Here is a 72089-nt window from a genome sequence, read left to right as displayed (position 1 = left end):
TTCTCCCAGGTTTTTTTTCCCTTCAGACCCTACATACCCCCAAGTTGTATGGTTGATTTCCAGCATAGTGTCTAGTGAGTATCACTGATGAATTGGATCATATTTTGTCCCACCATTTCTGTGTTTCCCCTTCCCCTCACTAAATCAATTAAACTTGTATATAAGACAAAGGCTACAGAAATAAAAAGTAATGACAAAGAGGATGGAAAAAAGAAAAAAACACAAACAATATAATAATCATAACCATAATAACAATAAACCCTTGTTTCATTTCTTAGCATTTATTTCAACAACCATCATTTTATATAATCATATGAACATAGCTATTGTGCCCTTGTGATCCTCTCCTAAGAATATCCTCCTTGTTCTTACTGTGTTAATGTCTAGGGTCCTTTTTAATCATACCCAAGTTCAAGTTTTTGTCTTTTACTATCTATTGGGTTTATTTGTAGACTTGTAAGCATATTTTAACTATTACAAATTAGGGAAACCATACAGCCTTATATTTCTTTGAGTCTGGCTTACTTTGCTTAAAATGTTTTTTTAAAAATTCTTTCAAGTTCCTTGTCATGGGCCATTGTCATTCCCTCTGATGGAAGAATAGAATTCGATAGTATGTATGTACCACATTTTCTTGATCCATTCATCTAGTGAGAGACATCTGGGTTGATTTCATATCTTAACTATGGTATATAATACTTCAATGAACATGGTTATATTAGTGGTTTTGGTATGGCCTGATTTGTGGTCATTTGCTCAGGAATGAGATCTCTGGGTCAAGAATATCTTTCCTAGCTATGCATCAGACTAGGGCCTCATATTTAAAATATACTTAGAGCTAAAAAATTAAACATCCAAAAATAAATCATCAAAGAAAACAACAACCCAATTAATAAATGGTCTAAAGACTAAGAGATTTAACCAAAGAAGAAGTAAGAATGGCCAAAAGACATGTGAGGAAATGTTAAACATCTCTGGCCATAAAAGAAATGCAAATCAAGCCAACATTGAGATTCCACCTGATCCCAGTTAGAATGGTCCTTATCAAGAAAACTAACAATGGCAGGAGCTGGATGGGGATGTGGCCCAAAGGTAATGCTACTACACTTTTGGTGAGAAGGTAAGCTGTTCAACCACTCTGGAAAGCAGTATCAAGGTTCCTCAAAAGACTAAATATAGAGATTCTCTACACCAATTTCTTGACAGCAAAGGAAGCAACCAGAGCTAAAGATAACCCTAGGTGTTGTAGTTTACAATAGAAGAAACATGGATTTTGCTAACATCACAGATACACTAAGCTTTAGGAATGCCTTGGCTCTGAGCCATTTAGAATTTGAGAAAATAAATACTGAAATTCTACTTCAAGTATTTATTATTTCAAATTATTTACTACTAAGGTGACTTCTTCAACAAGAAAAAAAATAAGAAACAACAATAAAAATAAACTATCTAAGAGTTTATTATGAAAAGTAAGTTAAAAAGTGAGCAAAAAAATCTAAAACAATGTAAAGCTCATTACAGCAGAAACTGTCTCCAATTTACATTTTGTTGTTTGACAATCTTCTTTACCATTTTGTAGAATAAATATATGTAAGTCTGATATTCAGTTTTTCGTTGCAGATTTTTTTATTGTTGTGATGGTACTGGGAATTGAACTCTCAGAGTCTGGTTTTGATAGAAAGCACTCTAATTTTTGAGACTTGTGTCCAAGCATTTTTCATGGAATTGTTTTTATTAGAGAAGATGTCTTGCTAACTTTGGCAGAGGCTGTTTTTAGACATAAATCATTATGTTATCAACTCCATATTAATTGACATGACTGCCAAATACATGTATTGATGCTTTAATTCATCAATGGACTTAAAATAATATTATGAGTTAATGATGGAAAATGTGTTAAACTTGTAACTCAGGTGGAATGCATAGCATATTTATTCCTTTCATTAAGTTTATATTTTATTTTGTAAAAATTTTATTGTTGTAAAACTTGGAATGCTTTTCTAAATTGTTGAATATGCTACCATGTTGTAACTGTTCATTTTAGATACAAAGACATTCGCCCATAGGAAAAAAAAATACTCAGCAAAAATGTCTCAGAGGCTTTGAATAGAAATTTGAAAACAACATTGCATTTTCCAAATTGAAGGTTTTTTTTTATAATTTTAAACATGTTTTTCAAACTATCATTCTTTTTTTTTTTTTAATTGTATTTTATTTTATTTGAGAACATACTGTACAGGGGGGCTACAATTACATGGGCAGGATAATGCATACATTTCTTACCAAGCATTGCAGCCTCCTCCTTTGTTTACCCTTCACTTCCCTTCCCCGCCTCCCCCCTCCCCCCACCCAATTTTACCCTCCTCCCCCCACCCAATTATACCCCCCTCCCCCCCCCCACACCGACATTGTAAAGCTGGTTTTGACATGACATTTTGTACTTCTCATTGTTGCAACAGGTCCACCTGAATCCTTAAACGACTTGTTTGTCCCCATCTCCTCCACAAGTTATACTGACATCAAATATAGTGAAAGCGGGGGTTACACTGTGGGGGAGGGACATACAAAGCAACAAAGAAATAATCTTATAAATGCGTTAGAAACACATGCATGAAAGAAACGAAAACATTAAAATACATATTTAAGGGTTCATTTTCCTAACATCACATTATCTGACCTTTTCCGCTTGACTCATACCTATACTAGATATTGCAAATAAGGGAAACCATGGGACCTATAAAACAAACTGATATATGTATATATGAGATAATCTATGTATAGAATCTCTGAATATATAACCTATATACAGAGAATCATATATATATATATATATATATATAACATATGGCATTCAATACATATAACATTCATTAATTAACCTTTTCTTAATACGATATATTATTTAAAGTTCTTTGTTTATATCTTTTTATATCTTTCTTTATATCTTCTTTTTACTGAAGTAAATTTCAACGTTTAAATGATAACAATTTTAATCAAGGTGATACCCAAGGGCTATTTTAACACAAGAGCTGGTTAATAAGGGATATATGGTACAGATTTGACATAGCAAAGAAAGAAGGATGCGTAGTCCTTCATCTGCGGATAACAGATTCTTTTCCATAGATGAGCCCCAAAGACAGTTTAAATGTAGACAGTAGATACACACGGTAATCACATGCAATAGTTGGAACAAATATGCTTGAAAAGTGTGAATTTATTTAAAAGCACAGACAGCTCAAGAAGTTACACTTTTTATAAAAGTGCATGTTTTTTTAAAAAATCATGTCAAGATAAACTAATTACCATATGCCATGAGGTTTAGAATTCATCATAGAAGGAAAATGTGTTAAAAACTGTCAATTACTTTTTTTTTTAGCAGCATTGCATTTGAATGTTTCTTTTTGGAGTCTATCAATTAATGTTTTTAGCTTTCCCTTTTAATTTTATCAACTGAAATAAATTACACAGAAAACACAGCATGGAAAAATTAAACATTACACATACACATATCATGTTCTAGGTTATAGTGTTGAAAGTAATGTTTTTAAAGAGAGATCACTTATTAAAATGTAAGCTATATTAAAGTATTGTAATAAGAGCATTAGTAGGAATGTATTATTTTCCTAAACCTGCTGCAACAAAATATTAGAAATGAAATAACTTAAAACAACCAAAGTTACTGACTTGGAATTCTGTGAATCTGAAGTCTAAAATAATCACGAGGCTAAAATCAAGGTATCAGCAAGGCTATGTGCAATTTGGTGGCCCTCCCAGACAATGTTTCTCTACTTTCTGTAAGTTGACACTCTCCTGAGGCCTTCCTGGACCATACTACACATCCTCTTTTTTTTTTTTTTAGACAGTTGTGGGGCCTGAACTTGGCCTGAGCACTGTCCCTCAGCTCTTCAGCTCAAGGCTAGTGCTCTATCACTTGAGCCATAATGCCACTTCTGGCTTTTTCTGCTTATGTGTTGCTGAGGAATTGAATCCAGTTCTCATGCTTGCAAGGCAAGCACTCTACCACTGAACTACCTTCCCAGCCACCACACATCATCTTTAATTCAGATCCCATCGTCTACTCTCAGAGAGAATGTTGTAATTATATGTGTTATACCTTCATACACCCAAATAATTTTCAAACTCTTGATTTTTTAAATCGTTAAATAACATCTGCAAGATTCCTTTTGCTGTCTAAGGTGACACAGTCATAGTTTCCAAGAACTAAATCCTTTAGTTGGGTGTTTTACCCAACTACAGGAAACAGCTTCTGTTATTCCACACAAAAATCTTCAGTTTCCCTCTGCTTCTTAATGCCTGGGAACTTTGTATCCCACCTCAAGTATTTGTCATTGCAGAGTTCCACATTTTACATTACAGAATAATTTATAAAGATATTCTTTACTTAAATTACAATATCAAGTATTGCAATTAAGTAAATATAGTGCCATGTTACTCCTTCAGCTGTGCATGGAATTCACAATTTAAAGGAAAAGTTTTCAAAAAGTCTATTAGACTCTCCAAAAATATCCCTTAGTTGAAAAATTACTTAGCTAGGGAAATTTAAACAATAATAATGATGAGCAATTTGAAGTTCAGCTTTGCCTGCATATATACACATTGATGTTATATAAATTATAACCTCACTTCATGAAAATATATGCACTTTATACAAAACTTAAGTTATGGAGAAAAATATTCACATCCACCTAAGAAAAGCTTCATTAATCTTACCTCTGAATACTCACTTGCATTTAAAAAGTCAATACTATTGTCATACTTTATACATTTAAATTTTCATCTTATTTTTACATATCTCTTAAACATAGAGATAATCCATTTACCAACTCCTAGTGATGTTTCTTCAGAACATCAGATAATTAAACAAGCACTGGAAACTCCCAGAAGACAGACAAACCATTGGCTGGTCAGAATACAGAAGAAAAAAAGCAATGCTTGATAAGAAATGTACTCATTATCTTGCCCATGTAATTGTAACCCCTCTGTACAGTATTTTCACAATAAAAAATAAAAAAACAAAAAAAATAAAAAAAAAGAAATTTATTGGACAACAAACTTTGGAACATTCTATACTGATGCCAGTCCAATTCATAATATTTCCAAAGTAAACCTTAGTGAAACGTTTTCTTCCCTTTGTGATCTGATTATCGACATTGCCCTATTTTTATTGATAGAAGAAAATGTTAAGTGATCCTAAATAAGATGAATTATTTTGTTTTCAATTGGGGGAAATTTTGCAGTGGTTTCTGCTATATGAAAAAAATCTAAGAAATTAAGCCCTTTTTTGTAATTTCAATATACCTCTCTATGGAAACATGCTTTTCATAAATAAGTTGTGATTTGAGTGTGACAGATAGTTCACTTCTCATCACCTTCACTATTTTGTCTGTCTGTCTGTATCTATCTATCATAGCTCTATGAATGACAAGAGTTCACAAGAATGACAGAGTTCACTTCTCATCTCCTTCATTGTTCTTTATCTATCTACCTATTATCTATCTACATCTTTTGCTATATCCGTTTTTCTCTTGGAATGCATGAACAGTTGATTTTCATAATGTCAGTAGGATTATTATTTCTTCTATGAAAGATAATCATAAGGACATCATAGTAATGTTACCAGTCTTTTCAATTGTTGTTTATCTGTACTCATCCTGGGGCTGGACTTCATGGCCTGGGCACTGTCTCGAAGTTTCCATTGCTCAATTTTAGCACTCTGCCACTTCATTCACAGCTCCAGTTAGACATTTTTTCTAATCTACTAGTGATAAAAGTCTAATCAAAGTTCCTGCCTGGCATAGCTCTGAACTACAGTCTTCAGATATCAGCCTTTTGAGTAGCAGGGATAACAGATGTGAGCCACGAATGCCTAGCTAAATGCTTAGTTTTATAGATAAAACAATAAGGCTGAAAAAGAGATATTACATTCTTTTTATGTTATTTTTTTTTTCCAGGTCACGGGGCTTGATCTAGGCCTTAGCACTGTCCCTGTGCTCTTCAGCTCAAGGAAGGCACTCTACAACTTGAGCCACAGTTCCACTTCTGGTTTTCTGAATGGTTTATTTGAGATAAGAGTCTCAACTTCCCTGCCTGGGCTGGTTTTGAACCAAGATCCTCAGATCTAAGCTTCCTGGGTAGTTAGGATTACACGCATGAGCCACTGGCTCCCAACTGAGTGCATTCCATTTTTAATGGTAATAGATAACTCTAAAATCTGAAGTTGTAGCTTAGAGATAGAGAGATTTCCCAGAATGTACATGATGTTGCTGTCTAGATAATAAAAGGTAAGAATAATCTAATGCATATTAACTCTACAAAAAGAGGATTTAAAATAATCCAGCAAAAAATTATTGTATGTAGTCTTGTGATTATATGTATTCCTTTTTACTTAAAAGTAATTTGTAAACCAGAAAAATACTTAAAGTATAAGTAGAGTAGATCAGTGTGACAAAATATACTTCATCAAATAAATAATATGACTAAACAAAAAATTAATTTTAAATAAAGGTCTTTATCCACAAAATGACACAATCAAAAATTTTAAAAAATGACACACTTTTTATTTCAAAAAAACTCTGAGATAGTTTTTTAGTTACTTTTAGGTATAATTTAGATAATATTGGATATCTGGTAAAATTTTCAAGTGTTTTGAGAAACATTGGTTAAGTCAGTGTTGTGAAGAAGAAAAAAAGTGATTTGTAGATATCAAAATCATCATGAGAACTACTCTTTTCCATGATATTAATCTAGTTTGGGTCTTATGAGTGGAAATTATAAACAAATATATAATATTTTGAAATAAACAAAAACTAGATTTCACAATAATTCATTGCTCTCATGATAATATTTTCCAGTGCATATTTAATCTGATATTTTCATGCTCATATACGTGCATAGACATTGGATCCTATTAATTTATATATAAAATATTTACATGTGTATATATAAATACTCATGTATGTATACATGTATATATGCATACATATATACACATATATACTCACACATATTTAAAGTCACTAATTCCAGGGTGAGAAATGTCCAGGAGATTATAAATGTGGACCAAGAGTGTGACTTTCAGGCTATTTACAGAAAGGATTAACTAAGGAGAGAGCAGCACTGATTGAAAGGCTGGAGACCCACCCGAAGTTAAAGAGAAAGGAGGAGGAAGCCTTTCTTACAGGATTTCCTCTCCCTGTGTCCCAGCCACCAGGAGGTAAGGACATACATTTATTTCTCCATATTTTAACCATTATGTTCTTTAAAAAAATCTCAAAATATTGATGCTGTCCAACCATGGACTAAAGCAGATTTAAACTTTCTCCCCTGTTATTTCAGATATTTGGTCACAGTGACACAGAATTTATGTGAACATGTTATAATCACTTTGTATTATTATCTGTTAAGAAAGGTAGGATTAAGTGTTAAGTAGGTTTAAGCTTTACTTTTACAATAGTTTCAAATTTACTTAAAAATTGAGCAGAAAGTAAGTAGAATCCCAAATAAGTGCACTCTCTCCTCCATAGCTGTAGTTTTTACAGTTGATGAACCTTCTTTGACTGTTGTAATATATGGTTACCAATGCTCAAAGTACATAGTTTACATTAAGGTTCACAATGGATGTGGCGCATACTGTCATATTTCTTTAAATGTGTGATATTTCTTTAAATTTCTTTAAATATTTCTTTAAATGCTACATTTGTAACCACAAATGTAGCATGGAAAATAGACACACTGTCCTGTATGACCACTCTGCTTTAATTATTTACTCTTTCTTCTTCTTCCATAATTCCTCAAAACCACTGATCATTTTTGTTGATCTTGTGATTTTTCTTGTTATAGAGATTCACATACTTATAGTAAAGCAGTAGCCACTTCAGATGAAATTTCTTCTTAAAAGTATACATTTTAAATTTTCTCCATATTTTTCATGACTGTATAGCACACTTTTATAGAACTAAAGAAACGTTTAGTTTAGTTATTGACTTATTAATGGATTTATCTCCTTATGAGCATTGGTAGTTTTTACAACTGCAAAGAAGTTATGGGCATCCTTGGAAAAGGTTTGTGAACCATATATTTAAAATGTATTTGGTTACATTCTAAGGAGACATTTCTGGATTATGTGATAAACAGAAATTTAGTTTTCTCTTGAATGCTGTGGTTAAAGATTATAATCCTAGCAACTTGGTAGGAGGAGATTAGGGGATCATGGTAGGAGGTGATTCTAGGATAAAAATGTATAAGCATGAACATGGGCTCCATGAACAGCGTAGTGGCATACACTTGTCATCCATGCAGCGAAGGTAAGCACACCAGTGGGAAGCACATTCCGGGCCATGCCATGAATCATTAGAGACCCTATCTTAACCAACATAGAACAAGCACTCATAAAATGGCGTAAGTGGTGGGACATATGCTTATCAAAGAGTTCAAAACTTATTGATAGGTAAAAAAATCATGTATCTACATTTAGTTGTTCTAAGAAACTGTCAAACTAAATTATATCATTTTGTACTCCCAGCAAAAATGTTTGAAATTTCTTGTTGTTCAGTATATCCTTGTGGGAAAACAATATGCTGGTAGCCTGGGTAAAATGAAAAAAGTAACGGTAACTGCTGTCCCCGTTTTTCATTTTGATCTCCACTTCTCAATTCTATTATACTTCTAAATTTTGTAATTAGTATTTCTCTCACAGAATATACTGTCATCTTTATCTTCTTTAGTAAAGGGTCTGCTCAGGTGTTCCTTTATTTTTTTAATGATTTCCTTACTATTAAATTATACTTTATTTGTTCATTTGGGATAGCAGCTCTTTATGTGTTTTTGCACGTTTTCTCGAATTGGAGAAGTTTTATCTCATTATCTTGATACTGCTGTTTGAAGAGCAAGTTTTGTTTTGTTTTGTTTCTACATTATACAATTAAATTTTATTGGATCATGCCTTTGATGTTAGGTCTCAATGATCATTTGGAAGTGCATCAAACTTTCTCTCATGTTTTCCATATCCTTGGAAAAATTTGTTTGAATTTCGATAATCCATTTGTGATCAGCATAATTTCTGTGTTGAGATGATTTATTGTTATATTTATTATTATTTGGTTTTGGATTTTCTATCAAGTAGCATTTATTTAAAAATATGATTTTTTCTTAGTGGCATTACTTTTAACTCTTTTTCTAAAATAAGTTATTATTAATTTGTATCTATTTCTGGGCTCAGTTGACTAGCATTTTCAAAATTGCCATTTCATCTGTTTTTCTTAGTTATATTTGATTATACATTCTTTGTATGGAATATTTACTATATCTAGGATTGAAATAAAATTTTACATTATAATTTTTCATAAGAATTGTCTTCTTACACTCTGAAAACACTACAGGATGGAATAGGAGAAACCCTAGGTCTCCTTGGCTCAGGTCAAAATTTTCTGAATAGAGACCCGGAAGCACAACAAATCAAAGAAAGGTTGGACAAATGGGATTGCATAAGATTGCAGAGCTTCTGCAGGGCAAATGACATAGCTGGCAAGATCAATAGAAAGCCCGCCGATTGGGAGAAGATCTTTACTAGCCATACAACGGACAAGGGTCTCATATCTAAAATATACTTGGAACTCAAAAAATTAAACCACCCAACAACAAATCCTCAAAGAAACAACTGCCCAATAAATAAGTGGGCGAAAGACTTAAAGAGAAGCTTCTCTGAAGAAGAAAGAAGGATGACCAATAGACACATGAAGAAATGTTCAACATCCCTAGCCATAAAAGAAATGCAAATCAAAACAACTTTGAGATATCACCTCACTCCAGTTAGAACAGCAAAAATCAAGAACTCTAACAACAACAGATGCTGGAGGGGATGTGGACAGAAAGGAACCTTACTTCATTGTTGGTGGGAATGTAAACTTGTTCAACCACTTTGGAAAGCAGTATGGAGGTTCCTCAAAAGACTTCACATAGATCTCCCCTATGATCCAGCAATCCCACTTTTGGGCATTTACCCAAATGTTTCCAAACAAGACCACACTAAAGCTACCAGCACAACTATGTTTATTGCAGCATTATTTACCATAGCTAAGACATGGAACCAACCCAGATGCCCCTCAGTAGATGAATGGATCAAGAAAATGTGGTATATATACACAATGGAATTCTATGCCTCCATCACAAAGAATGACATTGCCCCATTTGTTAGGAAATGGAAAGGTTTGGAAAAAATTATATTAAGTGAAGTAAGCCAGGCCCAAAGAAGCATAGGTCCCATGGTTTCCCTTATTTGCAATATCTAGTATAGGTATGAGTCAAGCGGAAAAGGTCAGATAATGTGATGTTAGGAAAATGAACCCTTAAATATGTATTTTAATGTTTTCGTTTCTTTCATGCATGTGTTTCTAACGCATTTATAAGATTATTTCTTTGTTGCTTTGTATGTCCCTCCCCCACAGTGTAACCCCCGCTTTCACTATATTTGATGTCAGTATAACATGTGGAGGAGATGGGGACAAACAAGTCGTTTAAGGATTCAGGTGGACCTGTTGCAACAATGAGAAGTACAAAATGTCATGTCAAAACCAGCTTTACAATGTCGGTGTGGGGGGGGAGGGGGGTATAATTGGGTGGGGGGAGGGGGGTAAAATTGGGTGGGGGGAGGGGGGAGGCGGGGAAGGGAAGTGAAGGGTAAACAAAGGAGGAGGCTGCAATGCTTGGTAAGAAATGTATGCATTATCCTGCCCATGTAATTGTAGCCCCTCTGTACAGTATGTTCTCAAATAAAATAAAATACAATTAAAGAAAAAAAAAAGAATTGTCTTCTTAAAATTATTCAAATATACAAGTTTTACTAATTTCTATTGCTTAAGCTAGTAGAAGATTCCATAGTAATAAAACCATTAATGCTATTTTATTAGAAGAATAATACAGAACATATTTGTGAAATATTAGCACTGTACAAAATTTAGCACTGGGAAAAATTTTTGAAGGAAATTATAATGACATAGAGTTTTATAAATAGCCATGCATATGTTCAAGAATCCTATGTGTTAACAATAAAACAATACATTTTTATTATAAGAGAAAACAATTAGGGCATATGGTATAACTGTAAAAATAACTCAGAAAAATGAGTTTTTAAAATAATCACATTTCTCTTATTTCTCTTCAAATTATTAACCCATTGCTGATTCTTGCTTATGAAAACAAGGAACAACCAAACATATAACTTGAGTTTTCCCTGTCATCAAAAATTTGTAATAATCATCTCATAAGGAAAAGAGAACTTTTTAGTGATGATTAGGATCTTGATGATAAAATGTATTTCATAATACCACTCTACATAGGTAAACGTAGAAAATAAATTATAAAATGTTAAATCACACATAAATATCTCTCCTACATTTTCCTCTCATTAGGGGACATTGATACATTTTTCAGTGCATCAATCAAGATATGATTCAGGGATATTTTTAAATTCAAGTTTTAGGGCTATTTTTAAATTCAAGTTTTATCAATTCTCCTGGATTTGATCTTAGGTTGTTATCAGAAATGGCTAGACTTTATGGTTAAGTATTCTCCATAAGTTTGTTTTCTTTCCATCTAATGGTAGAATTGAAATCAGCAGGGGGTTGGGGGTGGAAAAGAGATAGAAGGAGAGGGAGAACAAGAATAAGCTGGAGGGTAACAATGCGTGACAAGTACTCATCCCCTTTCTGATGTAACTTCTCTGTAGAGCATCTTTACAAGAAAGTATATTTTAAAAAGAAGAAGAAAAAGGAGGAGGAGGAGGAGGAGGAAGGGGAGGAGGGGGAGGAGGAGGAGGAGGAGGAGGAGGGGGAGGAGGGGGAGGAGGGGGAGGAGGGGGAGGAGGGGGAGGAGGAGAAGTGGCTCTAGCAAATGATATGAGTACATGCAGATCCAGCATGTAGAACCTTAAGTACTGCTACCCATTTGTCCTCCCAAAATCAAGAACAAGAAAGTTTTGTGGATATATCACAGCTAGCAGCTTACCCTGAAACAGCGTTTAACAAGCTGTCAGCATATTTAGAAAAACATGAGTGCTATTTTGGAATTTTACATATTGTGTAAAACGTAATATCCAATAAATTAGATAAGAAATCATGCTCCATTGATTATCATTTCCTGTTCAGTAAGAAAACGACTCAGACTTTTGGGGTTACAGTATTCCCTTCCAATTTTCCCTAGATGACTCACATTTCCCTTTGCTATCATATAAATTTAAATACAGGCATAGAATTAACTTGAATGAATACATCTCATGGTAGAGGAAGAAGATGAGATTGGGGAGCAAATACAAATTTGAACATGTACCTAACCATATTGAAATCAAAATAAAAATGAAATATCTATGGAAGTACATGTTGCGCTTAAATTCAGGGTCCTTGTGGTCTCACCTGAATATTTTGATCGTAATTGGCACTCTAATACTTGAGCCATGCCTCTACGTCTGGCTTTTTGCTGGACAATTGGGGATGAGACTCTCTCAGGAATGTCTGTCCCGGATTCTCAGATCTTAACTCCTATGTAGCTAGGATAACAATGTGAGCAGTTGGTGCCTGTTTAGGAAGATATTTTATTGAAAAGTATTTGAATGCAACTTTTAAGTGCTCTAAAGTGTTCAACTCTTGAAAATGCTCGTCCAGAATAAGAGATATACTTGATTTATATTAAAAGAAAACCCATCCCATAATTGTACATCTTTATTGAAATATCTCCTCACTAGTAACTAATATGAAACAAAAATACTGATTTGCCTTTGCAGAATTATTTGAATTTTATTCTAATGTTAAATACAAGTACTTTAAAGATATGCCTTCTTATAGAGGATTATTTTTTGAAATATATGTTTTTAATGAAAGTATGTATGTGTTTTGGACGTGCAATATTATGTGCCAAAATTTAATCTATACATTCTAGCAATTTAAAAATGATTAAGAATAGAAAGTTGCCCAATATAATACATATTGTAATAGCAGTTATCCAATTAGGTTGTGACTGTAGCATGTGAAGCTATAGTAATTTTCCAAAAGCTCTCTAAACAATGATGTGTTCTTTCCATACATTAATAACACAACTTTTTTAAAAAGACTCTGGTTTGCTTCATTCCACTTGCTCAAGTCAAAACTATTTTTGCAGTCTGAATGTGCAGGAAGGTCAAGTTGGGTCAAATCTATGTGGCCTGGATGTCTTTATTTTATTTTATTTTTATTTAATGGTTGAACAAAAATATTCAAAATCAGAGTGTAAAGTGATATTGTTAATCAGATAACACAATACATCTGTGCATGTTGGGAAGGAAATTTCAATGAAACACTCAAGAGAATGAGCAGATAAACTATGACAGAAATCATCCAAGATGACATTAAAATAATGTATATTCTGACACTTATTTTGTGTAAATTAATCTACAAACATCCTTCTGCCTAATTCATTATATTTACACACCATTGTGCTATAAGAAGCTGGAGCACTTGAAATAAAGAAAAGATTTATGTCATGTCATTTTTTGCACCATGAGAAGCATCTTAGAAAGCACACACATTACATCTCACAAAATTCATTTCTTGGGCAATATTTTAAAATTTGGATCTATTAGTCTTCTTTTTTACTTTTTTGTTATTCTTGAACCAATCATGTCGTTTGGATAGCCATTCCAAATAACAGAAGATAATATAAGCAGATTGTATTTTTCCCACCTTTCTCTACATATACATAGGACTATCTTATGTTTCTCCTAAAATAAATCCCCATCTTTTCCAGTATATTTAAAATTCTGTAGTGTTTTACTGTTTAGTAGCAAGAGAGTGCATTTCAAGATTAACTACTACATTTAAAACACTAGAACAAGTTATAAAAATGTAAGTCAGACTCAAATTTCTATAAATGAACATAGTTCTGGAAGCTTCACACTTTAAAGTCTAAGCAAATCCACAGTTATTTTAATGTTATTAAAATATATTTAGCTAGCTGTTTTATTGTTTTAAGTATAAATAGAATTAGAGAATACCCTAACCTTAGCTTTGCTATTTTCAAAGTGTGCTGTAATTCACAGCTCTAACTAATTATTTTTGAAGCATCATTACAAAACTTCCTGTCACCTTATATGTCTCCCTGAGGGAGACACTGTAAGAAATGAGGCATAAAAGCAGATTTAAAAATAATTTTGAAAATAGAGACATAAACCTCCATAGTCATATTTGCACAGTAAACACAATGAGATAGAACAGATGGCCTTTTTTTCCCTACTTCAAGGTTAAAGTGAGTGTCTATTTACTTTCCCTTTAACTATAACCTCATCTTTCAGGACAACTTTTCATCCAAAGATATCGCTACCCAATTTGCATATAAGTTGTTAGAGCAATCTTTTTTTCTTTTTTAACTAAAGATTGGGAGGGCAAATAGCACTGGGTGTCACATTTATCTTATGGATTATTTTTATTTTGGCGGTATTTAGAAGGGAACATTGAATCTTTAATCTGCCAAGTAACCACTTTACCACTTGAGCACTACATCCACTCTTCTTTGTTTTTAGGTAGATTTTAAGCAAAGCCTTGAACTTATTTCCTGGATCTGCTAGTCATCTGGATTCTTGTGTATTTGTCTTCCACAGAGTTGAAATTATAAGTGGAACCTTCCAAACACTGATTTTTCTAAGATCACACTACCTTATCAACTGCAACCTAGAAGTGAATGAAATGGGTAATACTCCCCAAAATGCATTGCTCACATAAATTGAGATGTCAAATTGAAACCCTTTTATACAATTATTTAAAAGCAATAACAAATAAACAATTAAAATAATTAGAAGCTCTGACAATACTTAACATCTATGGACCAAGAGTTGAGACATTGGACTTCAATAAACAAACACTATTGGACTTATAAACACTAGAGACAGGTCATCTAGGCAAATAACCAACAAAGTAACCTTAAAATTAAATTACACTATATACAAATGGAAGCAACAGATATTTCATCCAGGACTGCACAGTATACATTCTTCCCAGCAGTTTGTGGAACATTCTCAAGAGACACATTCTAGATCATGATACAAGTCACACTGTAAGAACTGAAACCTTGAAACTACAAGAGAGAAAAAGAGTCAGAGTGGAACTTATTGCCATAGGTAGGGATTTTCTGAATATAATTCTAGGGTTCTACCAAATAGGTGGAATGTATATACTGAGGTGGAATGTATATACTGAGTTAAAATCCTCTGCACAGCAAAGGATGCATCACTAAGCTAAAACAATTGCTTACAGAATGGAAGGTCTTTCCTCACTAGAATCCACTAAGTATCTAATCACCAGAATATAAAAGGAGCTAAAAACTAAATTCCTAAAGAATCAATAATGTAATTAATAAATAGGCAAATGAGATAAGCTGACATACTCAAAAGAAGAAATATAAGTGGGCAATAAATAAAAAAAGGAAAGCTCATCATCCCTGGCCACAAAGGAAATGCAGGAAATGCAAAGCAAAATAACTAGCTGTGCGCTGAAGAGTTCAGGGATAGCACCTGGGCCCAGATTTCAAGGCCCACGACCAACCAAAAACAATGCAATAAAAGGGTAAATTGATCTTGAGAACATAATTCATTGATCAGGAGGAATAACAAGTCATTTGTAAATAAATGGAAACATTTAGAAAATATATTTAGTATATTTCATCAGGTTCAGAGAGACAAAAGGTGTATGTCCTCTCCTCTCTGTGGAAGTTAGACCTAAAATATAAACATATATGTAAACATGTATAGAATAAATTGATATATACAAGACTAAACTGAATGAAATATGGGATAGACAAGAGGTGATTTCTAAGGTGTTACCTATTTTAATAATTAGCAGAGAGCATAACAAAGGTTCTTGGAAAGCTGAAATATGTCCTTGACATGTAGCCCAAAGAGAGGGGGCTGAACAAGTAGAGAGAGGATTGTTGGGTAAATATAATCATAATGGTCAAATGTAGCAAAACTATGAAACTTGGAAGGGCAGGTAGGGATGTGATAACTGGAAAGGGAGGAAGGGTAATGAAGGAGTGATTTGTTGCTTAAATGAATAGTACTCTTACATCGAAAGCCTTTTTATAACTATATGAAACTTAAAGCAAAAAGACTAGAGGTGAGACTAAAGTGCAAATGTCCTGTATGCAGGTAGATAAACATATAGACCTTTTATCGTATCTATAAGCTTATGATCCATGGAAGGGAAAGGGAATCATAGAAACAGTAGGACAAAAGATGAACTAATGCAACAATGACACTCACTAGACACTGTGTTGGAAATTAACTTTACAACTTGGGAAGGGGGAATGGGGAGAGGCATGCACAAGAAAATGAGGGAGGGGTAACAGTGTTTAAAAAGAATTGTACTCATTACTTATGTAACTGTAAACTCCCTGTTAATCATCTTAACAATCAATTAAAATAATAAATAAACAAACTGGAGAACAATGAAAAATGAAAAGAAACAACAATAACACACACCCAAACAAATTAAGAAGTAATTATTAAAGATTTGGAGACTTTAAAATTTCAGCCCACAAAAGAGACATGTCATCAATGTAATTTATCAATTTTTGATTAATGACAAGCAAGAAGTGTGTCAGGTACTGGTTAGTGAATATTTATAGGAATGGCAGTGTTGTGAGGTGGTGTTTTTCAATTATCCATTATAGTACTGATGAAATTATATTTGTGAGTCTGCCAAGAAGGTATGCACAAATGTTATTTATCTTGATTTTCATAGATCAGCAAGCAAGCAGTGAACTATAACTTACCTCAAATTATGATTCTTTCTCCTTGTTATTGTATTTAGAAGATAATAAAAATTAGTAAATGTAGAATTTTTAATGCATTTTATGCAAATTTTGTAAGATATTTAGGCAATATATGTGAGAACAAGGTGTCAGTAATCATGCAGGAAACATAAAGTCACTTTTCCACAGCTCCCATCAACTTTCAGTGCTTCTAGTTCCTGTACAGCTGAGTTCTGTCTGGCATGACTTCCAGGAGAATAACTCTTGGGAAATGGATTTAAGGATCTTGCTCCAAAAGAACATCGTACAAATTAAACTACCTAGCTGGTGATGAAACTTGCACTATATGATAGTTTTAAGATGAGTGCATTTCAAAGATTTTTCTGTGGACATGAAAAATAGTATTGGGGTTGCAATGAGGAAAGGAACATTAAGTTCAGTATAGAATTTATTATATTATAACATTAAGGCATTGCTTTTAATTTGAATGGAATCAATAAAGAAAATACTGTAGGCCAATATGAACACATTTAATGACTGAAAATCATAGATATGATAACAAAAAATCCCCACACAATTAAAAAGGAAAATGTGTAATTCTAAATAAGAAAACAAGGAAGTCCAGGGGAAGAATGTTCAAGCTTGTAAGTCTAGGTGTTTGAAAAAAATGCTCCCAGAGAGCCAATTTCTTCCCTTGAAGTTTAAACAAGTTATTCTAGGAATAAACATATGTCAATCACAGAAGTATAAGACAAGTATAAATATTCATAACTTTAAGAATGAAGATATAAAAAGAATAAGATAAATACTTTCAGATAAAAATGGAAATTATTCTTAGAGTCTATATGAGAATTGTGATCTCTGTAGACTAAAAGAATCATTCCCATTTTTATATGATATATGAATATGGTGGTTTATAGCTGTAATTCTAGGACATTGGAAGGTAGAGATGGGATGATCCAGGTCAACACTGGCAAAAATGTTACCAGAAACACTGCAGGCTAGATGATTTACACTTGTAATTCCAGCTACATGGGAAAAAAAATAATGGTATAACTGTCCGAGGCTGACATGGGGAAAATCACCCTATTTGAAACCCAACTAAGCAAAGAGCTCTGCAGTTCAGAGCCGACCTAGTAAATTTGAAATTCTCAAGTTCAAAACCTAACTGTGATAAACTAATGTAAATAAATAATTTTATTAATTTTAATAACAATGTCTTATAAAATTCGAGTGTTAGTCCATAAGTAAGGTAAGTCCAAGTATAAAATATCAAATAATCTTTAGCAAAGAAGTATTGGTAGTCCTAAGTGTAGTATAAATCGTAGTGGACTCTCCAATCATATTGAAATTTTAAAACATGCTATAATGAAGATCCTGAAAAAAGTAATAGTAAGTTTCTTTTGTTCCACTTAAACCAACTGCCTAAATTCTCAATTGCAGGCTCTTCCTTCTCAACCACAAAGGAGACAGGAATGAAGCAATTTTCGGAGTGATTATCACAATTCACTGCTTCACTTTTCAACATAGCTCTCTGTCAATTATTCTTGTTTAATGGAAGTGGAGATTTTGGAAATGAACATGTTTGAGTGACAGTAATTTTTCTAAAAATTGCTGAAGAAAAGTAAATCTTAAATAAAAAGGCAGAGAATATCAATTTTATGAGACCAAAAGCAGCGCTTTACTTGGAATCCTACCAATGATATTATTGGAATAGAATAGCACTAAAAATAACTTTATTCTATAAATCTATGATAACACCACCCATTCAGTGATAATATTTAGAGAAGTATATTATGATAACTGACAAAACGCATGACAGTAATTTTGTTCTCACAGGTTGTTTTCTTCGTAAATTTGATGGCAGCATGATAACGAGGAACACAGGTGTCTGCACTCTGACAATGGAACTGAGGAAAAAGTCTAAGTTTATCATAAAAGTTACCAACTTGACATAAAAAGTTAATACAAGAAATGTGATTTTCAGGAAAAACTTGAATGAAAAATGAAGCTAGCTCTGAGAAAAAAATAAAATAATTAGAAAGGAAAGAAAAGAATAAGTTGTTATATTAGGGTAGTGTGAAAATATCTTTTATATGAAACAGCAACTTGACTAATACTTTAGGCTTTTTTTTAATTAGGCTTTTTCTCTGCTATATCAGGGAGACATAAATAAGAGAGATGCAATAGGATTTAGTTAATTAAATAATAGAATACAAATTTCAGACAGTCTTTGTCAAAATATGATCTCAAATACTATCCTACTTCACTTGATGGTTCATGTAAATGGCAGAAATACATTAAGGAAAACTCATTGCTTGTAGTTTCCGACTGGCTTTCTCAGGGGAGATGTAATCCACACAGAATGCAGAAAACATGACCCATTTGCTTAACCTCCTCTGTTTCCATTTATATTTTGTCTATTATTTTTCCCAATGAAGTTAGAGAAATATTTAAGTATTCATGAATTTTCTATGGCCAGCCATGTGCTAAACCTTATGGAATGACAGCCTTAAGTCAGATAATATTTGTCTGATTCATTTCCACATTGGAAAGCTTTTGAGCTGTGGGACCTTACACTTATGATTACTTTGCTTAGCTGTTCTTGATTTATCTTTATATTTAAAAAATCTAAAGCAAAGTAGCACACTTTTTTCCCAGTTGGATAAAAAGTAAAATGAATTGAGAATTTTAAGTATAAAATAGTTCTGAATGCCTTGCAAATAAACACTCCTCTCTTTTCAAAAACTACATTGCTTTATTCCAAGTAGAAAAAGTGTATACAATATTAAAGTATGACAAACATGTTTTGGGCTATATGTTGTTACATAAATATGGAGAAGACAGACATAAAAGTGAGTAAAAAGACTTTCAAAAAATTGAAACAGGAATGGAACAGCAAATGAATTGTAACACGAAATATGGGCTATTAGAGAAAGAGGATTAATTACAAAAGAGCCTAAAGGAACAAGCATAAAAGCTAAAATTCCGTCAAGTATCTACCTTGACTAATATAACTCAAAAATGATGTTCTGCCCACTTCTATAACTTAAACTTATTGGTAATAAAACAGAAGTAAACACTCAATTACATTTCTATTGTTGCCCAAAAATGCCCATGAATATAGAACCTGAAAACAAAACTCATTTATGATCTTATTATTTCAATAAGTGCTAATTCTAGGAACAAAATGATTTAGGGAACTCTTCTACTCTTATTACCTGAAGAGCAAAATAGAGATGTGAACTGTGTTACATTCCTTGCTAAAGGCTCATGAAAAATGATATGCTTATTGTTTCATGAGGAATGCTGGAATATCCTGGTCCCGTTCTGCTTGGCATTATGGTTTCCATGTAACTGATTTGCTTCCTGGCTACCATAAGACACCCTTATCTACAAAAAGTCATGTGTCAGGACCTTCTCCTTGGGCCAGCTCTGCACCTTAGAGCCAATAACTCAAACTCTTACTGATTTACTCTCATGAATACCCCTTTGTTTTTACTTATATTAGTACATTTTTTTCTGACACATAGGGCAATGTATTTACAGATTTAAGTTATTATCATATCCATCATTGGTACTATACTAGCTAGAGTCATAAATATACAAATATTTGGAAGTACATATTTTTCTAGTATGTTATATGATACACAGTATGATATACTTATGTTACTATGCATAAATATTAAAATGCATTTATAATATATGATGCATATATTTCTGATACTGTATATTTTTGCATGTTTACATGCAGTTACACTCACACTTAGCATTCACTTATGCTTTTGTTTTTATTAGGGTTGGTTAGGGAACTGGGTGTAAATTTCAGAAACCTGCCCTTTTTCAGTCTACTTTTGTGATATTATAGAGGAGAATACATATAACGGAAGAAGAATTGAAGAAAATGGTTGAAGATATGGAAGAGGTAAGCTTGTATTGCCCTCAAAGTAAAAGAAATTATGGGAACATACAAGTGTGGCTTTTAGGAATTTGACTAAACTGCAAAGATTGAAATGTAGGAGAAACTTTAATAAATTTTGACTGAAATGATAAGCAGATCCAAAAACTTACTGATTTTTGTGTAAGAGGAGCTAAAATTGTGTGCAAGTCTGAATGAAGATAGCTATTGTTTTCCTTTTTGTCTTCCTTTACTTTTATCTTTTTATATGATCCTGGCAGTCAAACCTATGAACTCAAATACGTTTGATAAACAGTGTACCTGAGCCAAAATACTAGCCCACATAAGTTTTAATATATTTCCTTCCACATGTGTACATCATGATTACTTGGGGAAACCAGTTGAGATGTAGAAGATACACCTGGTTCTCTGCCTAGTGGAACACAATGCTTCTCAGATACTTATTTTTCAACAATTAATGATATTAGGAAACTTATGTTAATTTTACTCTCATGGATGTGTGCATAATAATAGCAATGATAAATGATAAAAATAAAACAAATTAACAAATTATTATTCCATAAAAGGAATTTTTTATGTTATCATGTTGTCTTCAGATTTTTTTTAATTTTTATTTATTTCTTTTATTGTGAAAATACTGTACAGAGGGGTTACAATTACATGGGCAAGATAATGAGTACATTTCTTATCAAGCATTGTAGCCTCCTCCTTTGTTTCCCCTTCCCATCCCTTCCCAGCCTGCCCACTCCCACCCCCCCACACCCAATCCTCCCCCCCCACCAAAGTTGTAAAGTTCATTTTCTTTTTTTATTATAAATTTTTATTTTTATTTTTGTGAACATACTGTACAGAGGGGTTACAATTACATGGGCAAGATAATGAGTACATTTCTTATCAAGCATTGCAGCCTCCTCCTTTGTTTACCCTTCACATCCCTTCCCAGCCTCCCCCGCACCCCACCCAATCTCCCCCCCCCACCAAAGTGGTAAAGTTCCTCTTCGACATGACAACTTGTACTTCTCATAGATGCAACGGGTCCACCTGTATCCTTAAACGACTTGTTTTTCCCCTTCTCCTCCACAAATTATACCGACATCAAATATAGTGAAAGCAGGGGTTATACTGTGGGGGAGGGACATACAAAGCAACAAAGAAATAATCTTATAAATGCGTTAGAAACACATGATGAAAGAAAAAAACATTTAAATACATATCTAAGGGTTCATTTTCCTAACATCACATTATCTGACCTTTTCTGCTTGACTCATACATATACTAGATATTGCAAATGAGGGAAACCATGGGACCTATGTTTCACTTCACTTAATATAATTTTTTCCCAGCCTTTCCATTTGCTAACAAATGGGGCAATGTCATTCTTTCTGATGGAGGCATAGAATTCCATTGTGTATATATACCATATTTTCTTGATCCATTCATCTACTGAGAGGCATCTGGGTTGGTTCCATATCTTAGCTATGGTAAATAATGCTGCAATAAATATAGTTGTGCTGGTAGCTTTAGTGTGGGTAAATGCCCAAAAGTGGGATTGCTGGGTCATAGGGGAGCTCTACGTGAAGTCTTTTGAGGAACCTCCATACTGCTTTCCAAAGTGGTTGAACAAGTTTACACTCACACCAACAATGAAGTAAGGTTCCCATAAAAAGGAATTTTTGTATTTTGTTTTTCCCATCTGGCTTATGAGTTTGCATTCCAGTGGTGCCTTCCCTGACTTTATCATATACTATAAACCAAGCTAATTAAAATTCCTTAAGCATAATTAAGTGTGCTTCTGTATTAAAATAAATGTGTGACTTTCTTCTAGGGATAGCTATTTGTGAACACATAATTTTATGGATCTGAGTTTTTGTATTGTTTGTTTTGGCTGAAAATATTTCTCTAGGTATTTTCAAATTCATCTTGAAAGTAAATTAGTTAACAAACTCACACAGGATAAATCGTGTTTCAAAGAACTACAAATATTCATGGACTAAATTATGAACTTAGCTAACATCATCTCACTATCAGTCAATATTGTGTCCTTGCATGGAAACTCTTGAGGGAAATCAGCTTTAAAGAGAAAGGGTCTATTTTGAAAGAAGGTTTCAGACATCTTTCAGCCATGGCCTGAAGCAAGGTAGAAACTTCAGAGTAGAAGGGTAACAGAGTCAGCTTGCTAAATGGAGGTAAGAGGTAGAGAGGAAGAGGAAGTTAGGGAAGAAGGCTAGAATCATCAGGCAGACTTATAGATTCAAACTATATGTCTCATTTTAATTTGGAGAATCTGTTATATGACTAACAAGATTTTTATTTTGATAAAATGATTTGTAGTTTGAAAGTAAAAGACAGTTTTGATAGGAAAAGAGCCACATAATAGAACATCGTGGTGGTTTTTCCTCTCTTTATTTGGCACTTCTTTTTTTCTTTTTCTTTTTTTTTGCAATTTTTATTGTGATTTTGATTACATGAATTTCACAAATTTCACAGTATTGTGGGATAGTAATACTTAGTTAAAGTCACAAACACATTCTAACCTTATTTATTTTTGCTGTACAGTATGACAAAATAATTAAGAACATGGCAACAATTCAATTCTCCATAAATTGGTGAGAATAGTAGGTATAGTGGTGGTGCTTGCATTTGTTGATGATGGTTGTAATTATAGGTCTATAAGAGTGAAAGGAAGAAATATCAATGCAAGTGTCCCATTTCATAAACGTCAATATCGTGATGTTTCTACAAATATACATAATTGCACTTAACGTCTTCTAAAACAATAATAAAAATTTCAATGTATTAAGATTTATTTAGGCTGGTATTTCAATGAGGAGATATCTTCAAACTATTTTGGTTATAAAAATATATAAATATAATATATGTATAAATCTAATGACTAAGAAGTATATTCTTCACTTCAATACAGGGGAAACTTTAAGGGGTCATAAAGTGTTAGGAAAACTATACCAGTGAAGAAAATGCAGGATAGTGAAAATAATAGTGACAATATTTAAGAACTTGACTAGGAAATGAATTGGGAAGTTTTAAAATTCTTTGGTATGACCTGCATTACATGTGCCTATGTCTGTGCTTCTGTGTTAGTATAAACAATTCTAAATACTAGTGAGTAGATTTTAATATTTCAATTAAAAACCTTTAGAAGTTTTCTTGCTGCATTTCCAATGAAACATAATCAGTTTCAAATTAATACAATATTATCTTTACACATCTCATAGAAAAATGGAAATTGCAGAAACATTTACTTTTTTCAGCTATTCAGGAATTATTAATAATTATTTTCACTTGAGCTGCCTCAAAAAATGAATCCTGGGGCAGGAAATGGGTTTTTTTGTGTCTTAGTGTGTACGTGAAAAATAACCCATCAAGGTCTACTTAAGGTAGCCGGATAGAGAAATGCAAGAAGTGAGCTTCTGTGGTTTCACATTAGTACAGTTTAGCCCTTGATGTTATGGAATATTAAGTTATACTTCATGCTGTGAGAGCAGCAGAGCAGACATATAGCCTACTGTATCTTTGTTTTAGTCATAAATTTCTCTCAGGAGTGATATGATGCTCTTTTCCCACTGAGGTAGCCCACATCAGGAAGGAACATTTCTAAAACATCATTGAATACAGATGCTTTCTCTAAGGCAGAAGTCTCAATGGCTCTTACACATAGAGCTTAGATCCATGAGCTTCTTGCATAAAACATTCTATATAGATGATTCTGATTAACCCCAATTCTAGGCAAAACTTGAAAAGATGAGAGCTGTTTTGTTTTTTGTTTGTTGTTGTTGTTTTTCCTGTCTGGAGCCTGGAACTTGAACTCAGTATCTGACACTTGCACTCATTGGCAAGCGCTCTACCAACAGAGCCACTTTTCCAGCCCCATGGAGAAGGGGTTTTCTGTTGTTATTGTTGTTTGACTTTATTTATGCACTCTGCTGCTGCTGTTACCTTGAGGCTATAGAATATTTATTTCTTCTTATGACTCTACTATTCCATTCATTTTCCTCTTTGGCTAGTGTTTCTGTTGATTTGGGAGAATATCTTGGTGTAGCAATCCAGAAATATATCTGATTAGACAATGACCCTCCTAAGAGCCCTGCTTTTTAATACTGTGCTTTTCGTATTTGCACATTTATAGTGGAATCTGTCATCTGACTATGCAAAATATCAGACTAGCATTTGACATATCCTCCTGACTTCCACATGTAGGTGACTCTACAAACAACATGTCAAGGTTATTCCATGAAAGTTGTGAAAGTTGCCAAAGGGATGCTACAAATTTAGGGTTGATGAAATGTGTATTGAATATTCAGTTTAAGAGACAATCCCTATAGGTCCCAAACCTAGTTTATAGGAAGAGGAAGCCCATGTTTACCAGGTGATATTTACTTATTTTTTTTAATTTTTTATTATGAAAATACCATACAGAGGAATTACAATTACATGGGCAAGATAATGAGTACATTTCTTATCAAGCATTGTTGCCTCCTCCTTTGTTTCCCCTTCCCATCCTTTCCCATCTCCCGCCCCCCCCATGATATTTATTTTGAACTTGGCTTATCTCATTCCATGTGATGATTTCTAGTTCCATCCATTTTCCAGAAAAATGGCAAAAAATTTTTACCTGTGTCTCTGTAATGTTCCATGATATATACATACTTTATTTTCCTTATCCATTATCAAATTTGGGGTACCTAATCTGAATGTACAGTTTGGGTATTAAAAACAGAGCTGAAATAAACATGGACATGTAGGTATCTCTCCTGTGTATTGATTAGACTCCTTTAGATACATTCCCAAGAATGTAATAGTAGAGTTATGTTAGGATATATTTATTTTTTATTCAGGAAGCTTCATGTAGATTTCCATTGGAAATAGTTTTTATTCTCACTAACTGTGTATCAGGGTCCCATCAAACCTTCTCACCAGCCCTTTTCATTTGTTTTCCTGATGTTTGCCATCATAACTGAGGTTAGAGAATATTTTAATATACAGGTGGTTCTGTTTTCTTATGGAAAACCAATCATCTATTTCTGAGATACAAAGATAAGTTGAATCACAAGTTGAAGGATAAGTTGAGAATGGCCATATGGTTAAAGAAATCGTGCATGGCTGAGATGTACAGGCATCACACAAGCCGAGATATGAGTGCAAATCTACAAATGACCTGACTTCAAATAGAACCAAATCACTCAGAGAAAGGTTTTTCAGAAACATTTAATATAATGCATGAGTTATTTAAGAAATTGAATCATCTAAAAAGTAAAAGCTACTCTGCCATAATCATAGTAAATGCATATGATTAGAAATACATTTTTGTTAAGTATCAGAAGAAAAAGCTTTTCTATTAAATTTTTAAAGTACTGATTTCCCCTTTGAGTCTAAAAACCTGTGAAGATCCTTGAATGTCTCAGACCTGATAAGTTATTTTAATTTAAAGAAAAAATAAAAAACTAAAGTAGTTTCAATAATATCTTTCTTTATATTTTCTCTCTCTTTTGCTTTTTAATAAAATGTCATGACTGAATCTTTCCTTTGTCCTTACTCTGTTTTCCGGTTGTTCTGACTGGGCTTTCTGAATGTTTATAAAACAGGAAAATCTACATTGGTTTCTAAGTTTCACAACACAAAGTTTATGCTATATTATTTCTTCTTCCTCTTCTTAAAGCAAAGAATGAATAATAAGTTCTTAATATATAATATAAGTACTTGATAACATATAATCTGAAAATCTATAAAGTAACAGGTAAAAATGAAATTAATCTGCCTGATTTTTTAAAAATGTGTGTAGATTAAGAAAGATAATTAAACATCCATAAGTAAAACTCAACAAATTGAGATGGCAGTAAAGTTCACATCCAAAATGCAAATATTAAGAATTCAATAGCCAAATATTTACTTTACTTTTTATTGCTTTCCTAGAAATTTAAGGAGTAGTGATGGTCACATGGCTGCCTATTTATTACCTTGAATTTTTTTAATCTGAAAATATTTGTGATTACTATTTCTATTCTAAAGCTAACAAAAAAGATATCTTGAATGCACTAATGTAAATGGCTTAGCATTTCTCAAACCTACATTTCTAATTTGAAATTGAAGAATTTTTTGTTTCCATTGGGAAAATGCCACTTTCTTTACCAGTCCATCACAATGTATCTTCCTTGTACAAAACATCACAAGTGTGGGTTCTTTACTAATTATAACGGTTTCTATTTGATTGCTGTCTTGCTGTTTTGTTTTGTTTGTAATTTTTATTGCACAGGTGATATACAGAGGGTTTCAGTTACATAAGTCAGGTAACGAGTATGTTTTTCTTTTTTCATTGTCAACTCCTCACTTGTTTATTCCCAGTTTTTCCCCCTGACGGCTCACTTCTGCATTTGGTCACCATTTTCCCACTATTTCTTTGCTCCCCCTTACCGTCTCTAAAGCAAATAAACTTACATACCAGACAAAAGGTACAGAAATCAAAAACAACAACAAAGGAGAAAAAAGGCACAATAACACAAAAACCCGTCATGTTCCCATCTTTTTGGAGTTCATTTTGATAAACATCATTTTATATGATCATATGCACATAGCTTTTGAGCCTTTGTGATCCTCAACTGTATTGTTCCTAATGTTCATTTTCCCTTAGGGGAGAAAATGACTTTCCTTCATGGAGGTACAGCCATCCTGGAAACATTATAATGTCCTTAGTGTTACAGAGAAAATATTAAATCACTTTACAGGTGGTAAATAATAGTTCATTATTTTTGCTAATTTGAAAAATTTAGATACCTGTGATTCACACAGAAGATAGGTAATAAGAGAAAAAAATAATAAACAGAAAAGAGGAAATAAGATGGATCCGAAATTAATGAGCATGCACATGTAGTTCATAAAAGATAATTATTGCCATTTGATTATAATGAAATAAACTTATAATAATTATTACTATTTGATTATAAATAAAACAAACATAAATTACTGGGATTAAAAGTGTTGTTCTGATGAAAGCAATTTTGAGTGAAATAGATTTAAAAGCTTCATTTTCAGTAACATACTTTAAATATATTTGTCAAAAGATTAAAAAGGTCTTCTGACACCTTTAACTTTACGTCTTTCCTAAGTGATTGAATGATAGCTCCAAATCTAAACGATAAATTTAACATTTCTGGATATCTGAGAGGTTGAAAAGTGTGATACGTTCACTTTTACTTAATTTTCCTAACCTTATCTTGGCAATAAATGAAAATGTGAGGGAGAATTTTAAATTGCACTGTAACATCCAGACCATGTGTCTTTGAATCCAACTTAACTTGTAATATTAAAAGATTATTTTAATGTCAAATAGAGTACATCATTCTAGAAGCCATTTTCATATAATTGCCAAGCTGAAATATGAAACTAGACAGAAAACAAAAGTTAGATGTTTCCAGATATTGTGTACCATCTCAATTTGATAGCAGTTAATCATGATGGAAAACAAAAAAATAGCAGCACATCCATTTTAGATGTGCTCTTCACTGCTATCCAGTCCTCACAGGTGTCTGCCACTGGGTAGGGTAAACCTAGAGATAGGAATTTCTCATGGTCAAGCTCAATAAGCTTTCAAAACCCAAAGGTTCTCACCCTAGAGGGAGTCCACTTTAGTCTATTGAAAAGGTTTCCATACATAACAGGTAGTTAGAAATAATTTTGCTGCCATGATGTAACCCAAAGCAGCAGAAAACCTAGCATCTCTACTCCCTTTTTGCAATTGTCTTTGTTCCAAGCCAATCTCTAAACAGTCACTTTGCAGTCACTTTAGAGTCTAGGAAATACAGTATAGAGTGATAATCCCTTTATATCAAGGACTAAATCTACCCTAAAGGAACAGCAGAATCTTACAGGCAGACCACCCCCAAGTGAGAATAATTACAGATAATGATCAGACTATACCAAGCTGTACTAGATATCTCCTGGGGACCAGACTGCTCCCTGCAAGAGTTGACAGTGATAACAAGTTCTCTGCAACTTGAGAAAACCAGAACTGAGATAATGACAAGTCAGATAACCTGCAGCTAGGATTCCTGGGCTATGCACTTCTCTCCAGCTCCTTGTTCTTCCTCTAAAGCTTAAGGTTCATTTCTGTGCCAGGAAGATGGCTGAAGATGAGCTAAGATGTTGTCTTCTCATGCCATCACATCACCATATCCTTCCCTGTTTTTTCTTTCCCTAATGTACATCGGTATCCTTTTTAACACATTTTGAGTCTCACCTGAATTCTTTGTCAGGTGCAAGAATCAATGTTGATTCATTGCTTTAACATTTTGTAACTCCACAGTATTTAATTGATACTGGTAGCATGGGAAAAATACATTGTGAATACGTTACATGTTTCTGTCCTACATATAATGCATTCTGTACTAGACTATTCCAAAAAATATTGTGAGTAATAATAAACAAAAATTATTCCCTGTTTCTAGTGGTTAAAAACTGGGACCAAGGAACAGTTCGTTCATCCCTCAGTGACGTTCATGAGAAATAACTACCTGGTAAGATGGCATGCCAGTGCCTGGGATTTATTATTAGAGTTATTCTTATAGAAAATCATGAATTATTTATTGTCTACAAAAAGACATATAAGATGCAATACACATGGCACCTAAAAGTGGGCCTGTGGCATACACTATAGAACTACAAACACTTTCTGTTTTCATTTTAATCGTCATAATTTCTTCAGTGCTACTTTGAAAATAAGTATCATTCACAATTCTAAAGCTGACTCATATTGTTAAAAACCAATCAAAATAATAAAATTGTCATTTCTGATGAACATATAATTCATAAATTCCTAACTAAATATACATTTAAGGAGAATGTAAGTTTGTAACTTTTTTTAAATACCCAAAAATGATGTAAAAAACATTAGCTAAAGGGGTGGGAAGGTGGCTCAGTGGTAGAGCACTTGCCTTGCATGCTCGAGGCCCTGGGTTCGATTCTTCAGCACCACATAAGCAAAAAGAAAAAAGTGCTATGGCTCAAGTGGTAGAGCGCTAGCCTTGAGCTGAAGAGCTGAGGGAGAGCGTCCAAGCCCAGAGTTCAGGCCCCACGACCGGACCCAAAAAACGAAACAAAACAAAACAAAAAAACATTAGCTAAAGTAATGTCAGTTTTCTATAAAATCTAATTGTTAAAAATATATATTTTTTTAAATACCATGTCCTAGAATTTTACAGTTCCTCATCATATTCAAAGAATCAGTTTATAGAATGGCTTAACATAAAATAAACATCAATGAAAGCATAATCACCTCCTCAATTTGGAAAAGGCCAGTTGCAATTCTTTGGTTCAAAGTCATCAGGGATTCACCTTACTGAATTTAGCAGAAATCTGGGCAAGTATAAATATTCCAAAGCTGTTTGAGTTTTAAACTGATTGAAGAAAATGTCAAATAGACTTCTTGTATCAAAAGACAATGTTCCAACAAACTATTTATATATTGAATTGATTTATATTTGCAAAGAATATTACCAGATATGAGATCTAGTATTAGGCAAAGACAGGACCGTAGGTTTCTAGTAGGAAAAGAATGAATGAAATAGCACACAAGGGCAATATAAATTGCTGCCAAAAATCAGATTACACCAAGCTGTTTTGATTAGGATAATAGAGTGAAGAGGACTTCCTTAGGAGATGGATTCAAGAAGACTGGCAGCCCTTATGTTTAGGAACATCTGCATTTGAGAACTGATCATCCTCCTGAAAGATTCAGTGTGACACTGGGTTCTTTACCAGGAGTGACTATTATGCTGTGACCTTCTGGTGACAATAGCCAAATATAATTTGGCTTTCAAAATTATATTTTTCTATATCATGCCAAGAAAATTCACTTTCATGTAAAATTTATCTTTTACATAAAGAAGAACTACTTTTCCTCTTGGAGAAATATGATTTAAAAATTAAAATTTGTATTCAGTTGAGCTAAAATAAGCGAATGCCTTTAAGAATCATATAAAACAAATTCTTCTGTAATATATATATTAACAGGTATGGAAAACTGAAAAGTTCTAATCCTCATAGAAGTAATGTATGTGTTATATGTATCCTTCAATTTCCTCCAGTTAAGGCATATATGTAATATTTATTTGTTTGTGTGTTTATTTATTTATAATATTCCCCCTAGAAGTGGTACATCTTCCAAAACAAAGTTTCTGCTTCACTTTTTACACCCCTGATGGATAAGGCTGTCACCATCACTGGTGATGGACAGGCTTTTTGTGTGTTGAGAAAGGCAAAAACAGAGTCTCTCCGAATTTCCAGTAGGAGGATTTATTTTTAGAGTACAATTGAATCACCAGGCACTGGATTCTCATTTCTGATAACTCCAAGTTGTCATGTCTTCCAAGTCTTCTAACATGGCAGAAGTGGCAGAGGATACATCCTGGAGAAAGCCAAGTACATCTACTAACATTCAATTGAATACCCAAGAAGAGGGGAAATATAGCTCTACCACATAGCTACAAATACAAGAAAAAAATTCAGTAATGAGTCCTATAGGATGCCACACACTGAAATTTAGGTGGAAAACCAAGGAAGAGACCTATCAAATTCATAGAGCTGAAAAGTGACAGAGAAAATCTTGAAGAACTAGAATCCATGTGAGGTGGCTCACTATTTAGTGATCTTAACCACTGTGTGACACTCATAATTCCTGTTAAGTACATAGCTCCTAAAAAAATGTCTGGAGTCATTTAATCCAGACTGTAGTAGAGATTAATTTTCCTCCTCAACTAACTTTTGGTAAATAAATTAATAAAAAGTGGTTTAATGTAAAATATTATTTTATGTAGATATTTGATATAAACTGTCATAAATGTAGCTGCCACCTGCTGCTGGCATGTTAATAATAGACATTAAATTCATATCAATAAAGTGCTCTGAACAAATTTGGAGATTAGTTCTTCAGCTCTGCCTCTCTCCCACTGGTTTTTAAAACTTCACCTGTTTGAGTACATATACTTTTATCTACCTATTAGACAACCCGAGTGAGCATTGGCCCTCATTTTCCATAAGCTTCAGAAATATTTTATGTGGAAATAAAAGGAAAAGTGGGAGGGATGATAGCTTATTTATTAACTTAGCCTTGAAGAAAGTTATTCTATATTCCCTCTAGTGAAGGAAATGGAGGAAATCTGAGCAAAGGTAGGTAACTTTCAATAGAAACTAATTTTGAAACATCTCATTTCTCTGCATTAACTGGTGATGAAACTGCTATATTGTTAATGGTCTGTGCATCTTTAATTACAGATAAATGTTCATGTTCATATCTATCCTCAGGGTAAAAATGCAAACACATTACACCACAAGAGAAGCAAAGAAATGAATTTATGCTTTAATGAGCTGTGGAATCTTATTATTCACTTAATAAGATATGACACTTTTGACTTTGTACTGGAAACAAACTGGGAATAAGAGGTCCAATTTGTATTCGGGAAAATTGTTTACTCTGAAAATTTATCCAATGATTAGTCATGTTTTATTCCACATCTCAAATACTTCCTTTCATAACTTTTCTTTTTTCTTTTTAATTACTTTAAAGTAATTATTTGAAAATTCAGCATTAATTTTGCATCTAATCTTAAGGGAAATTATTCATAGAAAAGTCTCATATTAGGTTTGTTATTTCTCTGCAACATTTGGTGCCTCTCTATCCTTATAAGTACTCGCAAAATCAGATTTAACAATTGACCTAAATATAATGACCTGTCCATTTAATGAAGTACTTTTCATTTTGTAGCACTGCCAGATTTAATTGAGCATTTAATTCATACTTTGTCACTTTGCTAGTTGCAATGATTTATAACCAGTCATCAGGCTAAATAAACCTGCAAGGTAGTGTTGATTTAAATGAGATGCCAAAACTCAAACTTTTGAGAATAAATGTCTTTTTTATTTGTTAGTGTTCTTCCTGCTACAAGAGTATACTTGACCTCATAGCTTGATAAATAAAATTCAAAATTACTACCATCATAAAACAGAAAATTAAATGTTATTTTAATGATCATTAACATTCAATAATCTATCAAAACTTAATTTTATTGTAAGATAAAACTTAAATTCTGAAGCTGTGGTAACAGTTCAGTACAATATATTTGGATCTGAAGTTTCAGGGAAAAGAAAATACTTTTCTTTTTTCCTAGTTATATGGACATTCAGGGTAATCTAAACAACAGCAGTTAATATTCAGGAGGTTAATCTCTTCTAAAAAGCTAGAACTCACCATCAGATAAGAACAAATAAAATTTTCAAGAGAAAAAATGAGAATTTGATATTTTGTAGGCAACCTCTTGCATTATCTCCAGTTTAAAACAGAGAATACATATTTACATTTACCTATGCCATTAATGTTTTATTCATTCGGTATTCATTTATTGGATATTCATTTATTTTAAGGCACAAGGTCTGGGTAGTATACATGGCAATACACACACACAAATACACACACATGCACAACCTGTGCATACATACACACACACGTACACAGGTGTTGAGAATCTGTGAAACAAGCTCCTAAGAAGTTAGAATCCCTGCTGTGATAAAGTGGAGCCATTTTAGATCCATCCAAGAGTGGGGATGGGACCAAAGAAAGAAGGGTAGAAAAATGAACAGGGAAAAGTGGGGTAGGGAGGGGGTTTGAGCATCCAGTCAATAATTCATCTCACATACTACTCAATTAAGAAAAGTAAGGGAAAGGGTGGAGCAAAGGGGGTGAGAATGTTGAAGGTGCGACACTGATCAAGATACGGTGTGTTTATATACTGCTTTTTTATACAGCACCTCCTTATACACTTACTTATTTTTAATAACATAAAATAAAATGGATTCATTCTCATGCAACAACATTTAAAGTTCCAAAGCTGATTACTTATTTGAAATTGTACTAAATAATAAATACATTTGTGTGTGTGTGTGTGTGTGTGTGTGTGTGTGTGTGTGTGTGTGTGTGTGTGTGTGTGTGTGTGTGTGTGTGTGTGTGTGTGTGTGTGTGTGTCCGTCCTCTGAATTTACTGACTCTTTCCACATCAGTAGTTGGGCTATAAATGTGCTTCAGTAAGTGCCTATAGAATAAGAAGCACTATTCTAAATATTGAAGACCTAGTAGGGAAATTGTTTAAAACTAATTAATGCTAATAAAATTTGTAGATATAGACATTTGTAAATTTTATTTAGGTAATCTGATCCAGATATCCTGCCCTAAAATAAACTTTTATCTTTTGCAATTTTTTTTTGGTTGGTTGTGGGGTCGAACTCTAGGCTTGGGCACTGATCCTCAGTCTCTTCTGCTCAAGGCTAGCACTCTACCACGTGAGCCACAGTGCCACTTCCCCTAAAATAAACTTATAATCAGTTTCAACATTAGTTTTAAATTGGAACTTATTTATTTAATATTCATCTTAATTTCCATTTTGATAATATTTTCAAGGATGCTTGGGATAGATCATGCTGGCTTTTCTGAGCTTCTCAAAATACTCTGTAGGAATTTTGTCTTAGCTGAAGTGGTAGAGGAGTGCTCCAAATTCATTTCCACACTCATGCTCTGATATTTATTTTACATGTGTCTTTCCTTATCCTCTTAAAATGTTCACTCCTTTGCAGAAATCACAGCATTATTACTAAGAAATTACCTCCTTTGCTCCAAATTTTGATGTATTCCATATAGTCTTTTCTGGTTTTATAACAGTTATGATATCTAATCCTTTTTAAACCACTTTTCAGAGGGTTGAAACAGCCAAATTTAAAAATTATTAGACACAAAGATTTCAGCTTCTACCTATTCATTTTGGACTTTAAAATTTAATTTTGCGGTTTGAATTCTCAATCTCTCTTTTCATGCATCTATTTTCCTGACTTAATAAAAATCTCTTTCTTACATCAGATGGGTTACCCTAGATTTTTCACATTCACTGTTCCACTGTACAAGTTCAGAGAGGATGGATGAATACTGATACTTTTTATTTGTCATCTTTTAAACAATCTCATTCCTCCTCAATTTCTTGAAGGAAAATGAACATTTAATTAAAACATGGTCACAACTGAAAAGGTTTTAACTTAGAGCACCTGGTAGTTAGATCTTGTGTAAAGTATAACAGATGCTGGCAGGGATGTAGCCAAATGGGAGGAACACTACTACTACACTATTTGTGTGAATCTAAATTTGTTCAACCACTCTAAAATGCATTATAGAGATTCATCAAATGATTAAACATAAACTATGACCCAGAAATCAGACTCCTGGGCATTTATTCAAATTACCACAAACCAGCTAACACTAAAGCCACCAGCACAAACATGTTCCTTGCAGCATCGTTTACCATAGCTAAGATACAAAATCAACCCAGATACCTGTAAGTGGATGAATGGATCAAGAAAATTTGGTACATATAAACAATGGAATTCTATGCTTCCATCAGAAAGAATGATATTGCCCCATTTGTAAGGAAATGGAAAGACTTGGAAAAAATTATATTAAGCAAAGTTATCCAGGCCCAAAATACATAGGTTACTTGGTTTCCCTAATTCATAATAGTTAGGATATGCCTATAGATTTACAAGTAAACCCAAGAGATAGTAAAAGACGAACAATTATACTTGGGCATAATAAATTCAACAGTACTCTAAGTAGTCACACAGTGAGAACAAATGATTTTCTTAGGAGAGGATCACAAGGCCTCAATAGCTATGTACATATGATCATATAAAATGTTGCTTATCTCAATGAACCCCAAGAAATGGAATGAGGTTTTTATTGTACTGTTTGTGGTTCTTTATTTTTTTCTTCTTCTGTTCTTCTGTTTTGTTTTTCTTTTTGTCACTCTTTTATATTTGTGCCCTTTGTCCTGTGTGTAAGTTTATCTGATTTGGGAGGTGAAAGGCAAGCATAGAAACTGTGGGACAAAGCCTGAACCAATTCAGCAGTGGTACTCTCTAGACACTGTGTTGGAAATGAACTAGACAACTTGGGGTGGAGAAAATGACTGAGGGTATAACAATGTTTAAAAAAATGTGTTCATTACCTGACATAGGAAACTGAACCCTTGCACATCACCTTTACAATAGAAAGGGGGGAGGAGGTAGTCTGTCTTCTGGACATGGTACCACATCTGTGGAAAACTAAGACCTCTGCAAGTGAAAGGCCAACATTTTGGTTTTTCAATGTGGCCAAAACACACAGCAAAACCAGAAAATAACATTTGAATGTGACATTTATAATACTATAAATTCACATAATACTCCTCTTGGGAGTCAATTCCATTTCAAGTATTTTGTTTATTAAAAATATGAAAGGCATTTTTAAGAAATGATGTAGAAATTTATAAAGGGCTTGGGAATTACTGTGTTTTACTCACCAACTCTTAATTCCCTCTGAGATACATAAATCCAGTTTGATTTGTTAACTCCCACAAATGCTATCTTGGAGTCAGATTTGAGTTGTCTCCTTTATTAAGCAAAATATACTGTCAAAGGAAACATGCCAGGGAGATAGTAAATTTATTGTTGTCAGTGCTTTCTAACTGTGACAAATAATGTACAGAGTGAATGAATATTGTGATACTATGTATGCCCTCATTTACTAATTCACCAGCCCAAAATAGAAACAGATTAAAGAATATAGATAACTAAAAAGTGTATGTGACAGAGCAAACTTAATCATACATGCTTCCTAATGACTGCCAAAAATAAATGCAATGTAATAAATATGAAGTAACTAAAATTTGAGAGATTGTGTTATTCTCTAATTAGTATTGTAATATTAATATTTCTAAATGTCAGGTTTATGTGACCAAATAATTTATTATCTTATTTTATTGAATTACATGTCTTTTAAAAATGTTCTAGCAGAAACAAAACGTAATAGATGTACTCTGCATTATACTATTTGCTAAATGTTTCTAAGGCATACAATGTGTTGGTTAGAATAGATATACAAGTGAATTGTTTACATTACTCTATATAAATGATTTGTTTGCTTAATGTCTTGGAAATTATTTGATGTATTATTGTTGCTGATATTCTTATCAGCAGATTACTACATAAACAATATCTGTGTCTAAATTAGATTTTTAATTTCCCTAAACCAATGCAGGTATTTTTATGTGAACTATATTTTATCTTAATGGCACTTGAACAAATTTCATAGTAATGGGATGTATCTATGTTCCTTTAATTTTCCTTTATTCATTCTTGTTTTTTCCAAAATTTGTAAAGTATTTTCATCAACTAAAAGGAGAACAGAATGGATTATAGATGTATATGTATGCATATATATATATATATACATACTTTATCAAAGCATAAGAAAAGTTAACATTTTCATTATTTTTCATCATACCTACTGTGGGAAAAATATAAAATATTATATATGCCATCGTGCTTTTTTTTTGCCAGTACTAGGTTTGACTTTTTTATTATTGAATCACATCTTGAACCACATCTCCAGCCTGCCTTTTTCTGGATATTGCTGAGATAGAATCTACTAGAGTTTTTGTGGGCTGACTTAAACCACAAATCTCACAGTCTTAGCTAGAATTAGAGAAGTGAACCATTTGAGCATAACCACAATCATGTATCTATTGCTTATTAAGCTTTTGCTGAAGACATTCATATTACAATATTTTTGTGATTTAGGTATACATTTATATATAATGTTCAAATACCCTATAATATAATATAATCTGCCTTTCATTTAAATTGTAATTTATTACTTTTAATAATCATCCTGTGTTCCAGTTTGTATATGGTAATAGATTCTGATAAAGTTTTTTTTTATTAATTAACCTTTACTTATTTTTCATGCATATCAAGGCACAACAAACTTATCCAAAACCAGATTTTCTTGCTTTTATGACATGAGAACTTTTGGGTTTGTTATTGATATTAGTTGTCTGTTGCTGTCTAATAATTGTCCACAAATACACCTTATAGTATATAAATGCCCTATTGCAGTTTCTGCAGGCAAGGCTAACCTGAATTCTAGGTGACTTTAGGCCTTTGCTGAATCTCCATTAACCTCAAGATCAATGAAAGCTATATCTATCCTGAGCTTACTTATGCAGCTGTTGATAGGATTCAATGACCAACAGGATATTGTCCTAATTGCAAATTCCTCTTTGCTGTTTCTTGGATGTTGGCCACTGTTATCTCCATACAGGAGGGCACAAATGACAGTAGTCTGCATCAGTGTAGAAAAGCCAGAGATCAAAGGAGGAACAGCTTTTATAATCTTATATAACAAGTGTTATAGCAACATATTTGCCACATTTATTTTATTTTATTTTATTTTTTTTGTGAACATACTGTACAGAGGGTTACAATTACATGGGCTGGATAATGCGTACATTTCTTTTATTTTTACTTTTGGGTCCGGTTGTGGGGCCTGAACTCTGGGCCTGGGCGCTGTCCCTCAGCTCTTCAGCTCAAGGCTAGCGCTCTACCACTTGAGGCCACAGTGCCACTTCCAGCTTTTTTCATTTTTTGCTTATGTGGTGCTGAGGAATTGAACCCAGGGCCTCAGACATGCAAGGCAAGCGCTCTACAACTGAGCCATCTTCCCAGCCCGCGTACATTTCTTATCAAGCATTGCAGCCTCCTCCTTTGTTTACATCTTCACATCTCTTCCCAGCCTCCCCCCACCCCATCCTCCCCTTTCCCCCCCCCCACCAACGTTGTAAAGCTCGTTTTCGACATGACAACTTGTACTTCTCATTGTTGCAACAGGTCCACCTGTATCCTTAAAAGACTTGTTTTTCCCCATCTCCTCCACAAGTTATACTGACATCAAATATAGTGAAAGCAGGGGTTATACTGTGGGGGAGGGACATACAAAACAACAAAGAAATAATCTTATAAATGTGATAGAAACAAATGCATGAAAGAAAAAAACATTAAAATACATATCTAAGGGTTCATTTTCCTAACATCACATTATCTGACCTTTTCCGCTTGACTCATACATATACTAGATATTGCAAATAAGGCAAACCATGGGACCTATGTTTCTTTGGGCCTGGCTTACTCTACCAGCACAACTATGTTTATTGCAGCATTATTTACCATAGCTAAGATATGGGACCAACCCAGATGCCCCTCAGTTGATGAATGGATCAAGAAAATGTGGTATATCTACACAATGGAATTCTATGCCTCCATCAGAAACTTGGAAAAAATTATATTTGCTACATTTTTTGCATGTTGGAGGCAAATGACTATGTCCATCTATAATCAGGGAAAACAAATTACATGGGGCATATATATCAAAGAATGAGAATTATAGAGAACTCTTCATGTTCCATTCCTCCATTTTCTACCCATGTGTCATATATGAGCTAGTAATTTTAAGTATTTATTTTACATGCATATACTTATGCACATTGTTCATTTGTGTTCCCATATATTATTCCACGTTTATAATCCCTTTCCCATGAATTATCTGTGCACATAAAATCCCTGCTGTAAAATTTGCTTTATTTTTATTTGTCACCTGCCTAGTATTCTGTGTAGCCTGAATATTAATTTGTTTTCATGTTTGTTTGAATATATCCTCTTTTGTGCTGGGTGGGTTGCCACAAGGAGCACACATGCCTCTCTGCACAATAATACAAGCTCATTTGCATTGTAATTTTTCAAATCCTCTTTTGAAAAATACAAAACAAAACAAAACCACACACACAAAGTAAAACCTTACATTTCTATCTGTTTTCCCTATGTTACCAAATGGCTTCCTTAACTTACAGAATGCAGCAAAAATGACATTGGTGAATATCAAGCCTAGGAAACACAAAGTGCTTGAAGCTTCCAGTACAACCCTGGCTTGAGAGGTTTGCATACCATCTGTCTTAGTGGGAGGTCACCCAGAATGAGAGAGAAATATAGGTCTTAGTTAATGACAACATTGAGACATGAGTATGACCATATCAGAATATGTAGTTTGGGCCTATGCTCCACATAGTGTTTAACAGGTGAGACTAAATGAAAATAATTCAAATTTTCTTAATATATCACAACCCAAATTCCTCATCGCAAACAGTAGTCAGAGTTGTACACCAGTGCTTCATGCCTATAATCCTAGATATTCAGAAGGCAAGGATATGGAGGATGGTGCTTTTAGAATTAAGACCAGTTCTAGAAATTACAATTAAATATATGAAAAATGTGTTAAGACTTTGGCCTTGGCATGATAATCCCAAATGCATAGGAAATGAAAATAAAAATTTACAAAAAGGACTACATTGGACTAATTAGCTTCTAGAAGACTGTAAAGAGAGATTATTAATAGAGCAAGGGGGAGAAGTGACAAGATACAAACTGTGAGAAAATAATTGCAAAATATACAGCCCACGAACAGTTGATATTCAGAAATCCTAATAATCAATAACAAAGCTATAAATAATCTATTTTAAAAGTGTGTTAGGAAATCTGAATATATATATATATATATATACATACATATATATTTCAGAGCATGTACAAATGACAAACATATATGTCCCTAAATATCCTTAAGTTTGAAGAAAGGGAAATCAAAACCGCAAGGAGATTACATCTAAAACGTATAAAAAGGGTGACAAGCAAAACAACTAAAGCTGAGAAGTCTAGGTCAGGAAGGTCAGGATAGGAGTACAAAAGAAGCAACACAATGTTTACAGCAGTGCAATGAATTAATCTATTATTGATAACAGTGCATTGTTTCCTCCGAAATCTATAAATAAAACTATCTTAAGATCTAGAAATTTTCCTGTTTGAAATAAAATCATGACTTCAAAAGGACACTTTTACCTTCATGTTTATTGGAGAACTATTCAAAACAACCAGAATTGGAGCCAGCAGATGAGTAGAGAGTGAGGAAAATGTAGTATTTATACAAAATAGAGTATTATTCACTTGAAAATAAAAAAAATCATTGTATAAATTACAATCATCTAATAGACCATTAAGATATTACATAATGCAGAAAAAATCAAGACTAAGAGTCCAATGGTACATTATCTGTCTCATTATTGGAATAAGACATAGAGATGATAGAAGTTGAGTATTGGATACCAGACCTGAAAGAATAGATGGGAGGGGAAGAGAAGAGTTGGATCAGTGCCCACACCACCATTGATTGGTACAAGGAATAAACTCCTGTGTTCTATATCAAAAGATCAGTACATGTAATTAACAATAATGAATTCTATATGTGAAAGTACTTGACAAAAAGGAATTTGAATGTACTGAACAAAGTGATACAAATGAAAATCTCCCTGTGTTAATCACTAATCTACATCTATCACATTGTATGTCCGTAATATGTACAAATATTATACACAAATCAAAAATTATTTAAACAGCAACAACTAGTCTATACAATAAATTATATAACGTTCACAATTACAATCTAATGTGTCTAGATATTTATTTTATAGTTGAAATGTTCATATTTAGAGAGCTGACAAAATTAATGCCATATGGTGAATATCATTCTATGTATTCTAAATGTACATATCATAATCTTAAAAATGAATAAGTGGTTATTTAATTTGTGTTACAGTATTGGTATTTTCCAATAAATTTTGTCTTGATATTTAGGCAATGTGAAATAATTGATTATGTTATTACAAAATTAATGATAAGTTAAATAAATTAAAGTAAAATATATTAGGTTATGTTAATATGTTCTTCATGCTTAAAGTTAAAATTCACTATCAAAAAATTCACTATCAAAACTAATGAAGTATGAGTGACAATATTGTCAGACACTTTGTACTTATGCTGTTTTGTAGAATGGGAACTTCTTTGTACAACTACTTAAAGATAATAATAAAATTAAATTAAAACAAAACTAATATGTACATTAATAGAATGAAATGCCTATATTTTCTTAATTGATGCCTTTAAGGAAAAGCTGAGAGCTTTTTAAAATTTATTTATTTTTTATTTACTACCAGAGTCTCTAAAACATGCATTAAACTAAACTTAAATCTTTCAGAATAATATTTACATGATCTGCCACGGATACATGGGCTTATAAACAATGTGAAATTATTTCATCTTAAATGTGTAAATAAAATATTTTTTCAAAAATTTTGCATGTTTCTCTTAAGTAGGACTTATTTTCATTCTTTAAATATCAAATCTATTCATCATAACAAAGTTACTTTCATAAAAATATATTACATAAATGTTTTTCTTCCTTAATTATGAATCCAGTGAAAACACAATTTGAAATTTCAAATCAATGCTGGTTGACTCACTTAAGTATCTATATAATTATCTGTGTCTCTGTGTCAATAGCTATTTCTATCTATCTATCTATCTATCTATCTATCTATCTATCTATCTATCTATCTATCTATCTGCCTACCTATATATCTCCCTGTATCTCTCTTCTGTATATCTTTATTACATCTATCTTCTTTGTAGCATTTATCAATCTTCAATTTATGTATAATCACTATACCTTCTACTAATCTGTAATCTATATATGTGTCCCCTACATATCAGTAGTTTCAAGAACTGTATGTTCAGTTCCCAGGAACAAAACAAAAAATAATTTCACATGTTTTTGTTCACATTCTGGAAGTAGAATTATCAATCAGTGAATACAATTCAATGCCTCATTGGAAGTAGTAAAAAAAAAAAAAAAAAGATCAGCGGTGAATTCTTGAGTTATTCTATGCCTGTTCTGTGCATACGTTGTTTCTCAGAGGGATTTTGTGTGTGTGTGTGTGTGTGTGTGTGTGTGTGTGTGTGTGTGTGTGTGTGTGTGTGTGTGTGTGTGTGTGTGTGTGTGTGTGTGTGTGTGTGTGTGTGTGCTGGTTGTGAGGCCTGCACTCTGGGCCCGGGCACTGTTCCTCAGCTCTTCACCTCAAGTTTAGTGTTCTACCACTTAAGTCACCATGCCACTTTGGACTCTTTCTGCTTATGTGGTGCTGAGGAATCGAACTGAGGGCTTCATGCATGCAACGCAAACACTGTAGTATTGAGCCAATTTCCCAGCCCTCTCAGAGGTTTTTAAATGAATTTATCATTCCTAATTTTGAAAGAAATGGTAAATGCTTAACTGATTAGAAATCAAGTCATGTTCTCTCATGGATGGAGCATTGTTCCTATACTGACAGAGAGAGTAGACAAGAATAATAGGCTCTGAATCTTTTTCTTCTCTCATATTCAGTATACAAACTGTTATAATGTGTATCCATGTAGTTGTCAATATCATGTGTACTTCGTGTTTCTTTTGGGGTTAAATTGTCCAGTTTAATGCTGAACTAAAATGATAATAGTTACATATGGTAATGTTATCTGAAGTGCTGTTAACAATTTTTTGAAAGCATATAATACACAGTTGTAGTGTTCAAGACAGAAAAGTCAATTAATTTTATTTACTTATATTTGAGAATTTCTCTATAAAGGATTCTAACAAAGAGAAATTATCCATATTTCATATATGCTATTTTTACAAAAAGAAGTTTGAACACCCTTGAAGCAGTTTGTTTAAAATAAAAGCACATTGAGCAATTTAAGTGGGGTTTAACAAATGTCAATGTTGCCACGTATGAAAGTGTTAATTTTTTCCATTGGATAAAGAAGGACTCCCTAGAGTCCTTCATTCAATTTCAAGTATTTAATCAAATGAGAAAATGAAAAGTGTTAATCCAATGGGAAAACTCTAAGGAAGTTTTCCCTCTGAGAATGTACCCATGGTTTTATAGACAGAGTTAATGAGATTTATCTACTTGGGTATAAAACTTCTTATTAAGAGGGAAAAATGTGTCAGACCTCTGAAGAATTTCCCCCAAAATTTGCCAAAATTGTTGTAGTTATATTAGATAAAAAATTCCACTCTAAATTAGCATTTTTCTAAGAATAACATATGAAATGAGAGCATGTCCCTGCATGTAAGTATGTATGTGTGCATGCACATCTATACAATAGGATCTTTCTAAGAGAACATTGCCATGGAAATAACAATTTCTGAGATTCCAGCTCGAATAAACAAGCATTATTTAACTCATTCAGAAAACGAATTAAGTAAATAACTGAAGATCACCTCTATCTCCATAACTATATCTGAAATGTCTTGTCTTTCATTGTAAAGTATTTATTGTGGAAAACAAATAATATTTAATTGAGTTTGAAGATTTTAATTAAAATTATTTCTACTTTTGAATATAAGGACAAAATTATCCAATCTATCTGATGATGAAAATATATCTTAAATAATGCATGTGTCTGCTTATAAATGTTAAATATAATACTTCCTAAAAGCAATAAGATTATTTATTATTTTATTATTTATTTATTGGCCAGCCTAAGGCTTGAACTATGGTCCTGGGAACTGTCCCTGTACTTCTTTTGCTTAAGGCTAGTGCTGTACCACTTGAGCCACAGCACCATTTTTGGCCTTTTCTGTTTATGTGGTACTGTGGAATTGAACCCAGGGCTTCATGCATGTTATGCAGGCACTCCACTAAGCCACCTTCCTAGTACAAGAGTAATATGATTTTAAAAAGACAATATTTAGCTTTAGATATAAAAGACAGTAGAATCATGAAAATGAATAGATAAAGACCATAAAGAACATATGTAGCATTGGTCAAATATAAAGCAAAGAGAGACAAATTTTAAAAACTGACACAAAATGTTAACATTATTGGAAATATTCCAGGATATATAACATATGAAAAATATACTCACTTTATAAGACTAGTATAATTTGGCAAGAACACTACAGATTAATTTTATTTATAATATTAGAAAGATCTAAACATGCTACAATACTTAAATCAAAACGAATGAAGACAAATTTGGTCGGTTCTGGGAATGAAGAATAATCTATTATAGAAAAACCTACAAGCATTATTTGTTATTTTATCCTGTGCCTTAGAGATGTATTTGTCTTTATAAACTAATATACGTATACATAGATATAGAGTGTCATAAAATAGATCATCCCAGTTTAATTATCAAATGAAATATTTATGTATGATATAGAGAATAAATTTGTTTTTATTTGTAAAAATATCAAAGCATTTAGAAATGAAATCAAGAGGATGGATCAATCTGAATGTACTACCAAAGACAGTATGATAAATTATTGTTCTATGTAAAAGTACAAATAATATTTTAAATATTGCTTTTCATGACATTTTTAATAATTTCCCCAATTTTATTTTACTAAATATAAATTTTGATTTTTGATCTAGTTTGAAATAAAAGTCTCAGGGAAGTGACCTTTGTAATATTGTGAATATTTTTCCTCTCATACGATGTATTTTCTAATACACCATTTGCTCATATCCATTAATAGTGAGAGTAAAATCATGAGCACATGTTAAAAGCTGCATGTTTTTATATCTGATTTAACTAAAGCAGAGTCAAAATAGTAAGAGAGAAAATGTAACTCTCAGACACAGGCTAGTGTTTGCATTACACTTGGGTGCTTTGTAGGCAGGGTGCCTTCAGCCCTATTTTAGGAAAGTGAAAATGAATCCTGAACTCACCATATTCAGTCTAGAGAGCCAGAATCACACCCCTGCAGAGTTCTAGCCTCCTGACAGGTTTTACTTGCTCTGATGTTCAGAGCTCCATCTCTTTCTGCATTGATTCAGTGCATCCCACAAGCCAAACTTCCTTTTCTATTGTTTCTGTGCAAGTTTAATATTCCCCGAGGCAGGCTCCTGACAACCTGTGCTGCCTGCTTGGTCTGCCTAAGTTATTTCCCAAGACACCAATTACTGGTTTTGTTAGTGTTCTGTTTACATAGCTTCATAGGTTCCGGCCACCGCCATTTTCCTTATGAGCATTGTGATTGTTAGTGGCGATTTTGCAGAATGTAAGGCCTTTCAGGAACATAGATCTTGTATCCAAATAAATATGCCTATATTAAACACAGCCCTGGAACAATTTGTTTCAGTGAGCAAAGATGATTCCTTAGGTTGGAGAGGTTGTACCGGTGTTAAAGGAGTAAATGGTAATTAAAGATTCATAGGTGAATCAATGGTAATGGACAGCAAGACAGGATAAAAAGTTAGAATTATTTGGAATACATTAACATAGTAAAATTATATTAGCCCTTAAAAATTCTTACAAGAAAACTTTCCAATATAAAATATGTGATGTAATAAAGTCAAGCAGTGTTGCTATTAGTTTCTATTAGAAAAAATACATTATTTGGATGTTTTTAAATAAATCAGTTATTTCAGATAATTGAGGTTCAGATTACTGTTTGCCCATATAAAATCTTGGTATGATTTATAAATATTTTAACACTGAAAAATAGGGACAAATGAGAAATGTTCTGGAAATAAATAGGATATGTATAGAAATAAAGCTCTTAAAAGAATACATAAGCTTTACTGTATTCTTCCTTACTTTTTTTTCTCTCTGAGACAGGGTATTACTGTGCAGCCTAACCTTACTTTAGACCCATGATCCTCTTGATCTGATTTTTGAGAGCTTAGATTTGGGGAATGGGCCAACACATCTATCTTATGAATTCCATTTTGTACAAAGCAATAAAGGGAAAGCAGTTCTCAAACAGGATGTATGGTACTAACTTGTCATATGGTCCACCAGGAAACTAGCATTTTTCATTCATATTCTGGATCCCCAGGAGATATAAACTTTGGATCATTGACAATTGGTAATCCTACTGAATTTGAGAAATGACAAAATAGGCTTCAAGATGATTACACATTTAAGTTACAGAGTAATTCGTAAGAATGGGATGTTGCTTTGATATAAGAAATTATTATTTTTTGTGAGAGTTTTAGTGGCAAAAATGTTTAGTTACAAGTTATATATGTACTGTAAACTGTGTAGAAAGATACAAAGTGCTGACTAGATGAGCATGCATAAGCACTATGGCAATTAGCTCTTTATAATAGTTAGAACAATGTTTTAGTGCAAATGGTTGGAGAGGCTTTAGAAGTTGGAAGAAAGCTTCCTAATTGAACTAGAAATCAAGTAGTTGACTAGTCACAAATCATTACTGATAAAAAAAAAGCCCAACATTTTTGTGTTTCAAGTTCTAGGATTATAATTCTACATATAGAAAATGGAAAACATGTAAAGAAAGAGAAAAATATGCATGCCAGTAATGTATGTAGGAATAAAGTGACATTTTATAGTTATTGCATTGTGTAACATTTATAGCATGTTTGTGAACTGAACAAAAATATTTATTGAAGTAATGAAATTAGTAAATATAAATTTGGTTTTTTTTTTTTTTTTTGTCGGTCATGGGGTTTGAATTCTGGGTCTGAGCGCTGTCCCTCAGCTCTTCAGCTCAATACTAGTGCTCTACCACTTGAGCTACAGTGCCACTTCCGGTTTTCTGGTGGTTTTTATTGGAGATAAGACTTTCACGGACGCTCCTGCCCGCGCTGGCTTTGAACCGCCATCCTCAGATCTCAGCCTCCTGAGTAGTTAGAATTACAGGCGTGAGCCACCGGCGCCCAGCTAAATTTGGCTTCTAACATAAATATTCTTACAAAAGTTAAAATACATCTCGGTGCAGTATACCTGTTGCTCAAAAGACAGAGAGCAGGAGAATAACAATTAAAGGTCAAATTGGAAAAAAAATGTATTGTTAGACCTATTTCAACTGATACAAAAGCTATCTCATTTTTGAAAAAGTTACCTACATTAGTGTTCATCTAGTAATGCCAGTCAACAGTATCTATGACCATATAAAGATTTAAATTGAATAACTGTCTTAATATCAAAAATACTTTGGAATTAAAATTATTTGTTCCATGAAACTTCATATTATGGTTACCTTAATGACATTTAGTTCATTATATTCAATATTTGTAAATGGTGTATAGTTTTGCAGACTCATTTATTTGTCTTTGAGGAGAAAAGTTATTATTTAAAATATAAAATTATGGTAGTGTATAGCAAGAACAATGAGAGAATATAGAATAATCCGTATTCAGAGAGAAAAATAAATTCAATTTAGTGACTCATTGGCTCAGAAACTGTGCTATTAATGATGTAAAGGATCAGACGAAAACTAAATGTCCAAGCAACAGATTTGAGTGAAAGGCAGTAAAACTATTTGAATAAAGAATTTATAAAATAAACAACAAAAACTTCATTCAGAGCAATGAAAAGTCCTTAGGTAGGCATCCAAAGTCCCATGTGAAATGTAAATTAGTTGTATTTTTCTTTTGACTTTCTCAGACAGTATAATGAAGTCTGATAGGTTGAAGGAAAATATGAACTTCCCTGAAAAAACTTAGGCCAACATGTGGAAGGACAGATCTCTGCTAATCTATGTCCACGTTAATGATCTTTCAACCTATGCACTTTTGAGTCTTCTCTGAATTGCTAATGTTGGGTTCATTTGTTAATATTTACATCATTTTCCCCGAAGATAGTTTATCTCTTCTAATTATCTTATTTTCATCAGAGGTCCTAAGATATCTCTAGGAAAAATTCAAAGTTGGCTAAATAAAATTAAATCTCTGATTACCCCCACTCTTTCTTCTCAGCTCATATACAGCACACCATCTTCTCATAATCTAATTATATTAAAAAATATTTGTATGAGCTATGTGTTTAAGGATCTATTTTCTGTTGTTGTTGTTAATTGAAAACTCTATTTAGGTGGATGTCTATGTAAGAATGGCTGTTGAACACAAGTGGCTTATATTTTAGGATATAGGAAATTAAAACAATATTCTTTGTAGAACTAATATATATAGGATATTTTTTCCTAAATTTATAGGAAACTCATTTCAGCTTTCTTAAAGCCATGATAGATTGTTGTTATTACAAGCATACATTGTATCTCAAATATAATTCACATACAAAACTCAAAGGTAAAATCATGATTGGGATATAAAAATGTTTTCAGATTTACTTTATTAATTTGTCAACATCAAACCTCATCTGTGAGGTAAGAAGTGGCTCATAACTTATAGTCATAGAAACAGAAAACAGAAAAAAAAAGTTTATGTGCAGCAATATAGAAATATATATTTGTGGATTTGGATGTGTGTGAGCTTTTATATTTTATTTATTTTTGTGTGTGCCGTTGGGGATCAGATACAGTGTATTACACATGCTAGACAGGTAATCTACCTTTTACCTACAACCCTAGAGCTAATAGGTGAGTCCTAAAAGAAATTTGTGTAAAGACTTTTACTGTGGTTCATAGAATCATATGTGTTTTTCCCTTGCTATACCTATCTATTTTTTGTCTCCTCCTTGTGCAAAAGATAAACGAAACACAGTCTTGAAAATGAAGATGGACATTTAAAATTATTTCTATTATTATTTAGAGAGCCAGTTATTAGGCACCAAAAAACAAAGGATTTTGAATAATCTCAAGTTCAGAGAATTCCATTTTTCTTCCTTTTAAAACTATGCCATTCTTATCACTGAAGATAGCATTCTGTTTACTATGAGGATAGAGAGCTCAAGCAGATGACAAATGAGAAAAGGAAGAGGGTTTGGCAGACATTCAACTAAATCAATATTTTTCGAGAGAAAGGTAGACCAAAAATGCCATGCTGGTAAGTGCTGGCTGGTTTTGAGTCATGAAAAGGTCAAGGACCCACACATTTAGGAGAGTCACATATGCTGGGGTTTAGTATGATTCATGTCCCTTGATGGCTTATAAATTCAAAAAGTTCCTTCTAGCTGAATAGATTACAGTAGAGTGGTGTCAACAGCCTAAGGATTCTAGCCAAACTATATTGAACATGAACCACAAAGTGCTTTGGCATTTGTTGTTATTTAGACAATATCTCCATTATAGGGAGAATTTATGGGACACATTCATTGAGTTTAAACAATCTGACCCTGAGGCAGGAATAACATGATTCCTGAGTAAAACAGAGGTCAAATGTGGCTTATTTATTTATTTTTAACAATGAGGAAAACAGGTCCGAGAGTCAGGTGATAGATTTTTTTGTGGGATAAAGGAAAGAAACAGTGTCAGGAAAAACATATTCGATGTCTTAAGGACCTTGGACGGCTTTAAATTACTTCCGAGACTTATAAACAAATACTTGTTATAAAATTCAAAATTGAATTGGAAGGGCAATGGTTTCCATCTTGTATGGTAATATTTTAGAAAGCCCTATTTTGTAATTTTAGATAATGTCCTTGTTTAGAAACAAAAGGTTGAGCAATACATTGCTTTCATCTTACCTCAGTAACTCTTAATCACATTTGTTTTAAACAGTTCAATTTATCCATGAAATGAATGCGATATTTTAGATCAACAAACAGCCCAGTGGTGATGTAAATAATCTCTCTCTCCCTTTCTTTCTCTCTTTCTTCTTTCTCTCTTCAGAGAAAAATCTAATCTTGTTTTATAGAACAAAATAATGTTTTTAAAAATCCAGGACTGACATCTGAGGATTGTAGTTTGAAGTCAGCCTGGGCAGGTAAGTCTGTGAGACTCTTATTCTTATCTACAATTAAGGAACAGAAAACTGGAAGCTGCACTGTGGCTCAAAGTAGCAGTCTGCCAGCTTTGAGCAAAGAAGCCCAGGGACAGGAGCCAGCCCCCATGATTGAAAAAAAATAAAAAAGTTCACATGTTGCTATGAAATCCTTAAGATTGCTACTGGGGTTTAAGCATATGCAAATCAAATGGTAACAGTGTCTTAGCAGTAAGCAGCATAACAGAATAACTTGAACCACAACTCCACTTCTGGATTTTTGTTAGTTAATTAGACATAATAGTGTTATAAATTTTCCTGCTTTGGCTGGCTTTGAATTGAAGTCCTCATATGTCAGCTCCTTATATTTAGGAAAATAGAGGATAAAGGAAGGAAACAGGCCAGACTCAATCTTCCACAGGCAAGGAGTGTTTAGTGAGATACAGCAGCAAGAGACACAGCCTTTCTGCGGGTTTGGAAACTGAGAATAGGAGCTAGGACAGGAGTTGGATTTTTATGAAATCTGAGCAAGGAGACAGAGGTTAGTGAAAAAGCTAGAAATAGGTAACAAAGGCAAGAATGTAAATTCCTGTCCAGTTAGAAGGTAGGCAGCCAAGATATTAGATAGGCATGCTCATGAGCTATTTTCCCTTGATCTCCCCGCTCTGGTTAATTTTGAAAAGGCAAGCACAAAGTGACTCTATTCAGGATCTGACATCATCCCAATAGCTGAGCAATTGCTCCCAACTGCCTCTGTGTGGTCCCTGGTCGCCAGAACTTCCAGGTAGGTCTGGGAGGTCTTTTCTCCTTGCTGAGATGATATTTGGCAATGCTTATTGCTGGGATGACTTATTCCAGTTGGCAGAATTTCACATTGGAGGGGGTGATAGAGTCTGTGCCTTTTTTATTCCCAGTTTAAGCAACAAGAAGATCAAATAGAAATAGCTTTTAAGCAGGATTACCTGAAACTTATTACATAGGATAAAATTGGTAATAACAAACTCAGTAAACAAGACAGTTTTAAAACAGCAATGGATTAAGCAATGTAGTTAGTTTTTAACTGAACATAGCACTTTAGGATACCAATTACTTGAGAAACAGCAAACAGGGAAAAAATGTCATTTGAATTAAAAGGTGTTTAGTTGAAGGACCTTAACGTAAACAAACATCTAAGTAAACTTTGGTTTAGTTGCCACTTAGTTTTGTGTGACAAACTTGATAATGCACAATTAATTTCACAGAAGGACATAAAAATGAGATGTTAGTTCCAAATTAGTGCATTAATTTTGACTTTATTTAAATCGTAGACAACTTAATTATATATCAATTTTACCAATTTTACTTATAAGATATACTCATACCATCTGCTACAAGCTCAAACCTTCTGGGGTTTGTAAAAACTTTTAAGACAATTTTCCAAAATCCTTTCTTATCCGAAGAAATCCATTTCTTCTGTCCTCAGTTTCCCTTTCCAGACAGGACGGGAGGGACTCCTGGAGGCCAAGGGTCTGGTCATCTCCACCAAGGACCAGGCTGGTTACCTTTTCCGGAAGGCTTTTGGAGGGTGGGTGGAGTCAGTTAAATGGCGAAGAGCCTCCTGCCTCGAGATCATGGAAAAAGAAGAGGCACAGGGGCTCTGTGCTCCCGGAGGGGAGGGAGTGAGGGCAGAGTCGGTGAGAGGCAGCCAGGAGGAGGGTCCTGGGGCTCCAGTTACTCCTGGCACTTCTTCTCTCCGGGTCTAGGCATCATATGTTAGGCAAATGGAGAAGAAAGGCAGGAAACAGGCCAAAGTCGATCTTCCACAGGCAAGCACGGTTTATTGAGATAGAACAGCAAGGGATACAGCTTTCCTGGGCCCTTGGAGACTCTGTGTCCGAGCTGGGACAGGAACTGGTTTTTATGAGGTTTGAGCAAGGAGGTAGAGGTTAATGAAAAAGCCACTAGGTCCGAGATGGGGGTAGAGAAGGGGGAGGGGGGCAATAGGGGGGGGGTTGGAGATTTTCAGCTGGGCCCCTGGTGGAATATTTAAGGCCAGGCTTAGATTGCCCTGATGGAGGCAGGCAGTCTGCAATTATCTTTGGTGGGTTGCCTGGTATCCCTATGCACCTGGGAAGACAGAGTGGAAGTGAGTCCTTCACTTATTAGTTAGAATAGGCATGAGACCCAGGCCCTAGACTCTCAAGAAATCTTAAATTGAGGAAAGTGCCCTGTAAAACTCGTTTTATTTATTCAAAGACCCATATCAGGTTAATTCTTCTAGACGAAATGAACCCCAAGATAAGAACTCAAATGGTTTTTCTTTCTTGCTATTGTTTCTATCATATTTATAAGATGATTTCTTTGTTGCTTTGTATGTCTCTCCCCCACGGTATAACTCCTGTTTTCATTGTATTTGATGTTGGTATAATTTGTGGAGAGGAAGGGAAAAATCAAATTGTTTAAATAGGGATACAGGTGGACCCATTGCAACAATGAGATACATACAAAATGCTATGTCGAAAACCGAACTTTACAACTTTGGTGGGGGAGGGAGGGTGATAGAGGGCAGGGATGGAAAGGGGAAACAAAGGAGGAAGCAACAATGCTTGATAAGAAATGTACTCATTACCTTGCCCATGTAATTGTAACCCCTCTGCACAGTATTTTCACAATAAAAAAATGAATTAAAAAAAAAACCAAATCGAACAGTTTTTTAGGTGCCCTGGGGAAAAAAACAAAAAACAAAAAACAAAACAAAAAAAAAACAAGACTCATTTCTCACTATTCTTCTTGGTTGCACCTCTTGGCCCTGTCCCTAGAAATCCCTGCCTGGTGCTCATAACCCAGGTAACTGGCACACCTGGATGCAGTTACCTCCCCTTTCTCTGAGGTCACATCCTAGACCTCCTAGTCACAGGAGGTCTCCAGACTCTGAGCTCAGCTCTGCATTGGCTGTGGCCACCTCTCCCCCTGTCTTCTCTCCCTAGATTAACCCCAGTCCTGCCAGAACTGCCCTTTTCCTTCTGCATCCTCCCCTGCAGTCCCCCCTCCCCTTGCTCCCTCTCCACTCCTCCATCTCCTCCCGGCAAGCACGGTGGTCTTCCCCCACAATGAACTCTTTTCTGCCTGTGGTGGTTTCCTTTTGCGTAATCATTACACACTTATTTAAAGTGTCCTTTTGATTACTATATGTTGTTTTTTAATCAAGATTAAATTTTCTTTCAGAGGATTTTATTAGAATTGAGCATCCATCAAACCCTCAAGGGAAACAAGTGTAGAAGGCAGAGGTCCATGGAGATGCTCCTGTACTTGTACCTGCAACAGTCATGCTGTCCTTGGATGTGCTACTTCCTGGTTGCATCACACATTCCACATATTTTTAGAATTGATTTTTATTATCTGATAACACACCATAATATGCATTTCAACCACAGCATTCCACAGGCTAGATCCATTCTTACTTGTTTGCTTGGCTTCTTCACAGCTAGTTTGATACTGTTTCATCTTCAACTGAAAGTCTATTTTGCCATTTGTTTATTTGTGATTTTTTATTCTCTGATTTTAAATTAGGGGCAAAAAAATAAGGAGTTCCAGTTTGAGCTATTGTGAAGTAATTAGATAGCCAAAATACTCTATTCAGAAGAATAAAGGCCAGATTAAAAAATAATGATAATTAGAAATAAAAGAAGATTGTCAAATAGGTATTTTATTCTCATATCCGGGATGGAAAGAAAGCACAGACAAAAAGGTCAGTATTGTGCATCTTGACTGTTCTGCTTATTTTTTAATGATTATTCATTCTTCATATGAAATGAGAACATGGGGAGGAGGTCCCAGACTCAGAGAAGCAAGAATAAATTTCATAAATTATCACTGGAGTTTTAAGATGCTATTTTTGGTACATGTGAATATCAAAGTAGCCCAAATTTGATTAATCACAGGATCAGGAAAAATGATTGCATAAAGATACGAGTGGAGTATTTAGCCAATTTTCTTCAAGCTATTCATTTTTAAAAATATAAAGGTGAGGAACAGAAGGGTTACAGTTACATAAGTCAGGTAATGAGAACATTTCCTTATGAACAGTACCACCCCCTCCCTCATTCTCTGCCAAGTTTCCTCCTGCTGAATTTCATCTCCACCGATTTGTGTAGTTCATTTCCAACCTAGTGTCTAGTGGGTTTCTCTGCTTAATTGATTCTCCCTTTTCTGTGCTTCCCCTCTCCCCTCCTCCCTAAATGAGATACATTTCTATACAAGACAAAGAGTACAGAACTCAAAAACAGTGACAGAAGGGTATAAACCGAAGGAAAAAAGGAAAGAAAAAAGACTGCAAACAGTGCAATAAAAAAATCCTCTTGTTTCCATATCTTGGAATTCATTTTGATAAGCATTATTTTAATATGCTCATATGCACATAGCTATTGAACCCTTGTGATACCCATCTAGAATTTGCCTATAAATCTACAAGTAAACCCAATGAATAGTAAAAAACAATTACACCTGGATATGATTAATTAAACAGCAGTCTAAACATTCTCAACCTATTTCCTGATATATTCATGTTACATAGAATGAGATTGCAAAGTCAAAAAGAAGAATCTTAAAGAGATGCTGGGCTTTATGGTTTATGCATTTTGCAAAATGCTATGGGAACAAATCTTGTTGTCCAGCACTTGGAAAGTAGTGCACTGAAGAAATCCAATCATGTAGCCAATATTAATATATTTGATTCTATACACTTTACTGGTGAACATAAAAGGTTCAAAAGAGAATGACCTAAAGAATTTTTTAAAAGTACTCATTTGGGTCACATCAATATTAAATGGTTTTTCTTTCAGGATTTTTTTGTTTTTGCCTACCCCTTAATGGTGTTAATCTTCTGTGGATAATTAATCTCATAATTGTCTCTTTATAATTTTCATATTATACTTTTAATTTAATACTTTAATTTTGTATACCAATATAAGGAGATGATGACAACTAGTTGTTTGAGGAAACATTAGTGTAAATGATGCTAAAAGGCATTCTTTTATATTTGATTGACAATCATCATTAGTTGACATTGGATTATGCAGATTATCTTCAGTTTTGTGAATAAGTCACTTCAGTCCTTATAAGCAAAACCTTAGGATTGCTGGAGAAGTAAATCTTTTGTAAGAGCAAATTAATCAACTTTTGTCTGAATTTCTGGAAAGCAGTATTTCTTCACTGATGCTATACTTGCAATTTGACAATATTATAAGCAAATTCTTCAAGATTTCTCCATGTTTCCATCTTGCTGTCCTCTTCTCTTTTACACACTCATAATTTATAATGACACCTGTTGCTTTGGTTCCTCTGAAGATATCACCTTACTTAAAATTAAAAAGAAAATGTGTAGTCATGTAATAAAGAAAATCTTGACAAAATATTATAGAGAGTGGAAACACTATCTAAGATGATATATAGTACTAGAATTCAAAAAAATATAAAAATACCTTCTTGAAAACACATGAAAAATTAAATGATGAATAGGGAATTTACAATAGAGCTATTATATTAAAGGACTAAATAAAATGTATGAATTAAAGTGGAACATTTGAGTGTTTTTCACATAAGCCAAGTCCTAATGAAAAAGTGGATTTAAAAGCCAACATGAACATGAAACAAATTTCCATGCTAACACAGAAAATAAAAAGAATAGAAATTCAGAATAAAAATATCACAAATGATAGCTAACATAGAGGAAATGGAATGGATAGATGATGAGATATAGATAGATATAGATGATAGGTGTAGTTATAGATTGATAGATAGATTGACACATTTAAAAAGAGAAAGGGAGACAGGAAAAGTGACATGGAGCACAATAGTGATAAATAATTTAAAACATATAAGCTGAGAATTTTCTAAAAATTTTATAGGTTAATTTCAAGATAGTAAGGAAACACTGGGCAAACAAAATAACTATTTTTACTGAACTGATTTACTTCGTTTGGCTGATTTCCTTACTGAGCCTTCTTTAGCTCAGCACTGGTAGTTCATGCCTGTAATCTTATCTACTCAAGATGCCTGTACGAGAAAAAACTAAGGAGGAGGCAGCAATGTTCAATAGGAAATGTACTCATTACCTTGCTCATGTAACCTACAAAAAACAAAAAGAAGAAGAAGAAGAAGCCGAACCTGAGGATCACAATTCAAAGTGAGCCCATCTCCAATTAATCCAACAAGATGTGGCTGCTGTTCCTCAAAGTTATTGAGACAGCTTTACCCTTGAGCAAAAAAGCTGAAGGGCAGTGCCTAGGCCATGAGTTCAAGCCCCATGACAGACCAGAAGAGAAAGAAAGAGAAAGGAAGGAAGGAAGGAAGGAAGGAAGGAAGGAAGGAAGGAAGGAAGGAAGGAAGGAAGGAAGGAAGGAAGGAAGGAAGAAAGAAAGAAAGAGAGAGAGAGAGAGAGAAAGGAAGAGAGATAGGGGAGAGAGGGAGGGAGGGAACTAGGGAGAGAGAAAGAAAGAAAGAAAGAAAGAAAGAAAGAAAGAAAGAAAGAAAGAAAGAAAGAAAGAAAGAAAGAAAGAAAGAAAGAAAGAAAGAAAGAAAGAAATAGAAAGAAAGACAGACAGGAAGGAAGGAAGGAAGGAAGGAAGGAAGAAAGAAAGAAAGAAAGAAAGAAAGAAAGAAAGAAAGAAAGAAAGAAAGAAAGGAAGAGAGAGAAAGGAAGAGAGAGAAAGGAAGAGAGATAGGGGGAGAGAGGGAGGGATGGAACTAGGGAGAGAGAAAGAAAGAAAGAAAGAAAGAAAGAAAGAAAGAAAGAAAGAAAGAAAGAAAGAAAGAAAGAAAGAAAGAAAGAAAGAAAGAAAGAAAAAGAGACAGACAGACAGGAAGGAAGGAAGGAAGAAAGAGAGAGAGAGAGAGAGAGAGAGAGAGAAAGAAAGAAAGAAAGAAAGAAAGAAAGAAAGAAAGAAAGAAAGAAAGAAAGAAAGAAAGAAAGAGAGAGAGAGAAAGGACGAGAGATGGGGGAGAGAGGGAGGGAGGGAACTAGGGAGAGAGAAAGAAAGAAAGAAAGAAAGAAAGAAAGAAAGAAAGAAAGAAAGAAAGAAAGAAAGAAAGAAAGAAAGAAAGAAAGAAAGACAGGAAGGAAGGAAAGAAGGAAGGAAAGAAGGAAGGAAGGAAGGAAGGAAAGGAAAGAAAGAAAGAAAAGAAAGAGAGAAAGGAAGGAGGGAGGGAGGAAGGAAGGGAGGGAGGAAGGAAGGAAGCTTTCTTCATAAAAATTTGAATAATAAAAGTACAGTTGTCCATTCCTGTAATCCTAATTACTAAGGAGGATGAGATCTGAAGATCACAGTTCAAACCTAGCCCAGGCAGAAAAGTCCCTAAGATTCTCATCTCCAATAAACTACCCAGCAGGCCAGAGTGGCACTGTGGCTTAGGTGGTAGAGTGTTAGCCTTCAGCACAAAGAGGCTCAGGGACAGTACCCAGACCCTAAGTTCAAGCCCAAGGACTGGCAAAAAAAAAAAAAAAAAAAAAAAAAAAAACAGAGAAAGATAGAGAGAGAATATAGTCATGCTTAATGCTACATTGTCTGTATGTAATGTCCATGAAATATGAGACCAAATGATAACATTGAATTCCTCTGAATCATAGGTATAATAATGCTTAGTCCAGAATCAATCAGCTACCCATTACATATAAAATAAAATAAAATAAAAGTCTTTAACATAATAGAAAACATATATTGATTATTCAAGATTATGAAATTTGTATTTACAAAATTCCATCAGAAATAGTTAATTCTCTTGCAAGAAAGGAAGACAATCTGTGACAATATCCTAATATTTAGTTTAAAATATCCTAATACAATATTTAGTCACAAAACAACTGATATTCCTCTATTTTGAAATGATAAACTGTATACAATACTATAGCAATAAAATTCTGGCAATATATTATGCAATAGCCAAATCTGAATTTTTTCTTGTAATATAGAAGATAAAATTAGGAATGTTTGTATCAAAATCGTTTGTCATTAATCAGGCTTTGTGTTTTATATGCTGTTTAGAAAATTTGCTTTATTTGGGAGGTGGTGGACTTTATAACTTCAATCTTCAATAGAAATGGACAAATATGTTATCATAAAAATTATATGGAGTAGACAGGTGCCGGAGGCTCATGCCTGTAATCCTAGCTACTCGGGGCTGAGGTCTGAGGATCCCAGTTCAAAGCCTGCCCGGGCAAGAAATTCCACGAGACACATCGCCAATAAACCACCAGAAAACCGAAGTGGCATTGTGCCTCAAGTGGTAGAGTGCTCGCCTTGAACTGAAGAGCTGAGGGACAGCGCCCAGGCCCAGAGTTGAAGCCCCACTACCGACAAAAAAAAAAAAAGAAAAAACTATATAGAAGCCATTGGATTTCAGAAGTGAAAAAGTTTGAGCATAGAGTCACATAAAATTATACTTATATATTTGAGAACAGAAGTACAAAGAGACTGAATTAGGGGAAAACTAAAGAAAGTATTAAATATTAAATTATTTATTACTTTGTGAACTTCATTGAACTTATATTAAAGTCTAATTTTCCATTGATAAAACAATTCAACTCTGCCATTACTATGGCAGTTAAGCTTTGAAGGTGCTGGATGAGGTATTTCTTGGTTTACAAAAAAGTTATACAGTATTCCTACCCTCATAGAACAACCAGGCACATAAACATATTTTATTGTTAATTTGACGATTTTAATACTGCAAGAAGGATCCTACATTGCTCTTTAAGTTCAGAGGGTGAAGTAATTTGCATTGGCTGATGGTAGTAGTTATGGTAGCGGTGGGACTTACTACAGGAGTATTTTTAATCAGGAGAAGAGAGATTTACACAATCTTTGATTTCTTTGTTGAGACAGCAGATATTCACATTTGGAAAAAAATAATATGGGGTGCTGTTGACTCAAATAAATAGAATAAAACAGTTATGAAGTAAAGTAGAGGAAATATAGTAAGAAATCAGTACTAGAAATACTTAGACAAAGAAGATGGAAAAAAAGAGAGAAACTATGGCACAGTTCTTAACTGACTTTGTATATCAAGGTTAAAGCTGTAGAGATTCTGTCTTGTTGGTGTATCCTGAAATTTATTTCAATATTCATATTCACTATTCTGTATTTGAATATGTGAAATATTTCTCTCTGTAAATATTTTAGTAATATATTTGAGGGACAAACTTAAGATGGAGCAGCTGATCTTCCACTAGTTTTAATACTGCGATAACAAGGCCTTGAGGCATAGTATTTGAATTGTTAGTTGTAGGAAAATGGTAATAAAAGCAACATCATACATCCACAGCTAGCATTATTTGGGGAGTGATTAAATGAAATCAATTGAGATAAATTAAAAACAAAACAAAACAAAACTTGAAACTTTCCAGACTAATTGACTCAGAGGATTATGAAACCTTTATAAGAACTAAAAGACCAAATAAAACATGAAGTTTGTAATAAAACCCTGAATTTAATATTGCTCACACAGGACATGACTTTAGCTCTCCCAGTTCAGAATTTCACATAAAACATATCAAGAAGCAGCTGTGTATTCAAAAGAAAGCATGCTATTTTGGGAAAGCAACACTTAATCTTATTCAAAGGGGCATTTATTTTCAATAGCATATTACATTAGATAAAAAGCACACTGTGGAACATCAGCTCATTTCTTCATATATACATGATACAGTTGGCATCTCTTTCAAATCCGTCCTTGACAATCTATGGTGAATAAAGCTGCAATAAACATGGTTGTGCTAGTAGCTTCAGTGTATCCTGGTTTGTAATCTTTGGGATTCTTTTGTGATAGAATCATAAGGGTAAACAGGGAAGGACTGGATAAATGAAGAAAAGAAGAGGGGGAGAATGCAATCAAGAAACCAATGTCATCAGGTCCTGCCACCATCCTCCACCATACATGAAAGGCGGCTAAAAACTCTTACATCACCCAATCCAGTCTGTCTAACAGGAAAAGTTGCACAACTCCAGTAGTAACCAGAGTCAACTTACAAATCTAAACTGAGGAACTTCCTCTAGTGGCCCAAACTGGGGTCATTCTCAAAGAAAATGCTGAATGAAACAGCCCTTCTCTCTGGCACACAGAGCAGAAGAGAGCCTCTTTTTACTTTTCTCTTTATCTCCTTCATTTTTTAGAGAACCTGAAAACAGGAATCTCCAAGTTGACTATTCCAGGTTTACTGATCTGATGATTGAGTATATGAGAGATATACTCTGTTGTGTGTTATATATACACATATAATATCCTCTTCTCTATATTGCCTTTCATTGTTCAAAAGTAGAGGTGTAATTAGAAACCTAATTCAGCAATTAGGTTTATAAGGCTCAAGGTGTTTAACCTAACTTCTCTTTACTTGACTTCTTTCTTCAGTATAGAATACAAGGTTTGTGTTTTTTTTTCTTCTCCCGTATTTATAGTCTCCATCTCACTCATTCCCTGTTTTCGCCTCCTTATTTTCTCCTCTAACTCTCCTATGATCATGTACCTCTCTTATTCATATACTACCCCTACCATCCTAATCTTACCTTAAGACCTCAGGACTTGAACCTGATAGTCAAGTTTTAACAGGACAATACCACAGCACAACTGAACTCTACATGTCACTCAATGTTATCTACAAGCCATGAAGCCAGATAAGTAAATCTCAGTGAAGAGACAGAACACCAGCTGTGTAGTCAACCAAGAAACCAAGGAACAACATATTTATAAGACCACAGAGTCTCCAAAGATAAAACCAAAAGGGTCTTCAAATGGGCCCAACACATCACAGAAATACAGGAAATATGTATGCAAATCCAAGGAAACATAATGCTTAAAGAAAACAACCAGACAACAGAGCAGAAAAATAGGGAACCTAGAAGATGCTTCACAAGATGCACTAAAATATTGCTGATCAATTAATAAAAAGTCTGAAAACATGCAATGTGTGAGTGTGAGGCAAGTAACAAAAGGATAGCAAAAGAATTCCTGGAAAATACATACAAGAGCGACATGAAGATGAGCAATTTAGAACCTGGGTCTACTTTATTTATTTATTTATTTATTTATTTATTTATTTATTTATTTATTTATTTAAGTTATGCTTAAAATGAGATGTGAAACAAATATAACTCAGTCTACATTACACTTTTATTCTATTACATAAATTATATGCATCACATAATAAAGGCAGCAAAAATATTCAAATTTTCTGCCTCATCTTAAGATATGTTATGTATTACTATATTAACTGTGACTTCATGAAGATTTCCATTTAACTTTATCCATCTATACTTCCCATTATTTGGTATTGAAGCAGAAATTATTCCAAGCATATTTAATATGTATTATCTTTAACAGGCTACAGGTCACAAATTAAATGACTTTTCCAGTTTTTGGTTTGCCCTTGTTGCTCTTCTTCCTATGTATATCGTGAGTGTGGTGCACACTTATCACATGTGTCAACATCAAGTGTGATCAATTTTCTGGTCAAATTCCAACTGTGTATCCACTGATGTTAAATTTCCTATTCAAAATGTGTGACAATCTGTGGTGTAAACAATGTTCTATAGCATAGTACTTTCCATTAGACCTATACTTGAAGTTAAATAGCATGGCACATTTGATAACTATTATATATTTAAGAATCAGTGAATTTGATTTTTTGTTATTAGAATTTATAAATAACTGACTATATTTCAAGGCTTGGTAAAATGTTACAATAATAAATTATTAGTTAAAATATTTCTGAAACAATTTTTCACTTAGATAAGGAAAGTCTGGGTTTTATTTCAAAATAGGTGCAATGATGTTCAAGTTTTTCTGCAAACACAAGAAAAATATTTGAATTGAGTTTACAAACATGAAATGATAGGGAAAGCTTTTGTCAATATAAATTGATTGTGCAAAGGGGTTGTAGTGTCATAATTTCATGGAGATTATATTTATTTATTATCATGTACATTGATCAAATTTACCCCCTCAAAATTAGTCTTTCTTTACCTCCATAAATCTTATCCCAACCCTTCTTAACAATTTTTAATTGAATTCATTATTTTATTTTCATGAGTATATATAACGTAATTTTTCTTTTCCCCTTTCCCTCTGGTTACCTTTTGCAGCAGTAAAACTCTTATAATCATGTCAAATGTTTACAATATTTACTATTATTTAAGATGTAGATGTTGAATTTAACACAAAATGTGAACTACGTGTCTTTCTCAATTGGTTAGCTCAAACAAAACGACTATTTTGATTCATACATTTTTCTGCGTACACATTTATTTTTTCCTTATATATATAAGTAATACCCTGTGTTTTTATGTAGTACATTTTCTTAATCTGCTCTTGTTGTACACTAAGTTTGAAGTCAACCCTTCACTATTGCAGTAAACATAGATGTTTAGTTATCTCTATTCAGGTATTGACAACATTTCTCAGACATGTGAATGAGTCATAGAACAAATGTATGCATATTTATGTGTTTGAGGAACTTCTACACTGATTTCTATTAATGTTGCCCTAGTTTACATTACCACTAGCAGTCAAAGGCTCTTCTCTCCCTTTATCTTCGCCAGTCTTAGTTGTGCTTTGTTTTCTTAATGATGGTCATTCTCACTTAAGTGAATGTAAATTTCAATGCTGTTTTGATTTACATTTCTTCTTTGACTAAAATTGCTGAATGTTTCTTCTTGTATTTATAAACAATTTCTGTATTTTCTAATGCTGTCTGTTTAATTAATTTGCACACCTGTTAATTGCATTATTCAATCATTTTATATTTATTTCTGTGCTCTTTTAAGATTTGGAATACAACTCCCCCTTCCAATGAATAACAACAGAGATTTTCTCCTTTTATTTTGGTAATTGTTTCTTTAAATACACAGAAGCTTTGCAATCAGATGTAATTATTTTGTCAGCTCTTACTGCTATTGAATATCAGTGCCTATAACTGTAATTTTAAAGTTTCAGATTTAACATTAAGATTATTGATCCAGGCTGAGTTCATTTTGGATGAAAGATGTGAATCTAGGTTTATCCGTGAACACAATTTCCCAACACAATTTGTTGATGAAGCACTTTTTTCTCCTAATATGTTTTTGGAACTTTATGAAAAGTCAGATGTGTTTAATTCTGTGTGATTATTACTGGGTGTTCTATTGGATTGGTATACATGTATGTTTATGTCCTGGCCAGGTTGAGTATCTTTGTGCTTCTGCCTCTGCAATATAACTGGAAGTGAGTTACTGTAATACTCTAGCTTTTCTCAGGAGGATTGCTTGGGATATTAGTATTTTTTATATGTTGTATATAAGTTTTAGGATTCTTTAAATGTTGTAGGTTTGATTATAGATTTGTTTACAATCCTAGCTATGTAAATTCCTAGGTATTCCATATTTTGAGGTTAGTTTTAAGTGGATTATTTTTCTGATTTCTATTTTAATTCTGGTACACAGGAAAACTACAGATTTTATATTGATTTTGTACCCTGAAATTATTATGAAAGTTTTAAATGTATCTCAGAGCCTTCTACTGGAATCTTATTGTCTTTAAATACAGTATCCCACCTTATGAAAATGGACAGAATCTGACTTACTTTTTTGACTGTACATTTTTAAAAAATTTCTTCTCTTGCCTTCAGTATCTTGGATTTCGAGACCCACCCTGAATAAGAATGAAGAGCCTTTGACACACTTGTCTTGATCCTGGTTGTAGAGATTTGTCTTTAATGTTTTACCCATTTTACATGATGTTGGATATACACTTAATATTTATTCTTAGGGTTAGGTACATTTTTTTCCTAGCTACTATCTGACAAAAGCTTTTGGCTCATCTGTTGAGAAAACCTTGTGATTTTTGTCCAAATCCTGTTTGCGTTTATTGACCTATGTATGTTGAACCATTCTTGCAGTCCTGAATCAGACCTACTTAGGTTGCATGATATCTATCATGTGTCACTGAATTTAGTTTGGGAGTATTTATTGAGAATTTTGGTGCATATGTTCTTTATTATTTTGTCTTTGTCTGATTTTGGCATTAGGTTGACCCTAAAGTTGTACTTTATGAAAATATTAGAAGAATATTAGTGTTTGTTGTTCAGTGGAGATGTGGTATAAATCTGTCCTACATATATTGGATAGTGACTCTTCTATTTTATTACTTTTCCTCTCATTTTAGTTGCTCATTATGGAGTTTTCTTTGCATAGAAGAGTAAAATTTGTTTAAAAAATATATGATATATTTCATCATGAGTAGAAAAGCCTGGAATTCACAACACAGGGATATGATTCATTATTGAAACAATGCTAATACTAGTTTTATACATTGTTGCATTACCATAACGTCCCCCATCCAGATTATATTTTCATATCTTAAAAGAAAAAGAGTCTAGAGAAATAGAAGAGAAGAGAAAAGGGAAGAGAATCAGGAGAAGAAGGAAAAGGAGGAAGAAGAGATAAAATATGAAGGAATCGAAGAAGAAAGAAGAGGAGGAGGAGGAACAGGAGGAGGAAGAAGACAAGGAGGAGGAGATAAAATATGGACAAATAAAAGTTCAATCCTCTAAAAGCTGAGGCATTTCTTTGTCATCTGGTCAGTTTCTTTTTTTTTTTTTTTATTGTGAAAATACCGTACAGAGGGTTACAATTACATGAGCAAGATAATGAATACATTCCTTATCAAGCATTGTAGCCTCCTCCTTTGTTTCCCCTTCCCATCACATCCTCCCCCGGCCCCCACAACCCTTTCCCCCCCCCAAACAAAGTTGTAAAGTTCCTTTTCGACATACTACTTGTATGTCTCATTGTTGCAATGGGTCCACCTCTATTCCTATTTAAACAATTTGTTTTTCCCTTCCCCTCCACAAATTATACCAACATCAAATTCAGTGAAATCAGGGGTTATACTGTGGAGAAGGGACATACAAAGCAACAAAGAAATAATCTTATAAATGTGTTAGAAACAATTTTATGAAAGAAAAAAACATTTGAGTACATATCTTAGGGTTCCTTTACCTAACATCAGCTTATCTGACCTTTTCTGCTTGACTCAGACATATACTTTATTGCAAATAGTCTTTCAGGATTTATCTCAGCATGGAGAAAAAGCAGAATAAATGGCAGGTATGTTCAGACTTAATCAGACAAAGGTTCAATCTCTCATAATAATCTATTCATATCATAATCTAGTCATTAAAAATCAAGAAACTATTTTTCATTATAAATATATTTAAGTCAAAATTAGGAAATAGAGATTTAGTGCTGATTCGTTGTTGATTATGTTTGATGTGTTTTATTTCATAGAGCAAAGGATCAAACCTAAGGCTGTGTGCATGCCAGGCAGTGTTCTACCATAAAGCTATAGCTGCAGTCAAAACCTGTTTTTATTTTAATATGAAAAATTAAAAATAAATTACAAATTCATCTCATCTATTTCAACTATGACACTGAGTTTTAAAACAATTTACCTGCACATGATGACACATGATTCTAATTCCAGCGCTCAGGAAGCAAAGGCAGGAAAAACGAAACCTCCAGTACAGCCTGAGCTACATAGCAAACAAACAAAAAATAGACTTACCTGAATATAGTAATAATGAAATGAAGAGGAAGCAGAATAATTTCAATTGTGTAAATCTTTCACCTTCATTTGAAAATGTATCTTAAATGATTGCAAAAAGGATTGACTCCTATAGTTTTATTTTTATGATGTTTCAGAAATACATAAACTGATAAAATAGTTTATTATTTTGTAATATACATGATACATTTGTGCTGAGTTCAGCTATTTGGGGAATGTCATTTATTTATAAATTTTATCTAAATATATTCTCTAGATGTATTTAATAGTCATCTTCCAAAATTTTACCTTTGAATTGTATTCTGACATCATTATTCAGTCAACAATGTTATCTTTGTTGATTCCTTGCTTCATAGTGACTCTTTTACACTTCACATCCATAATTAAAACATAATATACAGAGATACAAATAATTTGCTTTGAGACTGTCAAAGAAAAGAAAAAGAAATTGCTATATCTTGGAAGCTTAAGTCAAAATCATTTATATGTTGTATTTGTATAGGTTATCCTTAAATGGTAAATATTTATTCCAAAAGTTAATTACATGCTCATTCATTAAAAAAAAGAATCCACTTAATCAAATGGATGCATGATGCCCTCCCATAATGAATGAAGCAAAAAGTTTGGGTCTATTTTTTATTTAGTATGATGGTTAAGATATTAATCTCTTGTGGGAACTGCATCTCAAATCAGTTACCTCAGCATCCTTTAAGTTGGCATACATAAGTAACCATTAAGTCCAATCACTGTTAACTAGGTACCAACATACATTTCCAGGGATTATACTTAATATTCCAATAAAGAAAGCACAATTATAACTTCACTGATGTAGTAAAAAGATCCTACATACAGGTATAAGTGTACTATTTTCTTCCTAGGATCAAAGCCATGTCTTGTACTATTTACCTGAAGTATGTAGATATGGTCTCAACAATATTTAAATACTTCTATAGTTATTCTATTTCTGTTACATGGTTCGGGGATAACAGAGAAAGAAATAACATTCTTTGTTCAGTAGCACAAATTTAACAAATCAATGATAAAATATTCATGACATTTATGACTAGTATACTAGTCCTTTGTGTCATGTGTTTAATATTCATATATAATGGCTAATATGCATTGTTATAACTGGTGATAACTGCAGCTGGTATTCATGACTACCTTCATCTATTAGCCATTCGTGATTGCCTTCAGCAAGCATTACAACATGTCAAAGCTCTTTCCTTCTTAATGACATTTTTTGTTCCATTTGCAATGGCCTGTTCACTTACTATTCACCAACTTCTTTGCCATCAGATTTCCAGTCATGTCCTTTTTTAGTCCTTGATTATCTAGACAAATCAATGGCAGAGTCTATAATCAGTATACAATCAAACATTTGCGCATTTATTACCAAGTGCAGTTCTATCCAGTGGGATAATTTCTCTTCACCATATTGTTTGGAAATAGCAAAAGTGCTGTTACAGTGTTTCAGCTGCTTTGGGGTGAAGCTTGAATGCCATGCAGAACCATCTGTTAACCAGGCCTGAGACTTCTCTCCTCTGTAAACTGATAACAAGTTACTTCCCATGACATGTGAATCATTGCATTTGTCACTTCATATAAATTACACTCAGGGCTTACACAATCTCTGCATCTTGTAAAGCATTTTATGATGGGAGTTTTGCTGTGAGCCAAACTTTATAGTCTAGTGAGTCAGACACTACAGAGTATATGATTTTCAGTTCAGGTCACAGGGTGTGTTTCTGGTTCCTGGTCCACTGTGCTGTTTTTACATTGGCTTAATAGCAGACTGTCTCTCAAAAGGCAAGTAGTTATAGATGAGGACAACAAAGCTTTGCAATTTATACACAAGGGGCCTTCCAAAACTCACAACCATATTCCCTTTAGCCAGTGACACATCATACACTACTGAACGTGCTGTATTCTGTGGCAAATGCTGGTGTCATGTGTGAGATCTTCCCCTGTGTGGAGCTCTACTCGAAAATAGCAGGTGTTTTTGAGTCATTTGGTAAAGGGACTGGAACAAGCCCCTCAAATGAGAAGTGTGTTGCCTCTTAAACCCATAATGATCCAGCAGGCATGGTTGTAGGAAGGGCTGGATGCATATACTTACACTATATCATAAGAAGTATATCTTCATATGAACCCAATCCCTGGATGCTCATATTTTACTGAGGTAAAAGTTCCTTCAAGACAATCTCTGAGGTAAAAATTTATTCTTTTATAAGTAACTTTGGAGTAGTAGCCACTTCTCACTGACAAAGAGGAATCAGCAAAATACTATATGAATGGATTAATACATTATAGAGGTTAAAGTGATTAAAATACCTGAAAATTAAATTCCAATATGCCTGAAGTCTTGACATAAAACCCTCTCCTAAATTTTGTGTATTCATTTCCATAAATCATCTCCAGATCTTTGTGTGTGTATGTTAGATAAGTCATGAGACAAGATAAGGTCTGAGATGAGCAAGTGTAAAGGGAATAAAAGTGGCACAAAGTAGCCAGGGAATACATGTAATACTGCATTCAGGTACATGTTTTCAGGTTTGCAAACATCCAGCTCCACCACTGTCCTGGAGTTTGATTGATTGTATCTGAGGCTTTCTCTTGGTATAATGTACAACAGCAACCCCAGCAATGACTTTATAAACTCTAAGGCTAGTCAAAGGCCCAATTTCTACCTCATTAGAACAATACATTCATGCATGCATTGTTTTTCAAATCTTCATCTTGAGGCCAAACATAACTAATTACATAAACATTTCCTTATTCTTCAAGTTCTATCCTTATCTTAATCAATAGCACAATCATAAAATCTTACCTATAAAAGTATTATAGAAGGGATTATCTTAGAAATGGATTACTTGTTCAGGTTGCAGAACCTGTTTTCTTTGAGGTGCATAGTATTGCTTTACAATCATTCACCTTTAATAAAACCCAGTTTTACTTTATGCAACTACTTAAACATAATAAAATAAATAGATGAGTAAATAAATAAGAGGGAGGGAAGTTGTGGGTAGGGATGAGATGTGTTAGAATGTTGAAAGAAATGACAGTAATCTAGGTTCATTGAATCCATGAACTAATTTGTTAAATAGTAACTCCTTTGTATGACTACTTAAGGATAATTTCAAAAATAAATAAAAATAGCCTAGGCTTAATGAAATCTACCCCATTAATAACTTTTCCATGTACAAATCCATGGGTTCTTTCTTCAGTGCCAGCCATTGAATGTGACCACCATCTTGGAGTATAGCACATCTCATCATGGTCACACTTAACTTTTCAATGCTAGTGATAAAGAATAGGAGATTGTGCACTCAGTCAGGTGATGGATCACATGCTGCATAAGGTTCAGGGACCTTCAGACTTGAGCCCAGTTATTGTTATAGAAGCAAAGGATAGTGGAATGGATCCTGAAAAGGATCCTCACATTGTAGTGTAAGGAATATGCCTTCCCAAAGTGGTATTTTACTACATTGTCTGACAGTACAAGAAGCAACCAAGTTGAGTACCGAAATATTTCTTTTTAGGTGAAAATGTGATCAAGCAATCTTTGTGGTGATTTTATTTAGTATTTTCCTAAAGGTTAACAAAATAAAAAAGTTCTGTATTGTAAGTACATAGATAATAAGTTGGTGATTCAGCTTGGAATATTTCTTTTAGCTGTTTTAATCTTTTGTTTTTAAACATTAGCTTATATTTCTATTTTATCTAAAAACACACTATCATTACAATAATGTGATTTATGTCAAATAAAGATATTTATATTATTATGTGTTCTGTGCATATGCATATGTGAATATATTGATTAGTTCCTCATTCTTAGTAAATGTTAATAAATGTCAAAAAAGAAGCAACCAAGTGATGTCATAATGCATGTAAGATATCCAAAAATGTTAGAATGTATTAAAAAGTCAATTGATTTTTGTTTTCTATAAGTAGTTGTACTCTTTTTAATATTACAGTCTCTTACATTCTTAAATCAGATTATAAAACCATTACCAGAAACCACAATGCCAAATCAGAAAAAAATTGCAAGTCATATATAATATTTTGTGTCTCTACAATCACTGGTGGCAACAAAGATCAACACTATTCAGGGATCTCCCAAGAAGTGTAACCAATTCAATTTATAAGTTTTATATTACTATTTGAAAATCAAGCTGATATTGTGCACATATTTTCTTACTTTATTGAGAAATTTGGGTCTAGGTTGAAATGTGTTAGATATCTGACTATTCATAGAAACAATTTAAAGTAATTTGCATGTATCAATCATAAAGTTTTACAAATAACTTACTTTAAATGTACTTAAAGCGTAAGTACTTTATGATTAGCTGTTTTAAGAACTGAACTTCACTTTTGTAAACTCCTGTATTACTAATATTATTATCATTGGTATTTTTCTAGTCATATGGAAAATCAAATGCTAATGTATTGCATATCTGTTAACATGCTTTGGATGAATCTATATTTTATCCACATTTTTTCATATCCTCCAATTCAAGAGCTATAAATATGAAAGTGGAAATGATAGCTAAAAAGATTCCACTGACATTGCTGGAAATGTAGTCTTTAGAAAAGGCAAGGATCTCTCTTGACAAAAATATTTTCTCTCAACCCTTCATTAAACTATCTACCAGTCAATCAAACAGAAGCTGATGTTCTATGAGCAATACTATCTGGGAAACTGTGATACATAACTTTATATTCATTTTAACATACTTATATTTACATGCAAATTTCAGTACAGTTATATCTCTAAACACGCACACCAAGAAGTGTCACTTAATTTTGGAAAATAAATATTAATATAGTAAGTAATAGCTAAAATTGGACGTTATAAATATCATTTGAATATATATTTGTAGAGAGGATCCAAATATATCTCTACATGCACATTTAAATATAAATGGTACACAGTTTTAACCAACAATATTAATGATTTTTTTTTTTTTTGCATTCTGTGGCTTGAACTGGGCACTGTCTCTGAGTTTCTTTTGTCCAAGGTTAGCTCACTACAACTTGAACCACAGGCTCACTTAAGGATTTTTCTGAGTAATTTATTGAAAAAAGAGTCTCAAGAACGTTTCTGCCCAGGATGGCTTCAAACTCCAATCCTCAGATCTCAGCATCCTAAATAGCCAGGATTAGATATGAGTTACCAGTGCCCATCTTAAAAATTATTGGCTCAATCTAAAAAAATAAAATGGAAGAAAGACAACCTCTTCAGTGAATGGTGCTGGCAAAATTAATTACTTGTAGAAAAATAAAGCTAGATCCTTATATATCACCCTGCACCAGAATCAACTCCAAATGGATCAAAGACCTTGTAGTCAAAGCAGACACTCTGAAAACATTACAGGATGGAATAAGAGAAACCCTAGGTCTCCTTGGCACAGGCAGAAATTTTCTTAATAGAGACCCAGAAACACAACAAATCAAAAAAAGGTTGGACAAATGAGATTGCATGAAATTGCAGAGCTTCTGCATGGCAAAGGACATAGCTAGCAAGATCAATAGAAAAGCCATGGATTGGGAGAAGATCTTCACTAGCCATACAACAGACAAGGGTCTCATATCTAAAATGTACCTGAAACTCAAAAAATTAAATCCCCATACAACAAATCTTCAAAGAAACAACTGCCCAATAAATAAGTGGACTAAAGACTTAAAGAGAAACTTCTCTGAAGAGGAAAGAAGGATTGCCAATAGACACATGAAGAAATGCTCAACCTCCCTAGCCATAAAAGAAATGCAAATCAAAACTACATTGAGATACCACCTCACCCCAGTTAGAATGGCTATAATCAAGAACTCTAATAACAACAGATGCTGGAGGGGATGTGGACAGAAGGGAACCTTACTGCTTTTTTGGTGGGAGTGTAAACTTGTTCAACCACTTTGGAAAGTAGTATGGAGGTTCCTCAAAAGACTTCAAATAGAGCTCCCCTATGACCCAGCAATCCCACTTTTGGGCATTTACCAAAATGTTCACAAACAAGACTACACTAAAGCTACAAGCACACCTATGTTTATTGCAGCATTATTTACCATAGCTAAGATATGGAACCAACCCAGATGCCCCTCAGTAATTGAATGGATCAAGAAAATGTGGTATATATACTCAATGGAATTCTATGCCTCCATCAGAAAGAATGACATTGCCCCATTTGTTAGGAAATGGAAAGACTTGGAAAAAATTATATTAAGTGAAGTAAGCCAGGCTCAAAGAAACATAGGTCCCATGGTTTCCCTTATTTGCAATAACTAGTATATGTCTGAGTCAAGCAGAAAAGGTCAGATAAGTTGATGTTAGGGAAATGAACCCCAATGTTTTTTTTTCTTTCATGTGATTATTTCTAACACATTTATAAGATTATTTCTTTGTT

Source organism: Dipodomys merriami, unplaced genomic scaffold (assembly GCF_024711535.1).
Source record: "Dipodomys merriami isolate MVZ:Mamm:240054 unplaced genomic scaffold, mDipMer1.0.p SCAF_32, whole genome shotgun sequence".
NCBI classification, from domain to species: domain Eukaryota; kingdom Metazoa; phylum Chordata; class Mammalia; order Rodentia; family Heteromyidae; genus Dipodomys; species Dipodomys merriami.
This window is presented reverse-complemented; position numbering follows the sequence as displayed.